The sequence below is a fragment of the Homalodisca vitripennis genome, chromosome X, assembly GCF_021130785.1.
Source record: "Homalodisca vitripennis isolate AUS2020 chromosome X, UT_GWSS_2.1, whole genome shotgun sequence".
NCBI lineage: Eukaryota > Metazoa > Arthropoda > Insecta > Hemiptera > Cicadellidae > Homalodisca > Homalodisca vitripennis.
Genome location: NC_060215.1, coordinates 139,426,167 through 139,490,000, shown reverse-complemented (window position 1 = coordinate 139,490,000; position 63,834 = coordinate 139,426,167). Strand labels below are relative to the sequence as shown.

The following is a 63,834-nucleotide window of genomic DNA, read 5'->3' as shown; positions in this document are numbered from 1 at the left end:
TATAAAAAATATAAAGCTACAGATTATCAATAAGGGTTTATTTTATACTCAAGCAAAGATTGTAAAATCATCTGTGATTATCTCTACACTTTTTTACTGTTTACTAAAATTGATTGGTTAAAAAATATTAATACTAGAACTGTTTAACTCCTAGAAAAACTCAATTTATTAAATAAATTAAAACTGAAATTATAAATAACATAATTGATAACCATTTTGTGAATTTAAACGAAAGATCTTTTCTGTCGGATGAAAATTTAATACATATATATATATATATATATATATATATGTATGTATGTATGTAGATGGAAAATACGAATATTTTCACTGGTTGAATTACATAAGGAATGTTTATTCATGCCACCATTACAGGCACATTTGTCATTGCAGCAAGAGTAAAAATTGAAAACTATGTGAGTATTATGCACCATTAAAGAAAGTATTATTACCATCATCACCACCATATTAAAGTATTATATATATATATATATATATATATATATATCATAAAGTGGTATCATACAAATATCGTCAGTATTATTATAGCAAAAACGAAGACAGACATGTTAGAGACAGCGGGATGTACAAAATCCTTATTTACGACGTAAAAGTCCTGTTCAATCCTAGCCACTCTAGTTTGTTGTACTCTATTGTTAATACAGATTCAAAATATTTATCTGAAAACTTTCAGTTTTGGGCAGGGAGTGGCGCAAGAAAACTCGGTTTGGTGCACTGTCTCAGAATTATTACAGTACACAGAACCACAACCTATAATCCTCCACCGTTACCGCCTGTAGATTATGGAACTCCTTACCAGATTCTGACGAACAAATTGAGAGCCGGGAACGGTTTGTGGTGGAGCTGAGACGAAGATCCCTGGACCGGATGATCGTGGCGGGCGGCGGGGCTAGTCTTTGAATCGTGACTGTGTAAATGGAAGAGTGAATGGAATATTGTATTAGTAAGTTTTAGTTAGATAAGCCTTATTTTGTAATATTAAGATTCTTTTTTGTTCAAGAGGTCGTGTAAGAAAGGACCATACGGTACTAAATTTCGCCTCAATAAAAAAGTGTTTCTATTCTATTGCAGCCAATATACGGTATTGCTATAGATGTTTAATCAATATAAAACCTCTGCTTGCAAACGTCTTGGAATAGCCTCCAGACATCCCTCACACAAGTGGGGGAAAAAACTCAATTGGGTGTCCTCTCACATTAAAGAGTATTCCAGTATTCCAACTACTTGCTCAGCAACAGTTCCTCCGGTGGAGACTGAGTGAATATTATTCAGCTGTCTTGTCATCCATATCTGTTGGAAGCGATAGTCATAGCCATCATTCTGCAGAGATTCTTCTTGGTGCAACCGGCAGAAAAGCCCCGGAGGGGGGGGGTTATGCAAACCAGGAGCCAGCGTAATGACAGACAGTTCCAGCAACGCTCCGGTTAACCTGCTGGACCTTGCTAAGTATTATTGTGATTGCCTGTACCAACGATATGGCAGAGTGGAGTGATCAGATCATATTTGAGCACTTTGAACCAGTGTTCCCCCAGGGTTATTATGGTTTCCTTTCCACACTGGCATGTCCAGCCCACTTCCCAACAAGTCAACCAGTAATTTCGTCTTGTAATGGCCTTCATTGCGGGTCTAAGCAAAGGACACCATTACGTTGATTGCTTCGACTTTGCTTTGTATCATGAGAAATTATTTTTATAGACATGAGAGGAAATTTAGTCTGTGGGGAAATAGTTGTAGTACGTTCTTGCCTTTGATCCGATACGTACAATATGATCATTCCTTTGCCATGTCTGCTGCAATCAGATGCCATGCCCAAGACTCTCCGCCGGAGGTTTCCATCTGCTGGTAGTGACTGACGCTCCCTCAATTGCAGGAAAATCCTTGTGGGCGACTGACGCTCCCTCAATAGAAGGAAAATTCTCGTGGGCGACTGACGCTCCCTCAATGGAAGGAAAATTCTTGTGGGTGACTGACGCTCCCTCAATCGAAGGAAAACTCGTCGGCTAATGACGCTCCCTCAATAGGACAATTCTCGTCTGCTAATGACACTCCCTCAATCGCAGGAAAATCCTTGTGGGTGACTGACGATCCCTCCATCGAAGGAAGATTCTCGTGGGCGACTGACGCTCCCTCAATGGAAGGAAAATTCTCGTGGGTGACTGACGCTCCCTCAATCGAAGGAAAATTCTCATGGGCGACTGACGCTCCCTCAATCGAAGGAAAATTCTCATGGGCGACTGACGCTCCCTCAATCGAAGGAAAATTCTCGTGGGCGACTGATGCTCCCTCAATGGAAGGAAGATTCTCGTGGGCGACTGACGCTCCCTCAATCGAAGGAAAATTCTCGAGATAATTTTTATGGAGCACAGATGCTCCTCATTCTGTACCACCGGGCTGTTTTTACTTTCTTATTCAAAATACTTTATTGAATCCAATTTTTCAGTTTACAAACGAACACAATCGGTTTCTCGAGTGGCCAAGGCGGGCTCAGAAAGGACAATGCGACTATAATGTTAAAAAGGGATGATCCTACCAAGATATTAACTGGTATCATACTAGAAGAAGTATACTTCTCAAAATCCCTTGGAATTTTACCTTGAACAACATTTGGCACTGAAGTGTTCAGATTATTAACGTTTCTCCAAATCTGTCACAGGGAATTGTGTTTTAACGTTCCTAGCTAAATACTGCAATTCTGATTGTGGCTTATTATTACTTTAAAATTATATCCTACTTGTATAAGGATTTCTGTTATGTATAGACTGAATACGCAAACAACCTTTGCAAGCGTTAAAATGAAATAAAAAGTAACGTATCATTGGAAAATTACCTTAAGGACGAATAGATCTGCTTTCAAAGGACGCAACTGTAGATCAGCCAAACTTCTAAATATTCAATAAACCTTATATGGTAGGTTTGAATGTGCCTTGATCAGAGGCCTAGACACAAGACGTGCGTACAAGTCTTGTACAAGGAAGCTAGTCCATGTCTCCTTGCCATCACAGGCAGGTGTTATCTCGTTTGTGCAATGAAATAAAGATTCCCTCACGGCCACAGAGAGATTAATCTTTTTAATCACTGTTTAGTGTGAAATGGATTACAATGGGTTTCTGAGTTACAAGTTTAATCACAACGCACAGTCATTTAAATGAAGTGGTTAGCGATATTAAAGCTAAATGATGACAGCTTTTAACAGAAGTTGTTTGTGAAAAGAGCACTCTCTCGTGGAGTGGCTAATTCATTAGATTTTTGTGGGGTAGCTATACAAATTGAAGGGGTACCTATTATCCTCCTGAAATGAATAATTCCATAATCCTTTGTCAAATGGCTAGAATTAATAGAAAAGCGCCGGCTTCAATCTGGGACGCTTTTCTAAAAGGTAGTTATAACGTGATCCCTACTGACATGGATTTGAAGACCTTCGTGAAATGAGAAGTTTGTGAGCAGACGAAAACTTCTAAGCTCTCTCATGTGCCTCTTAAATATCTAGACGAGTAAGGACGTACCGACGAGGTCGTAGTCACAAGGGTGCCAGTTATGACTTTACGGTCTTGTTCCGTTTTACATCAACCTTTCTGACACCTTTTAAAAGGATGGGACACAAAATTCTCCAGGAGAGTACATTAGGGGCGTAGCATTTTCCCAAGATGTTTGCATTTGTTCTCTGCGTTGATCCTGTAAATTGTTTTCTATTCAACCTAGCTATAGTCTTTTCTGCTGTCTTTCGCGTATGTCTCAGGGGAGCAGAAATGAGAGTTAGGTCTGAAGTGGCCACCCAAGCGCCGTGGATTATAATTTTATTGGGTTGTTAGTTGCTGGAATGATTTGATAGAGAGGATGTCGTTATAAAGAATAATAATTCATGATAAGGTTTTAAGGCCTGAATGCTTAGTAAATTATGGGAACATAACTACCGTCTAGATCTGCAGCTACATTTAAACATCGCAGTTATAGCAGTATAGTCTTTCAAAAGGGATAAAAACGCTTTGGGAACTGACAAAGGGGGCAATTGACATTTAATCTGCAGGAAATTTGTTATCACTTGGCTGCGTGTCAAGTGCTGATGTAGATAAGCCAACAATTATTTTGGCTACTATTGAGTGATCATTATGAGGATGCATCTGTGCCGCTCATAAGCAACGATGAAAGATTTATTGGAAACTCCAGACCCGAAGTGTCAGGGCATAGACATAGGTGACTCAAATTTCTGAATTGGAAATTATTATTTAAGAATAACGACATATTTTAATGGCATGAATAAGTGCTACTAATAATTCTTTATGATCACAAATACACAAACAATCAAATCATGAACAATAACTTTGAATCTTTTACGGTTTATTGTGATTGTTGCAATTTAATATTATCTTTAATTTACTTTCTGTTATATTGATTTTATTAACAATTTTGCGGTAATTTGCTGTCTTTATTTATTTTGTCTAGTGAGTACTACTTCGTATTTAATTATTTTCGTCGTCTTTTATAAAGCCGAAAGAAGAAAGAAAATAGACAATCCGGGCAGTGTTCTAAACCTGCTCTTCAAACATAAACCAAAAGAATATTAATGAATATTTTTATTGCACAGTTGGCTGAGCGTTAGCGAAGCTTAGCCCTTATGGGGCAGAAAAACTTTTATTTCTGTCTGTCTCTCTCTTTTTTCCGTATTATATTTTAAAAACGAACTGATTTATAGACTTGAAATTTTGCATGAGCTGTCTATATTTACTTGTTAGCAACACCGAGTTCGATGATGGCGAATGTCACTCCATAGAATTTGTATGTGCGAGAGCAAATATTTTTTACATTGGCCTTCAGGGTAAACCGTAATAATAATGTAAATAATAAGTAAACAAGCTAAGTGCAATCATATGAAATTGTAACGTGTTACGTATTAACACATTTGGTCAGATTCCGTTATATGCCCCCAACGCTTAAACTTTTTTCAATGAAATTAGAACGTTATAAAACGATGTAGTTGAGTAACAGAACTAACATTCCATCAATCAACAAGCATTTCCAGGTATTGCGGTCGGTATTGTTGTCGCTGTTATCTTATCTTTCTCGAGAATCCCGATTATGGCAGGCCGCGCGGCATCACATGATTGTTTAAGTATTTTGCACGGTACATAATTGCCTTTCCATTACAATTCAATTTATATTTCTGATCAGCCCCTCTAGAATTTGATATTTTACTGATAGGTACTATCTCGAGGGATGTTTTTCATTCGTTGATATCTGCCGAAGCCCGCGCTGATGGCCGGAAGGCACACGCATTTTAGGTGGCGGAGTGTGATCAAGAATAAAAACAATCTTTGTGTGTTTTTCCAATAAAGAGTTTAGTTTTTGTTTGGTAATGTTTGTTGAATTTTTGTGTTTGGAGAAATATAGGGGTGTGGTCGATATAATACGTAATTACCCTTATTTCTTAGCTAGTAACCAATTGTAATTCATTATAATCATCCGTAAATGAAAAATTAGCGTTGGGGGCATAATGTTAATTCTGTTACTCAACTACATCGTTTTATAACGTTCTAAGTTCATTGAAAAAAGTTTAAGCGTTGGGGGCATATAAAGGAATCTGACCACACATTTATATTATTCTTTCAGTAAAATAATATAGTGGACGTTAATGTTAAAAGTTTTTGATAAGATTTGATTTCACACTCTTGCGGTATAGTACCCTGCCTAACTCACCGGGACTTTTATTCTTTAAACACTGCTAAGAAACCAAAACCTCTATGAACAAAACTGTGAATGTGTCATGTGCAAAATCATCTCGATATGATTATCTGCATACTTTAAATTTTCATTGAAAACTCATCTCTACATAGACAGGAATGAGTTCTATGATATTGCATGTCCAGACTAGGACTTTGAGTGAGCTTCATTTTAGACTAGTAGGCCGACACAATTTCTGTTTGCATATCGGAAGGATGTGAAAATTTCTTTCCTGGATATTATCTCTCTGCATATATGATCTGTAGCGTTTTTAAAGCTCCATTGGTTTATATTTTTTATTAAAACTTAAATTAAATGAAAATTTTGGGAACGAAATATTGAGATTTAATTTTAAATTAGATTGTGAAAAGTAAGGGTAAAAACGAACATGTAATCCTTTGGTAAGTTAGTACTGGTAGTTTTAAATTGTTAGGAAGGCAAGTTGACTGCCTTAAATTGATTAGAACTTGTCTTGTTGCGACTATTGTTCTCCTTGTTTGATACAGCTGGACCAATGAGAGAACACCGCGGATGTCCTGCAAAGTTGATGGGAAAGGGAAGTATATAAGCACCATCTCATAATTTTCGCCCTTCTTTTGGTCATTTTCGTGAGTTAAGTTGATTACAGTGCGCCGTGTTTCTTAATTTTTTTCCGCGAGGGATTTTGAGGTAAGCACCAAATTTATTGTACGTTTATTGAAATTGTCTTCCAGATCTGATATTAAATTAATTTTGTTGTCTTTTTTATAGGAAAAATTTAAATTCATAGAAACTACAGAGCAATCTGAATAACTGATTCTCGATGAACAATAGAGCCCAATAGAATCATACAAGTTGCATTTGGTTCATACTTGCAAGAAAAGTGAATTAAAATTGAACTTTGTTAATAACTTTAATTGAGATTTGGAAAAGTAGTAATTTATTAATATTTAATTGGATCTGTTTTATTGTGAATTATTAATTGGAAATTAATTGAACATTAATAATTGTTTGAGAGAGTTGTAATTTGCAGAGACTTGAAAGTTAAGGTTCAACTAGTGGACAGAGAAGTTTAAATTTTTATTTTGAATTTTGAGTGAACTTAGAAGTGAACATTTTTATTTTCGTTATTTCCATGTGGTATTTGATTTTTATTTTAAAACTTTATTATTTTATTTTAGAAGAGAGCTCTAATTTTAGTTTGATATATTTGATTAATATTTTTTATTTCTTGCAAAAATTTTAAAACTTTATTATTTTATTTTATAAGAGAGCTCTAATTTTAGTTTGATATATTTCATTAATATTTTTATTTCTTGCCAAAGGAACTTTTAAATTTAATAAACGGTTTGTCAATTCTTTGTGGAGAATAGGGTGATATAAATTCTGAAACCTTGAACTTATTGATTTGCAAGTTTAAAATAAATCCATTGTTTTTATTTAGATCTGTGACTTTTATTTTACACAAACCAGATAATATTTAATAGTTGACAATTTAGAAATAAATTGTTCTGAATATTCACTCGGAGCTTACTAATAAAAAAATATTTTATATCGTCTTGGATGTCTCATTGGTAATTTAAGTATTAATATTCTGGAATATTAGTATCTACAATCCAAGTCGTTATATGATCGCAAGACGACTTAAAAAAAAAAAAAAAATATTATTTCATAATAAAATTGCTCATAGGTTTGCTATTTTTGTTGTATTTTGCATGCAATCTCTCTGTGTTGCGCGACACGTGGTGTGGCGTACTCCTTTCTTGTTTTAATTACTAGAAAGCAGCTCCAAAAATAAAAACCATTCCTCAAAGTCAAAGCATTGTTTACTGTTTTATAGAAATAGACCCTTGGTTATCATTTCCTAGGATACAATTGATACAATTTAATCACTATGCAGTGTTATGTGGAATATTTCAATAGTAATGTTATCGATAACAATTGCAGCGTCTGTGGCTGATTAGTGGACAATTACACTGAATGTTTCATTGTGTACTTAAAAATGATAGGCAAATTGTTTAATTCCTTACCAGGAACTGATAAAACATTTATTGCAATACCTGGAACAGTATATAAACACTTCTTTATTGAGGCGAAATTAGGACCGTATGATCCTTTGTTACACTTAACCTCTTAAACAAAAAACAATCTTAATAGTACCAAATAAGGCTTATCTAACTAAAACTTACTAATAAAATATTCCACTCACTCTTCCATTAACACAGTCACGATTCAAAGAGTAGCCCCGCCGCCCGCTACGATCATCCGGTCCAGGTATCTTCGTCTCAGCTCCACCAAAAACCGTTCCCGGCTCTCGATTTGTTTGTCAGAATCTGGTAAGGACTATTTTTAATTTTGAATTTTCTAGTTATTATGCTGATAATAGTAACTTTTGTGTCTACACTGATTCAGCCTATGCAAGTTTGTTGATTAATTAAGCTGATCAAAAGGCTTACGATTTATTAACGATTCGATGCAATGTTTGTCTGATAGACAACAACTGCTTATTTTCTATATTAACTGCATTCAAGTGAATTGTATTCACTTACCAAACCCAAAAGTATTATTCCTTCAAGAGATGATTTAATCTAGTATCTAGTATCTTGCTTTGACACAGCCAACAACATTAGCTTTAATATTAAGTTAGGTTATATCTTTAATTAGGTTCTGAGCACTTTAGAGGCAAGAGCTTAAACTTCAGTTTCAAAATAAGTTCAGAAGTTAAACTTTTTTCACAAGTTTTTCACAAAATTCCTCCTATATTTTGTGGTACAATAGCAAAATAATTTATATTTTAGCTTTCTAATCTCATCTAGATATGTACATTGTTCTGAATTTCTCGTAAATTATAAGTACTAAGAAGAAACTGAGCAATAAAAAGACCCCGTTCTATAATATCGCCCAACATGAAAATCTGAAACTCTCTCCTTTCGAAGCAGATTAGCCTGAACGAAACAGTAAGCAAGCATAAAGCTCAAATGTAGTGAAAGGAGAGGACGAAGATTGCACTCATAAAGTTTCATCAGGAGACCCGTTCATCAGACGATATCGCTAACTTCTGAGACGGAAACTATAAACACAACTGAAGCTGTAATTTCTTCCCGTGTCCATTGCAAATGAATTATTTAAAGATCCTGGTGGGAAGAATTTTGAAGCAGTAAATACTTTTTTACTGCCATTTTGATCTCTAACTTAAAACTATATCCTTTCCTGGATGTACAAAAGTATAATAACATAATTTGCTATTAATTTTGAAAAGCTATTATCACCAACCTTATTTTAGTCCACAAAACATTCACAAGAATAATGACTTACAAGTCATTATTCTTAAACCAAGTCCATCTTCATTGACGTGTCCTTGCCGATAGGTCTCTACACATTAGCGTCGCGTCCTCACTGTAAGACCGAAGCTGTCGTCAGGATTTCTGCATTCCCTCCCTAACTTGTAGATTCAATATTTACAAGTCTGGAGACATTTTCCATTATGTAATCCACAATCCACATCGAGGTCCTGTAACGAATGGGCTATAACGTCTGTGCTACGTGTTTGCAATGAACAAACAAAGTGGCTGTATTAAACCACAACTGGTTATCCGCTCCTATCACCTCTGCACACAATTTAATCACAATGTTCACGAAATCAACCCAATCTCCAGACAAAAGCAATCTCTTAAGTACTAAATCAATTGGTCCTTCTAATCCTACTTTAAAGATTATCCGGTTTTGTCAAAATTAGTTTTTCACAGCACTTTAGTTGTATACTTGCAGCTCGTTTATTTTCATCAGGTAGTCTATACAACTTACGTGTAACATTTTCAAAATCGGCTTTATTGGCCAAGGTATATAATTTCTGGTCCAATAACCTACTCAAAATGTCCATAGTTTTACCAAGAGATAATTCACAATTGTTTCTACCACCATTTTGGCGTAACTGATCAACTCTGGTGAACCGCTTGACCTACACTGTTTTGACAGGCGTGGTGTCACTGACCAGCTATGGTAAACTGCTTGCCCTACACCGTTTTTACAGGCGTGGTGTCTCTGACAAACGCTGGAGAAATGCTTACCCTACACCGTTTTTACAGGCGTGGTGTCTCTGACAAACGCTGGAGAAATGCTTACCCTACACCGTTTTTACAGACGTGGTGTAACTGACCAGCTATGGTAAACTGCTTGCCCTACACCGTTTTTACAGGCGTGGTGTCTCTGACAAACGCTGGAGAAATGCTTACCCTACACCGTTTTTACAGACGTGGTGTCACTGACCAGCTATGGTGAAACTGCTTGCCCTACACCGTTTTTACAGACGTGGTGTCTCTGACAAAACGCTGGAGAACTGCTTACCCTACACCGTTTTGACAGACGTGGTGTCACTGACCAGCTATGGTAAACTGCTTGCCCTACACCGTTTTTACAGGCGTGGTGCCTCTGACAAACGCTGGAGAAATGCTTACCCTACACAGTTTTTACAGGCGTTTTGTTACTGACCAGCTATGGAGAAGTATTTGGCCTACACTGTTTTGGCTTCACAATGAGATGGAGGTTTGAAATCTTTTTATGACTCATAAAAAAGCACTATTCACTTTACTCACAGAAATAACAAAGTTGAATTGTATCTATCACAAGGCCGTAAACAGGATGAAACACAGGGCCGGCACGGCTGAACTTGCAGGACAGCAACTCAGACTCTTGCAGATTACTGTCTACTGCATGTAAAGTCTTACCATTGTAATTTTGTTATCAGCACAAACATATCTGATAACAAATCGAAGTAATAGACACCTAAAAGAGCAGTATTGTATTGTATTGTAACAGTATGTTTGCAGGCAGTGCTGGCGATCAAAACTGAAAGTAATATAAACGCGCTATTTGACGAGGAAATGAATAATATCTCTATTTTCAATATTAAATGTGTACTCCCATAGTTAATCTCTTGGGATTATTATTAAGTCCTTGTAATGTAATTATCATAAATTATATAAAAAGTGCAGATTATAAACAATATGTTTAAGAGAATAACAAAAATAATAATTTGTTTTTAAGGAAATAAATTTGCTTTTTTGATGTCAGCCCGAGGCAATCCACTATAGCAAAAGTTTTAATAAGTAAGGAAGTATTTACTACATAAACAATAATTTCCTGTGATTAAGAACTGAATTTCCTAAAAATGTGAAAACTTACGTGGACAAACGATTTAAAAATCGTATATGTGAGGCAAGAACATAACATTGTACCTGTGATCTATAAATTCTGGTTAGTAAAATGAATTTATATTGCGATACAAAATGCTTTAAACAAAGTGGAAAGAATATTCAAACAAACCCAAAAATGTTTTCTTTCCTTACATATAACACCTTGTCTTCTATACCGGTGTAGTTTAGCAAAATTGTCACAGCCAATGAGAATATTTCTCAGGTGATGAAAGTCATTTAGACCTTGGTACGTGGGCTATAAACAATAACATCTATTTGCTTTGCGACACAAAAAACAACAACACATTCCTTTCAATAATCAACCAATTTATGTTTCTGTCAGTAAATCATTTGTTGGTTGCTTTTCCCTATTCAGGTGACAGGGATAGGGGTAGTATATATTGAAATATGAATTATCCTCGTCAAATTCTATCTGATGTATAACTGAAATAACAGTAAAGCCGCTTGAGAAGCGTTTAATATTGGTGATTAAAAGACATTCCTACAACCAGTAACAAATACCTGATTCGCTTCGTGCAATCAGCAAAATAAACATCGATTACAGACAAGTCCAAAACATCTTGAAATTATATGAATAGTCAATAACGTGAATTAAAACGGGTTTAAGTTATTTGGTAGTGTATTCTGAAATGAATCTAGTTTTATATATTCTGATATTTGTGGTGTAGCTACTCATTCAGTATTGATTAGCTACTCATTACACTAATACATAACACTCAGCAAGGAAACTCGACAAATAATATTAGCAGGTCTCTCTGAGAGTCTCTGTATTATTTTTTAAAGAAAAACTTGGTGCTACTGTCTTTAAACGACCAACTGGATATATTGCCAATCAAAACGACACTTTTATCAGTAATCATCAAGAGAGCTGGCTGGTTTTAGATGTCTTCTGGACGTTTTGTATCGTTGTACTTTGACATTACCCGATGGTCACTTACTCTTGGAAGAGTTTTTTCTTACCGGAGACCTTGAAAACTACACAATTAGAAAGAACAGATTTTATTTGAGTTATTGTGAAAATTACATGATGTCATTATGACGATCGTGTTATGTTTTCTGAATCTCAAAAGGAAGTGATATCGGCGAGAAAGAGACCACTCTGTCCATATATACAATTATTCAATACTTTTGTTGCGACGACTCACATACTAGGCTTTAGTCTGCAAAACTGCTTTTTTATAATTTTATAATTCTGAACTTTTTTAATGAAAATAGAGTCCAAAAAATAAATAACTACGACATTCCTGACGTACTTAGAAAACTGTCATTAATTCCTTTATTTCTAAGATACGCCAGGAATGTCGGAGGCATTTCTTTTTAAGACTCCGTGTTTTTTTATCAGATGTTCAAACTGCGCAATATAAAAACACAGGTTAGTAAGTTTTAGCCGTTTTATTGCTTAACGTAACTAACCAATGCTAATGTAAATTTAAATTTAAAAATATGTTTTTAATGGCCCTTCAAAAAGCTTATTTTGGGGATATGGCTCGTTTTTTTTTACCTAGAGGGGAGTCATGAGTTTAATTTTTCTATCTTTTTTTTCATTAAATGTTGAGCAGGATCCATTCATGATTTTAAATTAATGAATTTCAATGTTGTACTGGGTTGAGATAGAAAGCTCTAGTTTCCTCTGTTCTTCTTCTTTTATCAAGACCTTTCAAATAAGGTGTCACTTAATGGGTCTTTGCTTGTTTAAAAGTTGAGCCGCCGCCCAAAATCCCAATTTGGGGAAATGAGCAAAGTACTAACAGTGACTAAAAAGTTCACCTTTATTTTCTAGAAAGGTGTCCCCAGGTCCATCCCTCCATCTTTATCCATCAAAAACTAAACAGAGTGTATCCATACTTTTAACTCACATATTAACTTCGTTATGTAAGCTTTATGTTAAATGACCCATTTTTGTACAATACTTTATGTAATCAATAAAGCACTTGTTATTATTAGGCCTATACTTGTTTTGTATTATTATATTAAATATAATAATACATTCATATAATATAATATAGTAATAACTCTGTTTATATAGAAAGGTAGTTTTAAAGTCTGTAACAAATAAGTACAACTGTAAATAAATATATTTTAATACCATTAAAAAAAAATATTTGCATATTCTTAAAATGCAAATACGACATTTCAATCAATTATGTTGATATATAATTGCGTCTCGAATTGGTCAAAGGGACCCAAATGGCACATAGAAGAACACAATACCTTTGCTTCTCACCTCATTATTTTAGGCGGATTAGGCCGGTAGCCTACAAAAAAGTTAATTCCAGCATTACTTTCATGGGATTCATGTCTGCATTGATATAACTCAGTGGCATACACTGGACGATACAAAACAAACAATTAAATAAGTGCTGGGAAGTTTCGTGGTTGTCCAGAGCTAATCACATCCATTCTCATTTTTTGTTCCTCTCCACCTTTTCCATAATAACTTGGGAATCTATATAATGGAGGATACCAGAAGGCTCGGGTAGAACTTGTCATTGCCCGGCGGGTTCGTCTTTGACAGACCTGGTTATTGATTTGCAGACACACGGTTCGATTATTTTCGAATTCTTCACTACCTGGTACTAGTTTTAAACCGAAATATGCTTTAAAAATCAACCTAGCAGTTTTGCCACTGTCAACCATGCAAACAGTGCATATATAAGGACAATTAAACAAAATCTAAGTATTATATAACAACTTATCGTAAGTTCTAGGTTATATGTTACTTAAATTATGAAATCCTAAATATAAATCCTAAATATACGTAAATATAACAATGTTCAACACTGTCAACATCGTCACTTGCTTACTTGTGGAATACTTCTTTGACATGTCTTTTGTACAAATGTTAGACAAGGTCTTGTTTTACAGGATGTGAAACCCTACAGATTTGATAATCTTAATGTCGACCTAGAACTCTACCGCATAAAAACAATTTTAAACCGCTAACATGATACGCCCTCAATTTTGGTTCTATAATGACAGGTGTCTCGTCTTAAAGATACTTTAAAACTGATCAAAACGTTTTTTTTTCTTGTTAACATTTAGTTTTTGACATTCTAACAGTGAAATAAAAAAGGTCTGAGATTTTTCTTGAACGGTTAAAAACAAAACCGAGAAAACCAAAATATCGTTTGGGCGAAAATTGAACATTTCCAAAATGATTTTTTTTTTCGTAAAAGATTTTGGTGTTTAGCATTGCTTATATGTGGCTAACACCAAGATGGCCACCAGAAAAAGGAATTGTTCCAATTTTTGTATATTGTCATTACTCTTAATTACTTGTTACTCTTTTGATGGAAGGCTGAGCAAAGAACATACATACCTTGGAATTCTTATTACTGGCAGTGAGGTTACTTTAAACCGTAGATGTAATTTACTTGTTATTATATATGTTTATAAACTAATTGTAAAACTTAACGAATTACTTTGTGTTTAAAATTTGCGTGTTTGTAATGGTAACAGGATTTTCCTTTGTAGCTTTTTATTTCATGTTTAAGTAGGTTAAAACTTTTTTTAATTCTAAAATTTGACATTTTACACCAAATATGCCGGATATAAATAAACATGAAGGCTCACATTTAAGAGAAAATCCTTGATTTATATATGTGAATTTTCAATTTATGCATCACAAATGGAGGGAAAGAGAATTGGTGAAGTTGCTATGTCAACACTTTTAGTAAAGCAACAGGTGACTTATATAAAAAAATTGCCAAGTTTTTTGCCTCCAAAGCTTTTAGATATATCTTATGATAAAAATATATTTCGTTATTTGTCCACATATACAATGAAATTAATGGGCTTGTGGTTATTTTAATACTATGCTCTTTGCTCCCATAAATGATTACAATGTACTTAAATTCTGTTAGAACCTACTTGTGAAAGTTACCAACAGTTTGTTAAAATGAAAATACTAGTCAGAGAACAGAATTGTTGACAACAGAAATAAAACAATACCATATACAATTTTAAACATATATTTATTGGTTATTATAACAGAAGTAATATGTCACTTATTTTGTTATAATATCTAGGCTATACACGCTATAAACATATTACATATATTTTATGAATATTATATATGGTGTGGGTGTGAGTAGAAGGGTTGGTGGTGGAAATCGGCTTCACTTCGGCCGAAAAATATTAAAATTTGACGTTCTTCAGTAGCTAGATGACAACGCACAGTCAGACTAACAGACTGTATAACGGATATAGTAACATTTATTATAACCACATAAGCGGTTTGTGCTCCGATACGGCTGTCAGAAGGCAGATTTTCAAGAGAACCCTAAAACCCCACACCCTCAGTTGGTCGCTTCTGTAGAGTACAAAAGTTGAAATGAACATGACCGCTTCTCTATGTACAAATGCTCTTCTTCTTGATTCTGGGAACCCGACACTTGCGCACTCACTGGGACGCAGAACCAGGGAACGATGGCACTCGACAGCTTACACTTACAACTAGATAATGGTACGAGTAGGAGTAGGTACATTACTCGGTTGAGCAACGAGAAATATGGTACAGATCCTACACTAGCACCTCGCGTGAACAAGCGACACTTTGGCCTGGGCAGATAGACTAGACGGTGGCTGCTCTATTCCGAACAGTCCTTTGTAGAAAGTTTACTCAGTGAGCTCAAGAAAGGTTCTTTTCTTCTTGGAAGAACAAAAGCGATAGGAGTGAAAAAGAGAGTTAATGATTTACAGAATTTGCTGCTGATAGAAACGTGTGAAGTCATAATGATGTGCCTTGGAAACGTTAATTGTCACTGTAGGATTTAACCCTTTGTTTTAATAATAATATCTACACTGAAAACGTATTTACAATTAATTGTAACACATGAGCAAGCTTATTAAATCACAAAATCTATGATTTACCTATATCAGAAAACTAAACAAACATTTTCAACTCAAATACTAAATACTAGCAGATATAAACACACCTTTAATCTAAAGGGATTTAAAATATTGTTGCAATACCATTGAAAATCCAAATGGCAGGGATATTTAGGCAATTAAAGCACTTTTATGAGCCATGCAACAGCCATCTAAATTTATAGTTCCTCCGCTATCTCAAGAACCCCAGAGACTCCTCAGGACTCTTGAGGCTTTGGACAACTTGAGACTCCAATGCCTAATAGAGTTACTCGCAATGATATGAGCAAAGCGTAAATTTTAATGAACCCTTATTTGTTTGGTTAGTTGTTTTTCATAATTTAGAGTCTGCATGATAGAAATTGCTAAAATTGTTGTATAGGTACAGGGTATAAATGAAGTAGTACACCCTTCTATTCTTAACTTTTTAAATAATAACAATGAAATAAAATATTGTTGTGTTCAATATCATTTTATTTATCAATTTGCATTATTCTCAAAACGGAGGGAATTTAGAACCCATTCATAAAGATAAACCTCATTTGAAAGTTCCGTTGCTTATTTTTCCAGTAACAAAAGAGCACGAGAAAGTCAATATAACGATGTCTACAAACACTTTTATCTTGATTGTATGAAATTAATGACCTTTTGAATCTAGAAGGTCATATTTCAGTAAAAATCACAAACAACCCCCTTCCTAAATACAGTTATTTGAATGTTAATTCTAAACTTCTCTGAAATGTTCACTAAACCGCAAAAGTTTTCATTGACATACTAATAACTCGTACTTTCTCTTCTTTAGCTCAAACGCAGAATACAAAGCGTCTACAGCTCGACCATGAACACTCAAAACGTATGAATATTAATTTGTACAGTACTTATTGGGGGGAAATGAGAATTTAAAGTAACAGCAACAGGTTTTGTTTCTTCTCCTCTGGTATCAACGAGAAGTATACATTTTAAAACTGTGGAAGTGGAAAATACATTAACATTAAATCTACTTTGTAGTATTTTGCACCTGTTACTTCAAGTTACTCTTTCCATATATGAAAGGAATAATAAAGCAATGTAGTGTGAAAACAATTTTGGGACATCTTTTAGGGTTAAGCCTTGAATTTAAAATTGCCTAGTAAAATTCAAGAATTACATTAACTCGTTAAATATTCTAAACAGACATGAGGTGATGAAATGTATTTGCACAAAACCTAAACAGCGAGTCATACACCAGGCATAATGTGCGCTTTTCAAGCACAGTGATCGGTTTTGATAAGGCTTACGCTTTCAGTGTAGACAACACCACTGTTCGCATCCATAATGTGCAACACGCATGCGCAGATGTCCACTCAGTTACTGCGCTTGCCCACAACAACATGCCCCACTTACGTGTAGTACGCATGCGTGAACCTACTGCACACATTCTACTGCACAGCCGACTGTCAAATTGCTACATAGGCTACTACCTTGTTTATCGAACATATTTAACAGTATTATTCGATGCATATATTTTAGTCACTTATATACCATGTTCAAACTCTTGGTTAAAAATAATTAATCTCTATAAAACAAAACAAGTATCACAAACTGATATTGATAACATATTAACACGACAACTCTATAAACAATTAGCTATAACAGCTTAGCCCTTATTATTTACTAACTATTTAAAATTAAAACAACATAAAATGTACAAATTATATGAGTCTAACGTTGTAATTAGCATTGTATTTATAACGATTGCTTATATTTACTAAACTATATTAAGTATAATGAGCATAATAAAAAACTTAACTCTTCACTGTATTATTCCTGTACATAAAGAATTACGATTAAACCCAAAAGCTCGTAAGTTGCAAATATCTATATGTAACATCGTTGAATCGAAATAAATATTATATTTCATAGATATAAATAATATGCATCTAGAGTGAACTTATTGGATCTAAGTAATACTTCTCCAACTTTAACGTTTAGTCTTAGTGTTCTTATACTTATATTATCGTTGTAAAAGTTTCATTCATTCACACCTAATTCCATAGGTAAAAAAATTGCATATACATTTTTAAACCACTACAATCCACAAATTATAACAATAACAATTGTCAAATAAAGTATTAAAATGTATTATAATATCATATTAACAATAATTAATCAGTGTATTATTATAACAATATAGCACAATAAGCACTTTTCACTAACACTTTTGACAATGCTTTCAAGGGCCGGGAGCCGTCTTCATCGTTCAGCCATCACTCTTCTGAAACAAACAAAACAAAAGAGTGAGTATACAGCTTTTGTGCTCGGAAAATAATAGCTTTTACTAAATATAATACCAATTTTGGCAATAATTGTTTAGAAAAATGTTATTGGATTTTAACCATAAAATATCATTTATATCCTTCGATGCAGTTTTGAATAGTCTTAATGTTGAGGGGGAAACCGATGTCACGGACGTGATGGGAAGAAACAAAACTATTGTCAATAAAAAAGTTAAGTTTGCAAGTAGTTCGAAGCGTCTTCATATGGTAAGTTGACGTTGATATACGTTTTATTGAAGAGTCTGACGGTTGGTACTAAATGTGTTAAACTAAAAATTGTGATTTGTGTGGAAAGTATAGTTCTACGTCCATCAAAACTACCATTGCTTCCGATTTATTTCATTACTAGGAATATTAATCTATTGATTTCAGAAACACTAGGATGTGCGCTTATGCATTGCAAATTGACTCGTTTTCTGGGCTGATAATATTATGGGCAAAAAGATTGTCCCATCAGCAAAACTCGCGAATCCACTCCCCTGCTAGCATGTACTACTTCCATCCACGATCAAACCGTAAAATAAAGTAGAGGACAATTACTTAACTAGAATTTTTTTATATGTGTTGATCAACCAAAAGGCCGCATCACAGGGTGGATAGTGTAATATTGGCCTTGATCACTTTTCCGTCTTCTGATCAACAGTATTGGCAGTATAAACAGATAAACGATCGGACCTCCTTCAGCTAATTTGAAATGATGCATATAGTAAACTTTCAGAATTAAGGAGATGGTAACAATTATGTTGTATTCGTATTTTGGAGGACGCGCTTCCAATTCAAATGGCAAATCTCCCTTTTGTGATATGTCTGTGTCAATGGAAAGAGAACTAAAAATATATATCTTATGACTTTATACTCGTACCTTTATTTGTGTTCCACACATTACAGACAGAATTTCATTTCACCATAGTACAAAATTCAATTAATTCTTTTTAGCAGAAAATCCAATTCGCGAGTGGAAAATGCTTATTACTGTAAGAAGTTCATGAGAAAAATAGTACAACCTCAATAAAGAATACTCAAGTGTCAATAAAGTGTTGGTGTCTTTGGTTGTGACAAATATCCTTCATGGGGATTTGTTTCTTAGCTTTGTCTTAAACATGCTTGCATGGGTAGGAGTGTTCTCCTCTTTTATTTCGCCTCTCTCTTATTTTGAAGAAAGGAGTAAAATATTTTTCAATAGATGAAATTAAAATGTCTGGTATTATCTAACTCAAAAAATGCCAGTTTTTAGCAAAAACTCGTAGTTTTTTGGAATTTCTAATTACGTATCTCAAATAAGGTGTTGCCATTCGTTAATTTTGGGTTGGGGTGCCCTATTTCGATGAGGATGGCCTCAAAATCCAGGACCAGCCAGCAAGCAGAAGCAGGTCAATTCATCTTTCTACTGTCAATGTCTTTTTAGATTAAATTGCACCAAAATTGACCCATAGAATATCCCTATATAATTAATTAACTATTGCGTTTTTGTGTTAAATAGCATAGACAGACTTTATTTTTGACTATGATGCTTAAAATAGCGGGACTTTAACAAGCAGAGCTAAGAATAAATTATATACAGTAAGAAGTGGATGTAGTATTTTTATAGCGGACAGAACCAGTTCGGGGAGGATTGGAACCTGTGATATATCTATTCATAAAGTGGACAGTACCGGTTCAGGGGGTGATTGGAACCTGTGATATCATACAGTGGACAAAATCGGTTCAGGGAGGATTGGAGCTTGTGATATCATATGCAGTGGACAAAATCGTGTTCAGGGAGGATTGGAACTTGCGATATATCTACTCATACAGTGGACAGCATCGGTTCAGGGAGGATTGGGACTTGTGATATCAATCATACAGTGGACAAAATCGGTTCAGGGAGGATTGGACCTTGCGATATATCTACTCATACAGTGGACAGCATCGGTTCAGTGAGGATTGGGACTTGTGATATCATACAGTGGACAGCACCTGTTCAGGGAGGATTGGAGCTTGTGATATCATACAGTGGACAAAATCGGTTCAGGGAGGATTGGACCTTGCGATATATCTAATCATACAGTGGACAGCATCGGTTCAGGGAGGATTGGGACTTGTGATATCATACAGTGGACAGCATCGGTTCAGGGAGGATTGGAGCTTGTGATATCATACAGTGGACAAAATCCTGTTCAGGGAGGATTGGAACCTTGCGATATATCTACTCATACAGTGGACAGCATCGTTCAGGGGGGATTGGGAACCTGTGTGATCTATCATACAGTGGACAGCACCTGTTCAGGGAGGATTGGAACCTGTGATATATCTACTCATACAGTGGACAGCACCGGTTCAGGGAGGATTGGAACCTGTGATATCTACTCATACAGTGGACAGCACCTGTTCAGGGAGGATTGGAACCTGTGATATATCTACTCATACAGTGGACAAAATCGGTTCAGGGAGGATTGGAACCTGTGATATTTCTAATTCTGAATATATTATACATTTGTGCAAGAGGCCAAAGGTTTCTTTTCTGTCTACTGTAAACTAATTTGATACTCCTGGTTTGGGGTTTTCTTAAGAACATTAGCTATAATAGCCATGTACCACGTCAATTCATTACCTTATTTAATGGCAAACACGTGTTCAATAATAGTATCTCATATTTTGAGTGAACGATCCATAAGGAGAAAGCAATTCTAAAATATTTTCTACCCGCGCATTATGAAAAAAGCAATGAATTAACTCACTCCCTCTAAGCGAGCAGTTAGGCAATACAGCTGCTTTACAACTATCAGAACAATGCTAAAAACAACTTGAAGCCGTTGAGTTTACGGTAGTAAGTAGTATTATTTATAACAAAGAATGTTACAATTCAGGGTACACAAAAAATTACTCTCAAATGGGCCAAACAATCACATAACAGAGAATCGGGAGTTATTATTGCTGTACTATAATTTTTGATAGTCAAATTCATTTCATTAAAAACGTAATAACATTAAAGGAAAGATCTATGTAAATAGTACGTAATTCCTATTTCTAATAAGCTCGTTCCTTTTAATACATTTTATTGTATCATTTATTACGTTGTGAACAATGATTAGATATATATATTCTATGTGTATTGTATGTGTTGCATTTGTTCAGAAATAAACATGATTGATACTAGTGCTCGCCGACGCGACAGATTTGAACCCGGGTCTTCCCAGTGCAGTGTACCTACCCAGCGAGTGTAGCCTTGCAGCTGCACGATCTACGTATAACCATAAAACCCCTTTAATGATGTGGATGTAGACAGGCAACGGTATTCGTGCAGTATCTGTGTTTAGAAAATTACGGAGAAGTAACTTGAACAAAAGCCGTGTCCAAATGATACGCGTAATAGCGGTTGAAAGCCTATATGAACTGCGAGACGCAACATCGTAAAATCGCAATAGCCTGTCAGAAGTCACGTACGAAAGACATAAAATTGTAATAACCTCTGCGCGCGTGATTTGCGAGCGATGAGGCATCACGTTGTTAATTTCCAGAGCAAGACGAGAACGGCGCGGCGCGAAGTATACATTGTAGCTGTTCTGCATACTAGGAGCATTGCGGAGCAATATCTGACATTATGTCATATTACGAGTTTGTGATAAACAATTTTGATTCCCCTAGGATAAACTTGTACACAACAATGCAAACTTTTGAGAGTCGTGCAAGGAATCTTTCAGGGAGTTGGAATTGCTGACTTTACCCTGCCTCTATATTTCTGAGGTGTTCATGTACTGCTTCTCCAAGTGTGTCTTGGTTCGTGGCAGGGAAGTTCACCAATATGAAACCAGAGGCAGGGACAACTTCAGAACCCAGCAACACAGACTGACGTTGTCTCAACACCTCCCGCAACAAGTCGGTGTCAGACTAATCAACAGGCTCTCTGAAAGTGTGAAAAATTCAGACAAAACAAATCAATTTAAAACTCGTCTCAAGCTCCATCTGGTGTCTAAAGCGTTTTACTCTGTTCAAGAATTCATGATGAGCCACTGGGAAATTTAAAAATCGAAATTTAAAAATCACAATTCAACAGCTGGATCTGATGTCGGAATGGATGTGCCTGTATGAATGTTTAAAATGTATGTCTGACTGATTGAAACGTGTACATGGTTTTTTTACACAATGTGTTAAAGTTGACGATTGCAATACAATTTCAGAAATTGTTTAAATGCAAAAAAATATTTAAAAAAATAAGAAAGTACGTTTCCAAAAATATCAAGATTCTGTGATTTACAGTTCTGCCTCCACTAGTATTATCACGTATACAATATAATACATTTGAGATGGAACACAGTTTTTGGAACGATTACTTAAAACATTTTGAGTTCGACCTACATTTACTTCGGTTATAGGACTTGCTAGGCACTAACTTCGTTTGTTTTCCTGGTGGGTCCACAACTGCTACAACAGTACAGAAAACCTTCAAACCTTCACTGTGCCAAAAGCCACTAATGGGTGGGCAGCAACAAGATCCAAAATCAATCCTCTCCGCAGCGCAGAAAACTGTCTCTTGTGTAAGATAGACGATAGTGGCAAAGATGACAAACTCAGACTCGAAATAGTGTGTGGAATGAGTAAACCGAGTGGCATAACCACGTCAGCCTCAATATAAATCGTCAGTGATGACATACTTTCCATTGATTTTTGTCGTTATTTATAGAATTATAAAACATAATAGTTATTATAAATTGGTGTTCGAAAAAAAAGATACAGATGTTGCTGTTAATTCTTGTAGCAGTCCAAACACGACAAATTATTCAAAGCTTGCTAGACATGAAAGATCCATTCATCTCTATTTCCGAACTGTATCTACTATTCCGATTGATACAATACCATAATCCAGCAACATGGTAAAACGAGCCGTTTGCATAATGTCTGCTAAACAAAAATATCAATCCATATTCTATTTCCAGTCGATTGTCTATCGTTAATATTGTTACAATAGTGCAATCAAAAACATGGTCAGGCGATCGATGACACAACTTCTGTTACACAAAAGGTCAATAATCCATATTCTATTTCCAGTCGATTGTCTATCGTTAATATTGTTACAATAGTGCAATCAAAAACATGGTCAGGCGATCGATGACACAACGTCTGTTACGCGAAAAGGTCAATCCATATTCTATTTCCAGTCGATTGTCTATCGTTAATATTGTTACAATAGTGCAATCAAAAACATGGTCAGGCGATCGATGACACAACGTCTGTTACACGAAAAGGTCAATCCATATTCTATTTCCAGTCGATTGTCTATCGTTAATATTGTTACAATAGTGCAATCAAAAACATGGTCAGGCGATCGATGACACAACGTCTGTTACACGAAAAGGTCAATCCATATTCTATTTCCAATCGATTGTCTATCTATCGTTAATATTGTTACAATAGTGCAATCAAAAAAACATGGTCAGACGATCGATGACACAACGTCTGTTGCACGAAAAGGTCAATCCATATTCTATTTCCAATCGATTGTCTATCTATCGTTAATATTGTTACAATAGTGCAATCAAAAACATGGTCAGGCGATCGATGACACAACGTCTGTTGCACGAAAAAGATCAATTCATATTCTATTTGAAAATTAGTTTTATAACGTCCATATTGTTACAATAGTGCAATCCATCAACGTGCTTACACGATCGATATCACAACGTCTACGAAATGAAAATATCAATCCATATTCTATTTCCAGTCGATTGTTTATCGTTAATATTGTTACAATAGTGCAATCAGAAAACATGGCCAGACGATCGATGGCACAACCCTCTGTTACACGAAAAAGATCAATTCATATTCTATTTGAAAATTAGTTTTATAACGTCCATATTGTTACAATAGTGCAATCCATCAACGTGCTTACACGATCGATATCACAACGTCTACGAAATGAAAAGATCAATCCATATTCTATTTGGAATAAGTTCGTCACCATCACAATTAATACAAAAATACAATCGCTCTGCGGTGGTGATATCTGGTGATGCTATTCGTGGATTCTGATATACCACTACAGATTAAATACTGTCGGCCTATATAACCTATCGTCGTCTGCGAAGGCACTTAGAACAACAATTTTTAGTAAAGAAGAAAATATTCTTAATGATACAGCTGAAGGGTCTCTTAAACTGGAAGTGCTACTGACGGTACTTCAAAATATATGTACTGACGTAAGCAAGTGATGTAGCTTCATACGTGTAGTACTAAACCGTTTTTTTGGTGGAACGTTCATACTTAGCTTTCAAAAATGCCTCAAAATAACATCTGTCATATACCACCTAGAAGATAATTTTCAAATATTTGAAGTTATAACAAATTTTTACTGTCTTTAAAGATTACACAAAAAAGTTAAGGGATCAGAAACCATGGCACTGAGAGAGCAGAAGCAATTGACCTTGGATGACTTCCGTGTAGTGACATAGTTCTTTATTCATCATTTGAGAAAGATTGACACCTCAAGAAGAGGTCACATATTAATTAAAAAAAAAACATAACATTTGGTTTTAATGCGATCTAATACATCCCTTTAAAACCATCTATCATCAACAATGAACTTAAACAAACAATTAAGTGTTACAGCGTACGAATTCCTCCCAGAATGACCTTTTCTGCAAACACAGTTTAACTGTTATTAGTAGGTAACATAACATACTATTAGTAGACCTATTAAATCAATAATTAGCAGTTGAAGAATAGAACCCCGCGTCGTGTCGGGGTCGAGCCAGTGAACGGGAAAGCTGTTTGTGTCTGAAACAGTCAAGACACTTTCTCTCCACATGCCCTCTGTCTCTGTGTCCTCGTTTCCCCACTTCTGCACTTCTGTAGTCCGACACTTGAGTCGCAATCCTTTACGCTCTCTGTCGTCTGCGCCATTTGCAAATATAATGGCACGCGGCGAGTAACGACTCCGCGGCTCTTGACTACGTTTGTCCTCAATGTTTTACAAAGGAACCGCTCTCTCGGTCCGGTTCGAATTTTGCAACAGGTTTAGACTCGACACAAAGGTAATTAATTACGAACGTGGCCTAGTTTTACAAATTCATAGTACGTGTCAAGTGTTCTCGCCTTTCTACCTGTCAAAACAAGTTGTCATTGTTGTCGATACGTTTGTCGTTACTTGTCGGTTGTTTTACGGATTGTATTCCTTGTGGAAATGCCAAACGGGAATAAAAAAAATATGACTGTCTTGTTTGACACGAGTGACACTTATAAACTAAAATAGTCTTGGATGGCAACCAAAAGTCGTACTAAGCACCAAGCGTTCTGAGCGCTAAGAGTTGGGAGCCAGCCCCAAAAGTACTAGGCACCAAGCTTTCAGAGCGCTAAGAGTTGGGAGCCAGCCCCTAAATTACGGAGCACCAAGCGTTCAGAGCGCTAAGAGTTGGGAGCCAGCCCCAAAAGTACTAGGCACCAAGCTTTCAGAGCGCTAAGAGTTGGGAGCCAGCCCCTAAATGTACTAAGCACCAAGCGTTCAGAGCGCTAAGAGTTGGGAGCCAGCCCCCAAATTTACGGAGCACCAAGCGTTCAGAGCGCTAAGAGTTGGTGATCTTAGTATACTCCATGATTGATGGTTTATACGGAGATTTTTTTTGTTCTCTTAGGACAAGAAGCTTATAAATTGCACTTAGTCCTGTAAGAACCATTGCGCTGCTTCCGGAAAAGTGACGGAGCATATTCAGGATGGGTAAGGTTAGGGAGTAGGGGCCGCCTCCTATCGAGATCCATGAAGAAGAATTAGGGCACTACATCTCAAAGTCATCCCGGAAGAAGGGGAGGCCAGCTCTGAACCAGCCTCTCCAGTCAAAGTAGGCAGGGGGTGGCACACCCTTGTTGAGGTTAACAAGAACCTCTGAGGTAAGGGAACAAACCCCACCAACTCCAACAGTCATCTTCCACAGTAGACTAAACCTATCGAATTGCCCATGAACCCCAGAATCTCAACATTTGCGGTTAGTGATGTGCCGCTACTGGACATCCATAAGGTTGCCCAGATTGAAGTGGCACATCGGTTTTTGCTGTGCCCAGTGGTGGGATCAACTGGTAGGTATAAACCTGCCAGAAGTGATCCCTGCTGGGTTTATACGGAGATAATTATACGAAAAGAAGAATGAGCGGCAATTAAGAGGAGAAATCGCATTGCAAATCCAAAGAAGAGTGGTCGTGTGATTCAGATTCCTTTTTAAGGAGTCTCTTAATAAAAGTAATTCTTTAGAAGTGAATGAATTCCATCCAAAACATTATAGAATACAAGCGAGAGATATACAAAAATTAAATACACTATATAAAGACGGAGTCGTGGATTTTCGAACTAGTGAAATAAAATGTATGGTTGAGGAGGGAACAACACTACCATTGCAAAGTCTGAACTTACAGTGGTGGCAATTCATCCAAGATAAAAGAATCAAAAGGTTTTCAATTTGGTTCAAGGATTCCGTCAGTAATAGAAGGGTTATTTTAAAGCGAAAGTAATTCTTACCCACTTCATAGGAGATAAGCTTATTGATTATAAATAACTTTCAAGAAACAAAAAACTTGCGAGATGTAATTGTTTAGGCTAAGTGATTTCAGAGTCACGTTCCTAAAAATAACTTTCTTGTAGGCAGGAAAGATTGAAAGCATTTTCATTCCACGAGGAATATAGACATTATAGGCATTTCAATTATTTAGCTCAATTTTCTAGTCCCAAAATTGGGGTTTTTATCCCAGTGAAAACGGGCTGTAGATACAATTATAACATTTGTACAGTATGATTATGATTTTTTTACTTAAGAAAAGTTACATTTTTGCAATAAAATATAATTTAAGAACATTCCTCTCAGTCATCTTTCTAGTTCCAAATCAAAAGTCATGAATTTTACCTTCGCCAGAAACGAGAGCAAGAACTTCTATCCGCGGTAATGGTAGACGACGTTCTTAACGAAGAAACGGAATCCAATAAGTTCCTTGAAATATCTTGATCAAGGGCTGACATGATACCACCATATTGAAAGCTCTAAGGTTGCCTCAGGCATCTATGTCCTGCGTAACCTAGCACAATCGTGTGCTAAGGATGCATGACAAAATGGCCTATTACAGCGTGAAACATCCACATCAGTTTTACGGTTACATATTATGGGACAGTTCTTCCAAATACAAACTCAAAAGAGTTTTTCAATCTTAAAAAAAATCAGTCAAAAAGAATTATAGTGAAATTTATCCCTAGAGTGTCGTACAAAGAAGCCTTTAGGGATTACTAACTTTACCCTCTTGTATGGTATATTTTTTGAGGTTGTCCTGTTCTGTCGACATAAATGTGAATCGGTACAGGGCAATGGGTATCCACCAGTACAGAACAAGAGGCAGGAACAACTATCTAGTCGAACAACACAGAACGACACTTTTTGAACACTTGCCGGCTCAAACTGGTGTGAGACTAGTCAATGATGATATCAAACAACTCAATGAGCAAACAATATTCAAAGCTCGTCTGAAACAGTTCTTGGTAGACAAGGCGTTTTACTCTATTGGTGAGTTCATTATGAGCCGCTACGATAAAAAACACGTGAAATTTTTACATTATCAACATGAAAACACCTGGTTATGATATATAACAAGAATTGTACGTTTTTATGTTGACGTATGCCATGGGACTGTTAATTGTCTCTACGCAATAAAGATTATTAGTATATAGGAAAAATGAATATCATAATCTTCAACTGTTCTAATATCATAATCTGTCAGCCTGATTTCAAGATTTTAAATTCTCGTGGCATAATAAAATCTTTATTATATTTCCTGTCTCCACGAAAGGCATCTTGAAAAACCGTGACAAACATTTTTTTTTTTTTTTTTTTTTTAATATAATCCAACTGAAGCCAATTGCACCGTCGTGACCACGATCATTCCTTCTGGATACTCGCGAGTGACACTGAAAGAGGAAGCGATGTGGTGCGCGGCGTGGCCACGATCATTCATTTCTTCTGGATACTCGCGAGTGACACTGAAAGAGGAAGCGATGTGGTGCGCGAGGCGTGGCCACGATCATTCATTTCTTCTGGATACTCGCGAGTGACACTGAAAGAGGAAGCGATGTGGTGCGCGGCGTGGCCACGATCATTCATTTCTTCTGGATACTCGCGAGTGACACTGAAAGAGGAAGCGATGTGGTGCGCGGCGTGGCCACGATCATTCATTTCTTCTGGATACTCGCGAGTGACACTGAAGGAGGAAGCGATGCGGCGCGCGGCGTGGCCACAATCATTCATTTCTTCTGGATACTCGCGAGTGACACTGAAGGAGGAAGCGATGCGGGCGCGGCGTGGCCACGACGGCCGGCAGTGAAGCGATGCGATGCGGCGCGAGGAACACCGTGAGCCGAGGCCAGTCAGGTTAGGCTAACGACGAAGACGACGGCCTCAGCTGGTCGGCCCTGCCCGCTTTCACGCCCTGCCACACTCACACCGGACCGACTAGCCGTTACTAAAACGGTAGACCCGAGGTATCCGCTATACCGCTGCCCCTACTTTTGCTTCCGTCCTCATTCCGAAATCAATACTGAGCCCTAGGAAATACCTGGCCGGTTACGAATATCACACACGTGTATAACAGAACACTCACAAAGTCTTGCTATGCAACTACAGTTTGTATCTCAAAGGTGTTTCAAAAACCCAAGGGTTGGACAGGATAAGACTTTTCAAATCAGAAAATAAATTAATGTTGGGAATCTCCTCTAAATAATTACCATAACACTCCATCATGAGGGGTTTATTGGATTATGTGTCAGGGTTATGTACCACATATTTAAAAATTTCCTATTACAGGAATTCAGGGAATTAGTACGCTTCAGATTTCTTCTCGATCTCATACGTAGAAGATATTTATAAGACTAAATATAAATCAGGTAAAGGCAAACTGTCATCTGCTTAATTTATAAATGATTAGGATTCTCAACCTCCCCCCCATCACTACACGCATTCTATTTCAAATAACACAGGTGAACAAATTCTAACGTAACGTCAAACAAACTGCCAGAAATATAGTACATTTTTTCAAAGCAGTTGCTTGATTGAGAACGTACGAAGAATAGAAATGTTTATCTGCGTTATGTTCCTTGAGTAGAGAGTTCAATTCTCAGGAGCATTTCCTAGGGGTCACAAGAAAAAATTTTCCAGTGAACACGAGTCCTACGTTTCTTTCAAACTCAACAAACAATTCCAAACAACAGAATTCTATACTCTGGTTCAATGATATATCAAGTTAACCACAAGAAATTCTCGTACTGATCTAAAAAACTATGGTCATAAGAAGTTTCTGCATATACTTAGAAACACCTAAACTACTTTTTGACCTCTTTGTGAAACGATCTAGACTCTCTTTCGTTGCCTAACTCTTGTAACTTAACTTATAACAGGAGATTAAAATATACTTATATTCTCTGTTTGCTACCGTATGAAAAGAATACTTTTGACAATAATAATTACAAAACATTTATTACATGTTTATTGTTATGTTTGGAAACAAGTGACCTAACGTGTTATGTAGTTTTTTTTTGTTATGTAGCAATTTAATTTCATTTTACATAGTAATAACAGAAATGGTTGTTGTAAAATTGAAAATTTTAGAATTGAGCTGCAGAAACAATGCCTTAAGATAATCTGACTAGATATTTTTAGTAATTTTTAAAGAATAATGATTAGTATAAAAAAGACCTTAAATAGTTGAATCGTACACAGAATCTTTTGGAATTAATAAAATAAATGGGTGGAATTAATAATTTTATTACTGATATTATAAGTAAAGATCAAAGGATTTTTATATGTTTGTAAACTTTTATCTTTGTGAATAAAAATATATTTTATCTTTGTACTGCGCACTTATAGTTCAGTAATTGTTTTTAAAGCCAACATGTTAATCCATTTTATGGTTTTAGTGACTTATTAACACATAAAGCCTAACCATCATCCTACGGTAACTTGTTATCTAACCTTTATTTATTTAAACACTGATAAGAAACCCAATTTAATAAACAAAAATGTGAATGTTCATCTGTAGACTTACAATTTTGTACGAAATTTAATTTCTACATAGACAATGATTAGTTCTATGATGGTTGATGTCCAGCCTTGGAATTTGGCTAATATTCGTTCATTCCTATCGCTCAGTAGGCTGACAAAATTTCTCAAAATTGTGTTTGCCGGGGGATTTAAAAATTAACGTATAAATGTCTGTCGCTCTATATTCGTACTCCGACGTGTACTAGGTATAGTCAATTTCATATGTTGCAAAAGTAAAGTATAATTTAAAATCAGAAGAACAAATCATTGCAACAGTCGGAGTAAAAGTACTTTTTCAACATTTTCTAAATATTTCTGATCCCAAACACTCCGACTTCCCCGATAAAAGCCTGATACCGAAGAATCTTTCTTGAGATTATATGTGATATCGTCAGGAGACAGGATAATCTGTTGACAGATCTTTCGTCTCAAGACGTTATCTCTACTGGAAGATGTTCTTGGAAACCTCCACTGCAAAACAACAAACACATCCACTGACCTAGATTAGTATCTTGGTGGTTTCTATGAAACCTTGTTTACCTCAACCTTCTAAAAGAAGGGTGGCAGGATATAATTGTTTCATGTTATTGAAACATATAAATAGCACAATTAATGTTTTAATGCATATACAATTTATTTGATGTTGTAAAATGGAAACTATCCTGAATCCAGCCTAAGTTATAATTCGCACTGCAAAATATCACGATTAAATGTAATGATAGAAACGTTTAGTAAATGTAATCACATTAAGGTAAATGTAGGTGGGTAATATGGTAGTTGCTAATATGACTAACTTGACTTAAGGACTGTATTATTTTGAGATCAGATTTTTAGGTTATGCGAACAAAGTACGAACTTAATAACTGAGGTATTTATTTAGTTAAGAAAATATTTAGTCATAATAATACAACTACACTTTAGTAGTCATTCACTTGGATAAGGACTCCAAATATATTCAGTCAGTCATATCAGTCAGTCCGATAAACCTCCAGATTCCTTTTGCAATCAGAATGACAGATGCGATATACGAGGAATGTAAAAACACAAAACTACTGAACCCGTAGCTCATTTTCTACATAGCTACACGATGGCACGTTATGATGACGTGAGATTGCAGAAAAAGAGTTGTTTGAATAGTTTTTAGCAAACCACTTCAAACGCAGTGTATACCTTTCGATTTCCTGAATCCAAATTTTAATTTGCTTTTTAACGTATATTCTGCAAGACCATCCGAAATGCCAAATGCTAACAGTTTGTCCATATGCCTATCGTAATTGTATAAACCATCTTGATTGCTTTATAATTAATTATCGATTGCTCATAAGTTCCCATGTAAAAACGGTGTTTTGATATTTCTTTATTGTATTCGGTAAATTGTAACAATCTCGAATTAATTGATTAACATATAACATCGATACTTATTTCCTCTCGTAAGAGTGATATTCTGGTAGATTTCTCCAGTGAGGTAACCGATTATGGGCCACTATCGACAACGGCACAGGCCACCTCAATCGAGCGTGTGGGTCTGGATTACGGGGCGACGCGAATCGCCCGGCCGGCGGGCGGCGCAGAAATTTCAAAACAATGCGCAAGGATGACGCAAGCGCAGAGGGCCTGTGGCGCGGCGAGGAGAATGGACGGGGCGTATGTCCGGGCGTATTAGGGCGTGTACTTTCCTCGGCCGGCCGATCATCTTTCAATGGGCTGATCGAAAAATCGAATCTCTGTGTCGAAACACCGTACAGTTTGCGTCTGACGCAAGTTCCTACTTGCGTGCAATTATGAATATGGAAATCGAGTGGTTCAATTGTATTCTGACTACATTTGGCAACCACTGGATGATTTACAGGCAATTTTGCTGTATCTATGTATGGGTCTCTGAGTAAAAATCATTTATACACAATATTCCCTATTGAAGGTAGATTAATACCTAAACGAAGAAATTTCGAAATCTATCAAATTATTTTTATTGTACGTCTTTGAGTCTTTCTTGCTGTTGCTGATGTATAATACATGCGTATTATCTGTCAATAAATTAAATTTAGTCATCCAATGCCGCATAAGTACACAAATTTGAAACTTTAGTACAATACTTTTTCAATCACTAGAACATATGCAACATTATAAGGCCAACTATAATTAAGAACGTTCTAAATTAGCCTCAATATTTCCCATCTATCAAAGAATTGTATTTTATGATGTATTAAACATATGTACGAAGTACCTTACTCAAAATTATAACAAAAGTTTAAATGCTGTATTTGGAGTAAATACTCTAAACAGGGAATGCGTACGATCTACGTTTTGGAGTAATATGACTATCACCATCACTGTTCTTTTGTTGAGAATTTAATTGGCTATCGGTGGTGAAAGTATTATGGACATTAGTAGAGATTTGATAATTTAGCTTCCTAATAAAGAACCAAAGCATAAAAATGAAACAATTGTCTTTCCCCTAAATAGCTGAAAAGTATACTTTAAATGATAACTATAACTATCACATTATCTCAGTGGAAATAAAACATTTGTATACAGCGAGTTTCTATAATGATGAACATGTACTTTACGTACATAAACTCTATAAGGCAAGTACGACCTTACAACGGTAGTAATATCACTTTATATATAAGCGATATAGTAATAAAATAAAGTATAAGCGGAATTTTGTGGACAAAACAATACCTTTATAAAGGCCTGGAGACCAGCTACAGCAACCTCAATATCACGTTTTGTTATCTTATCATTTTGTTATCTAAGAATTTATATTTTATTCGGAGAAAGCACCGATTTGATTATACTACTCAGATATCGCTCTGACACTGTGATAAGTAAATTGATAACATGTCAGACTCCTGAATGTTACAGAGGGAGACATTTTAATTGACTTGATTCAGGTAGTAAGCCTATCTTATAAACCTCATGTATCAAGATATTTTCATTGAGAAGATAGTGTTCTGTAATTATTTGTCCATGTAAAAGTTATTTGTGGTGAAATGTTTAACGAATGTGAGTTATATCTGGATTTTGCCCATTGTACTTATTGTGTTCTTCACTACTAGATGGCGACTAAAGTGAAGGCCGCTTTCGAGAACGCGGCAACATTCCCGGAGGCTTGGACCGTTAGGAATGTAATTGAACATGGCCGTGTGGTGGACCTTAGAGGTATCGGCATATGAATTATAGAATAGCGGAACTTGGAGTTAGAAAAACCTTCATCCATTAAGGTGTACATAAAGCTATGTCTAAAGCAATCTGACTAAAAATTGAGGTAATGCTCATTAAAATTAACAGTGATTCCTGTACTTCTGGAATATAACCCATTCACAGTAAAGTGATACGAAATAAAAAAATATCACGCCGAGGAACATTACCGATTATATTATCTGCAGTTATTTAATAACGTATATTGTGAAAATAGTTAGCCTATAAGATGACATGATATTGATGTGCATTTGGAACTAATTTGTGAATATCTTAATTTGTTAATTTCGACAAATATTTGTGAAAAATAAATGGACTTGTGAATACCATTTTTAAATAGATCCTTAAAAAGGCCTTACAACATGGATAGCTTAGTGCTACAAATTAGGATCCATTAAAATTGTAAATAAATAATTGAATATAAAATATAAATCAAGATTATATGAAGTTTTAATCAAGATTCTGGAATAAACGTTATTGATATCAAAGTTGAGGGCCCAATACGAAAGAGTTGTTCGTCATACAGGAACTAAAGATAGCATGTTTTTTAATTTATTTTATCGAAATAGAAACTTCAGAGAAAAGTCACTGGGAAGGTGTTACTAACAAGCCAAGTACCACAACGGCTTTGAGAGCTTTTTGAACCTTGAGAATCATAGAAGATTCTAGGGTAAGATTTTATTGCTCTTAACTAAGGTTTTACTATATGCTATTGGTATACATTCTTATTTATTTCATGGTTTTAAGTACTGTACAAACATTTTTGCAATCTAATCAAGATTATACAAGCTCTTTTAAAGGCATTGTTATTTTATCGTCCTTAAACTACACATTATACTTTCATAAAGGCATTTTTTGTAACAGGGAGGTCTGAAAAGCCCATGTAAGTACTTCTTAATGATTTGCATTATATAAATGGAACAATAAACAAAAAAATGTTTGACCTAAGAATAGAGGTCCTCTATCGCAAGTATGATACAGTCTTTGAGGACGCAATATCTATAAGAACCGATACTAGAAGTACGTTAGCAGATCCTCGGGATGATAAGTGTACTATTTTCTGTCCGGAGAATCGTGGGCTTGGGCTCTGAGGGTATTTAGCTAGACCTTTACTACTGCCGCACCTGACCCTTGCAACCCCTGTCAAACATCAACTGGATACCATGGAGTACCCAATCTATACTCTACCAGAAGAGAGGTAACCTCTGAAGCCCTGATGGATTACGTAGTGTTCCATAGCTTTTCTCGTACGCGCGCGCGACACACACACACACACACACACACACACACACACACACACGCACACACACAGCCCTAGGAGTTGGGCTGCCTAGTCTATTGTCCACTGTGTTCACAATGTCCATTAATCAATTTTAATAATTCTTATTAAATTCGGTTACTTTTATTTAATCTATCTGAGTTTTTATAACACAATGATGAAAATGGATATCCCAAATACGATTCAGGTATAAAATAGTAAAGCTAACTTTTAAAAGTGTACGGCTATACTAAAATTAGATTTAACAAAACATACCAATGTACTAAAAATTTAGAAAAATAGTTTCTGTACGCCACGATCATTAATTAATCATTGATTAAGGTTGCTACGGCCAGCGGTATTAGTGGTAAAGGTCTGTAATCCCTCCGGGACTTCGATTAGGCAAGATTATTGTTTTTTAATGTATTATCGTGAGCACAGCCTATCATAAATCATGGCTCCAACGGAAGGCAGTCAGAATAATTGTAAAACTAAATTTCAGAGAGTCGAGTAGAAATGCCTTTAGGAATTTGAGATCACTGCTTTCACCCTGACTCTAGATTCTGGAAGTGGCTTAGTATTGCTGATATACACGTGTGTAGACTGAGGGAAGTGGTGTACACGGATACAATACTTGGGACAGGGACAACCTGAGAACACAATCTCAAGAACTTCTGCTTTCAAGCAACTTCTATCTTATGTTTGTGTCAAGTTATTCAATAACCTCCCGGAGTGCATTAGGGATTGGCAAATAAGAAACATTTTAAGGCGCGATTAAGATACCTTCTAGTGTCGAGAGCCTTTATTCTGTTGATAAGTTCAGAGTGAACTGCTGGTAGCAGTAAATTGAACTCAACTCTGTTGCTGAGAAATTGCGATATTGTGAAATTGTGTGTCAACCTATGGAGTATATGGGAGAACGAATGTTAATATTACACTACTGATTTGATTTTACAATTGATTTTATTTATCTTTACCTGATTATTAACGCCACTAATACAATTATTAAAATTGTCCAACTGTAATAAAGAAAATTTGAATTTGAATTTAAATCATTAGTGCGCATGCGCAATAATTTCCGTGATGGCTCGAACCCGTGGCTCTTCGGACAGATTATATGTACTATGGTGAAAGTTATGTCACCACTTCGCTGATACTTCTATAGGCCCTCATTGCACCATTTTTTTGATTATACAGGGTGTACCGTAACTCTCTGGAAAAAGGTACACCATGTCATTACTCAGGTCAAGACAAACATATTTTACCATACGAACGTGGGTCGTCGATGCTTAGTTTCCCATCTGTCTGTCTGTATGTGTTTTTTGTTTTTATTACAAAACTAATATTTAAAAAACCAATAAATTAAATTATACCAAAATTGGCTCAAATGCTTATGATAACAAGGCCAGTTACTGAAAATATCATGAAATTATCTTTAGTATTTTCAAAATGGCGGCCATAAGAACTTTTAAACTCTGAATATCTTAAAAGCCAGCAGTTTTTCTCAAGCATTACTTGAACAGTTTTTAGAGGATATTGTCACAAATCTAATGACACCAAAATTATTTAAATCGAAAATGAAACAATTAATTTAGAGCAGATTTACTGTGACAAGACGTGGCCTACATTGAGAGCTGCCGTTTATTCAGTTTTGTGTTGTTGGCTATTCACTGAGAACCTCAGTATGGGCCATGTCTTGTCACAGTAAATTTGCTTTAATCAGTTATTTATAGTTCGATTTTAATAATGTGGGGGTAATTACATTTTTGATAATATATTCTAAAAACTGTTATTCACGTAATTCTTGAGAAAAATTGCTGGCCATTTTGAAAATATCAAAGAGAATTTCATGATAATTGTTTCGGTAATTGGGCTTGTTGTCATAAGCATTTGAACCAAATGTTGTATAACTAAACTTATTAGTTTTTAAGATACTATTTTATTTCTTAAAAAAACCCATACAGACATGCAGATTGGAAACTAAGCATCTAAGACCCATGTTCATATGGTGAAATACGTTTTTCTTGACCTAAGCAATAACGTGGTATACCTTTGTCCAGAGAGTTACGGGACACTGTGTAAACTATTAAGCGCCATTAGTGAAATCTGTCTATATTTGAACCACAATATAATTTATTAAATAATCTCTTAAGTCGTAATCAATGATATCTCCCATGCCTTTTCTAGAATTGAGTACAGCAACGTTGGTATTCCCTAACCATCCCCTGCGACCCCCTCCCCACGGAATGTTGACACCAGGAGGCGACTACCAACTCTCAGGTTGAGGATGAGGAGCGCGGAGAAAGCTGTCAAATTCTCGGGTCAACCCAGTTTAAACCCAACCACCCGGAGGCATTATTTGGGACCGTTACGACGCTAGAAACCGGGACATCTTAAAGAACGGTACCCAGAAATGGAGAACAGTTCGAAACTCACGGAAAGAACTGTAAAAAACGTCGCGGCATTCCACATTAATTACAACTACACATGGAACAATTTGTTTTCCCGACTTTCTCCGGATTTGTCCGTATTTTTACTTAAACCACGCAAATCGGATCTTGATTTGTCCTTATGTACATGCCATGAGTGCACGGACTAATGTCGGAATAGGAGTACAAAGATATAAGATATAAGATAGGAGTACAATATTGTGATTTGGTATTAGTGTTTTAGTTACATTAAGTATATTTTATTGAAGACCATAAACACAAGGCTAATTCCAGTTTAGGCTGTAAAAGATTTTAAGATGTACTTGACAATCATTCTTAGAGAAAAATATTTGTACTTAATCAAAATCACAGGTTAAAGATACATTTATAAAGTGCACTCAAACACTTTTTGCAGAATATGCCGATATAGAAATTGTGTGGTTATTGTTTACCTCAACTATGAAAAAACTTGTGGACCATTCACAATTTATTTTTACAATTTACGAAAGTGACACATATAAATTACTATAATGTAAGGGACATCTAAATAATTTTGCAACCTAAAAGGGATTGGAGTATTTTATATTGTTCAAGTCTATTGTGTAATTGTTAAGGGATTAAAATGGTACTTAGAATAAATAAAACTACAAAAAGGGACATGGGTGCATTACAGGGGTGCTAAATGAAGCTAGCTTTAAAATAAGAAGCCTAAGGTGGAAATAAAACCTTAAAGACAGCTAAAATATTGTATTAAATAAGCTGATATAACGCTGTAATCACACCTTTACTTAATTATTACACATTATGAATTTGAACGAATCAGGATTGGAGCGAACATTTGCCATTGTGATACAAAATGATACAAAGAAGAGAAACATAAAGTTTCGAGACTTAAATTCCGACCCCCTACCTCAGGCGGATAGAAAAATCTATAGTTATAGCCACGCGACATTGATTTAATAGTTGAAATGTTTTTTCCAAAGTACAATTCCAATACCAAATCACTATAGGCATAATCCTATAAAAAGAAAGCCGATAAAGGAAAGCTTCATCTCAGAATACAAAGTTCCCAATTTTATTTTACCAGATATGGAAAAATAAAGGAATGCGTACTTTCAAAATCCACATCATGTCTCGTGGATCTGGCTAAGCTCGAAAGCACGCGAACAGATTGTCCTCTGGACAATTATACGATACGGTTCAGAATTTTGTGTAGTACTCCGACCAGAATCAAAACCACATCCTATACTTTTTTTGTTATTCAGACAACACGCCGCGAGGCTAAGATTGTCTCTGGACAATTGCACGCTTCAGTCGAGAATTTTGTCTGTTGCATCTGACTAGACTGCAGATTACGTCCTATAGGTTGCCTCTAGGCAATAAATATTCTGTCTGGACAATTGCACGCTTCAGTCAAAGAACTGTATCGTGTGCATCTGACTAGACTCCAGATCACGTACTATAGATTGTCTCTGGCCAATTGCACGCTTCAGTCAAGAATTGTGTCTGGTGCATCTGACTAGACTCCAGATCACGTACTATAGATTGTCTCTGGCCAATTGCACGCTTCAGTCAAGAATTGTGTCTGGTGCATCTGACTAGACTCCAGATCACGTACTATAGATTGTCTCTGGCCAATTGCACGCTTCAGTCAAGAATTGTGTCTGGTGCATCTGACTAGACTCCAGATCACGTACTATAGATTGTCTCTGGCCAATTAATATTCTATCTGGTGCATCGGACTAGACTCGAAAGGCCGTCCTATAAATTGTTCTGGACCAATTGCATGCTAAAGTCAAGAATTGTGTCTGGTGCATCTGACCAGACTCCAGGATCACTTCCTATAGATTGTCTCTAGGCCAATTAATACTCTGTCTGGTTCATCGGACCAGGCTCGAAAGGCTGTCCTGTAGGCTGTTCTGGACAACTTGCATGCTACAGTCAAGAATTGTGTCTGGTGCATCTGACCAGACTCAGAATCACGTCCTATAGATTGTCTTTAGCCAATTAATATTCTATCTGGTTCATCGGACCAGGCTCGAAAGGCCGTCCTATAGGTAGTTCTGGTCGAGAATTGTGTCTGGTGCATCTGACTAGACTCCAGATCACATCCTATAAATTGTCTCTAGCCAATTAATATTCTATCTGGTTCATCGGACCAGGCTCAAAAGTCGGTCCTATAGGTTGTTCTGGACAATTGAACGCTGCATTGAAAAATCGTGTTTGGTGCATCCGACCACGCTTGAAAGCACGTATTTGAAGATTATACCATGATAATTACACCATACAGTTCAGAATTTCCCTCGGTTCAGAATTTTTCTAAGCTTGAAAGTACATCCAATTGAATCTCCGGACAATTACACGCTATAGTAGGGAATTCTGTCTCGTAAAACCAGTGGAACACGGTACAGTTTGGAATTTCAACAATATGGAAACATTTCTTAAAAGCTCAAGAACATATTATCCAACAGCTTAGGTTGAAGTGACACCTGTTTTAATTTGGTCTTAAAATAAATATAAATGATTTGGGAGATCCTAACTAAAATGCTTGTCGCAAGATTCTATCAGAAACAAGCTGATGGAGCCCGATGGATTGGCTCACATACAGGATTTCATTTATAACTCAATCTATCGTCTAAGAAATGCTGCAGAATGGGAAAATGTTAATTGATCACCATCAGATTGAGCTGGAAGTACAGCGCGAGCAAGTGAAACTGTGCAACCAAAAACCACATATAGCCTAACCCCCACTGACAAAGTATCTTACCCTCTCGAGACCCTTTCCAGCATTATTTCCAAAGGGTGCCTTATGTGTCATTTGTGGCCTGCAACTTAAATTTCTTATATCGATCTGGACAACGCCAATTTCGTATTTTTCTGCATTTTTGTTTTCGAAAGCCTACTCTACATCCGCGGAAATACTTCTCCAAGCCTGCCGATCAGGGATTTCCTCCTACAGTAGATTCCAGGAAGAATTCCTATGGTTATCTCAAACTTTCTTCTTTCTTCTTTCCTTTCCTCACTTTCACTAGTAAAGGAAGATGTTATGTCGTGTAGAAACCCCACAGGATATCAAAACTAGGGGTGAACAAAATTAATGGTCCAGTCAATTGCACAAACTGTTAACGATTATACCAATAGTTACGCCTGTGGGTCAGATTCCGTTAAATGCTCCCAACGCTTAAACTTTATTCAATGAACTTAGAAAGTTATAAAACGATGTAGTTGAGTAACATAACTAACATTCCATCAATCAACAAGCATTTCCAGGTATTGCGGTCGGTATTGTTGTCGCTGTTATCTTTCTCGAGAATCCCGATTACGGCAGGCAGTGCGGCATCACATGATTATTGAAGTTTTTTACACGGTACATAATTGCCTTTCCATTACAATTCAATTTATATTTCTGATCAGCCCCTCTAGAATTTGATATTTTACTGATAGGTACTATCTCGAAGGATGTTTTTCTTTCGTTGACATCAGCGCAGGGTGCCCCGCGCTGATGGCCGGAGGCACTCGCATTTTGGGTGGCGGATTGTGATCAAGAATAAAAACAAGTTTTGTGTATTTTTTTTCAATAAAGAGTTTAGTTTTTGTTTGCTAATGTTTGTTTTTGTTGAATGTTTGTGTTTGGAGAAATGTAGGGGTGTGGTCTATATAGTACGTTAGTACCCTTTTTTCTTAGCTAGTAACCAATTGTAATTCATTATAATCATCCGTAAATGAAAAATTAGCGTTGGGGGCATAATGTTAGTTCTGTTACTCAACTACATCGTTTTATAACGTTCTAAGTTCATTAAAAAAGTTTAGGCGTTGGGGGCATATAACCCGGGCAATCTGACCCGCCTGTGTCCTATCCCTCCCTTGGCTCAGTGAAGAGGTCTCATCAAACAGAATAAAGATGAATCTGGATGGTTCACAACACTGACCTGCTCGATGTGTGGGATCTACCAAACTCTACCTTGGTGTCTTTGTTGGAGCAATACAAAACAACACTCACACACACATGGAAGTCTCCGATGCATTGTATTCTGGGTTGTGTTGTGAGAAGGACTAGGGGAACAGAAAGAAAGAAGACTACGCGCATCGCCCGCGGCATGGAGGCGGACGTGAGCAATGGAAAATACCGTGACAGCGTCGTGCCTGTGATGAGCCATTGCTATAAATACCTGTCTTCGACAACAACAGCGATTCTGCATTCCTTTTATACTAGGCAATCTTAAATTTAAAATCAATTTGGTGGTCTATTCCTACTGAACACTAAGGTAATGGAAAAAGCTGTTAGTTAGGTTTTTAAATTTTTAGTGCCTTTAGGATACCTTCCCTAAAGTCGTTATCAAAAACATTTTTTACCCTCAAAGAAGAATTGTTGACATTTAAATTGGGAACTTTGGGAATATATGTGAATTAAGAATTCGGAGACGGAATATTTTATAAATTAATTATGCCCTAATGAAATAACATGCTTGAATTCAATAAATTTTATAAAATTACATGTTCTTCAATAAAATAATATATAAGGATATTATATTGTTTATAAATTATATATATATATATATATATATATATATCATTCATTTCATCCATATTAAATAAACTTAGAATGTCCATATCCTTATCTTCAGACTCCTTTTTATATGAACCTGATGATAAAATATCCCCAAACACAACTTTAACTTCATACAACTTCTAGTCAAATAACTCTTAAACAACATTATTATCTTGTTTTAAATAAGGTATTTTAAACGATTGTAACCTGAGAATTAATTACAAATTGATTGAATCTAATACCTGTTGCACGGCCTCATTATTATCTAATATATATATATATATATATATCGTATATATGTATGTATATATATACAGGATATGTATCTACGATTTAGAACCATACAAGTCCCTTATGGGTATGGGTAAGGGTAAGCTACCCTGAAGATTCGTTCTGGAGATTCCCCAGCCATGTGGATTGTTTCCAAACTATATAGATAGACATAGCCCTACCCATTACTCTGATGCAGAGGATCAGGACTGCAAGGTCTTGTACCATTGTAGCAAAAAAGTAATTACAGTTACTTGATAATAAAGGTAAGCTAACAATATATTTGTTTAAAACTTAAAGTTTCGAACTTCCAAGGCTAAAGTGAAGCAAGAGTCCTAATACTTGTGAAACTTGTTGATTGTAAACCATATTTTATCTTGGACAGTCAGTCATGTCAACTTGGTCAAGAAAGAGATAATTACTGGTTCTAGGTATGAGACGTAATCTGCATCTGTTGCTGAAAGAGCAGGAGCTGAGCGGTTGATCTGGGGAAAACCGGTAACAGGTTAATATATATCCCTGTTATTACTTTCAGTTCTAACAGTATTCACTGATATTCTGTCACTTACAGTTCTTGTGCTTACGTTACGTTAGAATATAAAGTTTACAATGCCTTTAATATTGTTTCAGGTGCCCCAATAACAAAACAATCATTCTGTGTATCTTAACAAAGTTGAAATGTTTTACTGTTATCTATTGCTATCGGTTTAGTGATATCAGATACGTAGGATATTATCTTTGTATTTATCGAGTGAACATATCTCTACGTAGAAAATGTTATCTATCATGTTCCAAGATAGCGTGGAAATCAGGTTTCTGTTGAGAATACTTTGCTCGGTGAGTAATTTACTTTATATTGAACAACAATATATTTCATTCATTTACTGTTGTATTTTAATTATTTCAACCACTGAACCGTTCAGTACAATTTATCATTCAGGCTTGCCAAATTCAAAGCCGAAGGACTTAATTTTCGATTGCAAACCACATGGCGTTGAGGATGTCGACAAAATCTGCGAACTTAACATTCTTAAGTTATATTTTTTATCCAGTGCCTGTGTTTTAAACACAGTTATTGTATTGCTTCGCGAAAATAAATTTTTGTGTACTTGATGATTTTAAAGTAATTTAACTGTTTAAGTATTTAGAAAAAGATATATTGTGGATGATCTGGTACTAACAGTGTTTTGTCATGTTCGGGTCCTACACACTGCATAAGGCGGAATTGGTCTTATCTTGTTATTCATTCTTTATAACTGCAGTGTTGTTAAAAGTAAAAGTAAAGTAAATATGTCTTATTTTACCAGGCGAAGTTAGGACTAAGAAGCCCTCTCTAACACTTGACTTAACCTGGGGACCAACGGCTTAGAGGTGACTTCCGAACCACCACCACCACCACCAATGGCCGGGCAGGCGGACTGCTTGCAAGGACAGGATCACTCAGCGGTCACCCATCCAAGCAGCAGCCACGCTCGACGTTGCTTGTCTGGTTGATTGTTACTTTGATATTCAATGGTTTTATCCACTATTCACTGTAACCCTTATCCATGACACATAAAAAGCATCCAATTCCAACTTTTAATCTAAGTACTTAAGTGTATTTTCAAACAATTCTCGGAAAAAGGTCCACAATTAATTAATCCAATCTCCAAGTCACGTAAGAGACTACAAAGCTCACTCTCAGACTTAACGAGATGGGTGTATTCTCTATTCTGAATCGCTTAGTAGGGATAATTCTGTATATTTTTGGTAAACAAGCACATTGATAATAAAACGAGGCGATATGTAATTTATAACACTAGCTCAATAATTTCGATTAAACAAGTGTTACTGAACTGTTTGTATCACACACTCTGAATAAAGGGACAATAGTTGAAGCAGACGTTTATGTTTGTAAAATCTACGAGTCCTTTTTTAGGCAATAAAAATAAAATACAGCGGAGACATGAAACAAAAAAATCCAAAGGCGGCACTCACTCCTAAAATATAGTCTGAATAATTTGAACGCTCGGCCACACATTTCCGCTTGGTCAACCATGTATGTTGGATTCTTCCCATATCTAGTACTGAGCCAGAAAACAGGAGTATTCTATAATCCGTGCAATCATTTGACATTAACGAATCCTTACAACTTGACGTTATCGATTATCTACTCGATAATGTTACATCTGTATATTTTTGCCTTGAACGAAATTCATGCAAATATATAGTTTTAAAATGTTTTACGAGGATAAAGAAATTTGGAAAATTAATTTGGTCATGGAATAGTTTCGGTCTTTGCTAGGGATTTTGGTTACACCAACATAGATATACTTATAATATTAGAAGAAACCCAGAATTATTCAAAATAATAGTCAGTGGTTTGAAATTAATAATTTGTCCCAAAGTACCCAATTATTTAAATTTACAATTCTTAAACGAAATTTACAGATTTAATTCATTTTAAATGTTATGTAAGTTTTATCTCGATTAGCAAAACAAAATAATTTACGGTTATAAAAACTGTTAACATTTTTTATTTGCTGCTTTTTTATACCTCAGTTCGAAGTTGATTTATTGCTGTATTTTTAAACCAGAGAGAGGTCTCAGATATTTTTTATTTTTATAACAGGACGTTTCCATGAAAGGATAGAACTGATAAAAAATCTCTTCAAACTATATTACATATACAGTATTAAAATGGGTTTATTGTATTAATAAAATAAACAAAACAGGATCTTTTAAAATGAAAAAAGAAACGGCGGTTATGGCATATAACAGCTTATTTTTGCGTGTTGGCTAAAAACCAAAGAGAAACATTGCTGAACATATTTTATAAGCAATACTGATAAATAAGATAACCATGGAATTAAAAGAAACACGAATATTAAAAATCCTCATAAAAAATCTGCAACTTGACGTGTTCGTCCTCTCTATAGATCTCAGGAGTATTTCAAAAGCGTCAATGAAAAACGTACAATATAAAATTTGACTTCCTTGTCATTGAAGAAATGAGCACACCAAATCGGATTGACTCTGTGGGTATGACAGGTTGGTTTGGCAACTCACTCCGAGCCTGAGACCCGCAGAGGAGTGGTAGGTTGGGAGGAGGGGGTACCGTTACGTAACCTTCATACAGGCAAGGTGAGCCGGCCTGACTACCTCTAGCCCCTCTACGTCTGCAGGCTGAGCCACGGCGGCAGACCTGGCTTCTTGGACTCCATCTGGGCTCTGGCAGACTCTTGGAAACAGATTTGTTCCAATCTCTTGTAAGCTCTACAAGACTCACAAACCGTAATTCCTCTAGCATTTCTACTGATGAATATTGAGCCACGTTGGAGGATCTGAGGTCTTCGACACCAGTTAGGTCATACAAGACTGGAAATTCCTTCTACCTTTTGCATGACAAAAAGGTTCAGTCTCATTGGCGGATCTGAACTCTTAAAATCACATTTCTTCCACTATATCTACGTCTAAGGGCTCAGCCGCATTGGCAGATTTAGGTTATTGGGTTCCATCTAGTCTAGAAAAATCTTGGAACTAGATTTCTTATAGATTTTCTGGCCTCTTTATTTGGGCTCTAAAAGCCCATGGAACCCAATGTATTTTACATCTAAATGCTCAGCCACAATGTCGGAAATCCTTTTTTGTATATATTTTGGCTATACATGATTGTGTGAACCAGGTTTCTTTAAATCCTTCTACATCCAGGTCCTTTTTACTTGCCTACATCCAAAGGTTGTCATGGTATGTCAGTGAGTTTGGTTTTTAACTTTAATTTGTCCATAAAAACATCCTACATGCTAGGATTCTTCTTGATCTTTAAGTGTAAACCCCAATTATGGGTTAGGTTCCGTTAAGGCTTAGAATATCATGGCAAATATATTTCTCGTCAATCATTCCTCTACTTTTACCAGGATTAACGATAACTGATTTGATTTTAAGTGCCTACAACATTCTGTAGACTAGGTTTCTGGCTCCACTGTCTACTGGACTAATTGGAGATAATTTGTCTGCCCTCTTATCTACCACTGGGATCTACAAATAACCTGAGGACTCGGTTTCGTTAGACCTTCCAACGTTTCTGGAACAGCGGCAGAACTTTGTAGCCCTATAAGACTTGGGAACAGCCATCGCCATATCTACATCTACCACACATGGCCCGTTTTAATACTGATTACAAAGCAAACACATTAGTTAATTTATTTATTTATTAGTTGAGTAAACATCGTCCAAAAGTCCACCTCAGACGATTCACACAAACACACAAAGTCCAGACGAGGTATTCACCTGATCTCGTCAGACTACACGATTTTCACGAAATTCTCCAAAATCCATTCCCTTCTGGAGGACCATCCTGTTTTTATTTACTTGTGTGTCTTAAACAAATTCATAAACCAACAATAAGTTTCAAGATGGTGGACACTTACATATACGAACAATTTTAACTTTCGATTAGTTACAGGACAGATATAACGATGATCACCAAACGTAATACGTAAAAATAGATGTTGATGTCATAAGGTTCAAAGATGGTGATGAATATGTTCACTATAATAGCAAACGAGGAAGATTGTTCCGAGCCTTTCATCACCTTTTACCCCAACAAGCTACTTTAATGCTGCTTTAAAGTTCATTCACATGAATGAAATTTAACTTTCTGTCTTCTACAATTCTGAACGGGCATTTTTCCTTTTAAATACAGAGTTCTAACGAATACATTTTGACTCATATCAGCCCAATTCTTAACAGCTAACACTTAAATGAAATGGAACTCGGTTCGAAAATCTAAGAGGTTGAGAATGGATGAACGCAAAATCTAAGACGTTTGAGAATGGATGAGCGCAAAATCTAAGACGTCGAGAATGGATGAACGAAAAATCTAAGACGTTGAGAATTGATGAACGCAAAATCTAAGACGTTGAGAATGGATGAACGCAAAATCTAAGACGTTGAGAATGGATGAACGCACAGGGTATGACAGAGTTGAGAAAGTACGATCGTATCGGAGTGGGATAGCAGAGTATGGTTGTGATGCCCGGATGTATGGTTGAGAAGCCGCGAATAGCTTTACGTTCGGTCGGCCGGTGTTCGCTGGTTTGCTACCAAACCTCATGCTGGAAACCTCCACGTTTTTTTAATAGAATTTTGTTTAAGCCAATTTTTTCAAGGTGTAGTCCTCTCTTTTTAATCTATTGTAATAATAAAAGACTCCTCGTGCTTGTGGAAATCAATGCGAGTCGATTAATGCACGTTTCATAAATCGGTTAACACGGTTTTCGATTAATCCAGACATGTAACTAGACATATTAAAGATTTACCGAGCAATGTAGCTTAGTATTTGTTCCACCATTAATATGTAAAACCTCATTTATCTACACATCGTTCTTTACAAAATCTGACTGCTTCTACTACAAGAATATTCTTACTGGTCTATGTTATGAAGCGTACACTTCAACGCATAATAGTTCTATGTACTATTTGAGAAAAGTTTTTGATTGTTTGGATTTTTATACCTGAAAGATGAGTTGGATTGAAGGTTGAAATGGTACCTTTCATTATGACACGTTCTTATTTTATTCAGTTGAAAGGATAGAAACACAGTTACAACCAACCGATCCGTCAAAAAGACCCGTTCTTGTGTTTCCAACAGAAAAAGAGTAACATTCTTTAAAAATTGTACCAGTTACAGCCAGGTAGTTCCTGTTGTAGCGTTCAATCTGTGACGAATGGTCAGCCATTTCTATCACTTAGTATCGACAACGTGCCGCCTGTCGACCCATATCACTCGTACATGTTACAACAAAACTTTCAGAAAAACGACCAATTTGAGAAAATTATATCTTTTTGTGACAACACTACTATTTGGTGACACATTTCAATTTCTTCCTGCTCGCAGCATATTTTCGAACTATTAAAGATTTAAAGATTTGTTGACTACTAAATAGGGCTTTTAACAACCAAGGGTTAAAATACATTCAAAAGAAGATTTGTATAGTTAAAAATAAAATAGTGTTGTATTGGTTAAAAATAATAATGCTGAATTAATTATTCAAATATTTCTCTTAAATCTCGGATAGATGGTTGAGCATCCGTCAAATGTTGTTAGACTAGTCATTGTAAACTAAGTCATTCATTCTGTTGGAGTGTGAATGAGCATGTAATGAAATTTTGTTTTTCAGCATTACAGCTTTTATTGGTAAGGTATATCCAGTACTTGTTTTAACGCAACGCATACACTTAATCCGTACTACACCTGGGGCCCTGGTCACCGATGGCTCGGTCACAGGTGTCGTACGTCATAAACACAAAGGTGTACCCAAGATTTGGCAATGTTGGAAGGAGGGGATGGCTAGGGAAGAAGTATATATTGAAGGTGAAAGTGAAGGCGCCCTTGCAGTGTTGCCAAGTAGTCTTTCTCTAGTGGCAAAACTGCGTCGTATATTGTTTTGAAGTTGGTGTTTTGTTACAGGGAACTGATTGAATCAGTAACTCCAGTTGCCAAAATTGAAGCCACTCTGCAAAAATCACAGATTGAGAGAGAATAGAATAGATAGAATAGATTCTACCCTGCGCTGACTATAACCAGGACTCAAATTTTAGAGCCCTCAACTGTTCGTCTTCTCCTCTTGCTAAAAAAGAAGATTTAATATGTGTAGACCGATGAACACTAGAGGCATGCTAGCCTATACACGTTGCACGGTTGGACGGAACGGGTCTGTACAGACAACTAATTATCATAATTAACAAGCATATACCAATAACAAGCTGGCACACACTCGCGAACGCGCACGTGCACCAGGGAATGAGGAAGCTCAGCACTGCCGCAGCAGACGTTATGTAACTGTTAGGTTATCGAAGGACTTTCAAACTGCACCTAGAGACATTACCGCGTTCTTTACACCTTTGAGGACGTTTGAAATCCCTTCCTTACTGAAATGTCTTTGTTTCTTTTGGAATCCTATTCCTCATCACTATATAACAATAAGACGCCATGACACTAAAACACATAACACTTTTTTGGATTGTATATACTTTTCAGCATTTAAAACAGCATTTCGTATTGAGGATATACACATAAAAACAATTCAAATATGGAACGTGTGTGATCAATTTTAGTACGTTTTTAGATTTGGAAGCTTCAATAAATTCACTCCTAAAATAGCTCAATAATCTTGAAGGAAATCTTTAAAATATTACCAAAAATTCATATTCCCTGAAAGTCCATCCACAAAATTCCCGGAAAATGTTTACCAAAAAGTATGATCATTGTGAGCATTTTAATTGAACAAAACATTACTTTTATTACAGGGATCATGTTGAAATGAAATGAAATGAAATGAAATGAAAAATGACTTTATTGAATACAACGTAAAACATAAAACATATTCAATTGGCGAGGTTAGGACTATTAAGTCCTCTCTTACACCTAACCACAAATTAATAAACTCTACTATTATGTTTGTAGGAAACAATGCTTTATTTCTCTTATAGGTTACTTCATAAAGAACAAAGTAAGAGGTTTAGTATACTACGTAACTAATAGATGGACTCAAACTCACACTTTATAAATAAGGCTAAATTACGAGACACACCATATTTCATTATATACAAACTAGAGCAGCCTGTACCAAAATAGTCCCATGAGATGAATTTGGGGCGATGTTGCCATATCGCTGCTGATCATTAGCTGTTCCCTGATGTTGAGACGGGTCGGTAATTTTTTATACACGTAAAACTGGCAACATTGTTGGGAGCGAGGTGTAGAGGGGGGATTAAAACGAAATAGCATTTTATTTTGTTTTCATCAGAAATTTTGGTGTTGGTTCCTCAAAACTGTATTTAACTGTTTTCGTACTACTAGTAAATTCTCAAAAGTGTAATGTAGGTTATTGTTTGTACACCTAAGATTTCAGTTGTATTCTTATATGAAATCATAATTTAATATCTGTGAACAATAATTGCGTGGATATTTGATTTTTACCACTTTAAACTCCATTTAATAAGCTAAGAATATTAAAAAAATAACTCTTTTTGCACCAAAGTATAATTTTTAGCTAAACAAATAACTAGTCCACTTAAAAGATTGGGTTTAAATTTTTCACAATTAAATGGCAATACTATCAGTATGGTCAGTAAACGTTTATTTTTCTTCTGATGGATGGGTCAGAAACCCACTGCATTTAGACCAAAAAGGACCCCTGCGCCTCCTATAGTTTTGCTTATCCGTCAAATCTGAGGCGTTTCCAAAGGCTATGAGATTGGTGAATTCCTTTTCTCTTATTCCTATTGGAATTAGCAATATGAAACTCCTAGGCGACGTTTCCTTGTTGCACAATAGAAGGAAATTCCAGCCATATGTTCAACTAATTCTTTAAATTCTCCACAGGGCCTGTATTCATTACTCTGGCTAAACCTATCTTCAGTAGCTGTTACTAAAGGAGGCCATGTCCTGTTAGCATTTCAGTAAAAATAGAGTAACTTATGTAAATTGTGTAAAACGTCTAGCCCAAGCTTGGAATAAGGACATTTTAGGTTCAAAATCTAAACATTTTTCAAAACATTAGAAAACGGTAAAAGATAAACTACGTTATCAATCTAAATATCGTTATTCAAAATCAGGCCCTTTAATTGGACATCTTCACGACAAAGCTAAATACAACAAATGCAGAAAAACACATATTTAGGGGCGACTCGAAAAAATCTATTTTCATGGAGGGCTCCTAAACTAATATTTCCACTGAAAGCCAAAATTTTAATGTTTTACATTTAGAATGTTTTCTTGTGGTTACTATACCAACAAAAAAACCAACCGGGTCGTTCATGTCGTAATTATGTCTTTCGTAACCTTATCATACGTTTCCCTTTCTGCAGGAGGTAACTGCAAGTGCAAGGTACCTCCAGATAAGATACAGTAATATGTCGTGTTTGCGAAGGTCGTTTCGTTTATTCATACCTGCGATAGTAGGCCGTGAATGTCGTGGCAGCCGCCATGCCAACATTCCTACATACCAGCTGCTATCGGCATAAACAGCAGTCTGTGAACGTCACACCTTGGCACGAGTTACACCTGGGCGTTACCAGAAATCCCGGGTCGGCCGGCAGTTAGAAAACTAACGCCTGGATGTATTAGCCATAAGAGAGGGGTCTGTAACTATTCTTCAGTTTTATTGCCCTTTCTGCTGCCAAGAGTGAGTAAAAGCGTAAAGTTATGGATAGAACCAGGGTCGACTCGAGCCCTTGGGGGCGTCAGGGAGTAGGGGCACCAAACTGGGATTGATTTTTTCGGAAAAGAACCATCAGAGATTTATCAATCAGCGTCAAATTTATTGGCTTAAGGATATTTTAGTCGTTGTTAATTTTACTGTCATCAATCTTAAAACTAGAATGAACTATTCTCTTTTATTTAACCACACAACATATTAGCATATTTAGCTGTTATTGAAAATCCATGAGATTCACTTGAGTGGTTTAGTGCAAGTAATTTAGGAAATATTACCCAGCAGGAATCACTTCTGGCTGGTTTAAACCTTCCATTTGAACCTACCAGTGTGCACAGCAAAAACCGCTGTGTCACTTATATCTGGGTAACCTTATGTATGTCCAGGAGCTGCACATCACTAACAGCAAATGTCCAGATTCTGGGGTGTAAGGGCAATTTGATAGGTCTAGTCTACTGCGGAAGATGACTGTTGGAGTTGGTGGGATTCGTTCCCTAACTATCAGAGGTTCTTGTTAGCCTCAACAAGGGTTTGCCACCCCCTGCCCGCTTTGACCGGAGAGGCTGGTTCAGAGCTGGCCTCCCCTTCTTCCGTGGAGACATGAATTTGAGATTAGTGCCCTAATTCTTACTCTTGGATCTCGATAGGAGGCGGCCCCTATCCCCTAACCTTACCCATCCTGAATATCCTGTCACTCCGGAAGCAGCGCTAAGGTTCTTACATGACTAAGTGCAATTTATAAGCTTCTTGTCCTAAGAGAACAAAAAAATGTAGGAAAGATACGTGTTTACAGGAGACATCTTCTGGCTTTGACGGGCATTTACGGGACAACCTGCAAAATATTCTCTTCTTCGAGAAAAGGGGATAACAGATTCCCCTGCAACTACTTTTTGAGCAAAAGACGTGACACCGTGTGGGCAGTATCTTTTATGCAAAACTGTTGTTCAGTTTTTAAATTGAGCCACAAAGAGTTACAACAATGGTAAACGGTACAATTGTCATCATCGGAATACAAATCTACCTATACTCCCAAAATGTTATCGTATCATTTTTTCTGAGGTGCAAGTTTTTTATTACTAAAATACCAATGCTTATCATCATCACCATCTTCACGAATGAACGTTACAAGTCATACTAATTTCCTAAGGCTTTAATTTAACTGCGAAACATTTCTTGGAAAACCTGAATAAAAATTGAAAGTGGACAGTTATATGCAGCTGCTGCAGCACAATAGTACACGTAGGAACAATAAATAGCGATAACAATGGTAGTTTCTCTTGCGTTTAGCCGTCATAGTTGTTTTATTTGCACCTTTTATAGTTCTTTGAAAACTCAACAATTCCAGATTTATTGGGACTAATTTCAAATAACTTAGAACGCTAGAGTTATTGTTCTGTATACCGTTGCAGTAATTGAGTCCTTGTAGTTATTGACAAATGCAGAAGAAATTAAGTGTCTGGTGAAAGGTTTCTTAGAACGAAATATTTTGTAATATAAGATTAATCAATGTTTAAGATTAGAAAGCTGTTGAACTAGAAAGAGGTTTTGCAGTATCTTAAAAATTTTAATCTACAAACATTGGTTAACCTTGTAGCACAAAATATCCCAATTCTTGACGAGACTCGTCAATAAACCTCACCTTGGAGAAATATTCCTTTACAAAAACTATAAGAACAGTGACATGCCAAAAATGTATGGAAAGTTTACTCTAATTTCTAAATTAGGATTAAAAAAGAAGGCCTTGCCGAAAATATTTTAAACTTTATCGTCTTACTTTATTCCAACCTATATTACTTCATCGCGGTGTTCTCAAACGCACTTTTATAATCAAAGTTAATATAATCCAACTCAAGTTTTAATTAAAATTCACCTCTTTAAAAACCCCTCTTAGAGTGCAAGTGGAACAGGTTGAGTTAAAAAAATAAATATTTTTGAGTAAAACATTTTAAGATACTTTCCTTACAAACAAAAGTTGTTTTAAAACTACTCGAGGAATTCTATGATTTACAGTAGTATTTCAAGACATCGACAAATCAGGCCCACAAAACAATGCATAAAGGAAAGGATTTTAAATATTTGTAGTATTTTTATGAATGATGACCGGAATAAATTATATACTTCATTTTTAACAAATGTTATTTCATTACGAAATATTTCTTTACATTAATAGGTTTTAAAGAGCGTACGAATTTCTTAAATTATATTTCGTTGAAAAACGCCATTTCTTTAAGTAATACATAATCTTAAGTAATCATCAAGTTCAGCCAGTTCAGATTTTCCTTGGACCTGGTTACAAAATTAGCCAATTTGCCAACTTAAAGTACCTGTAATTCTTCATGAATTTTAATATTCGTTCTGGCTTCTGGGAAGTTGTTTGGTTGTGTCTGGAATTCTAAAATTGGGAAGCTTAAAAAATGAAAACTTAAATTGGTTATCTTTGTAAACGTGAGTATTTTATTCTTTGGGATAGAGAGGCTGTATCTCTGGGAACCGAAATCGCTTTCAGAGTGCTGCACTGTCCGGTTGTGCTTTAAAAAAGTATTTTGAACATTGTATAGAAACAACCCTTTCCTATAACTTTCCTGACGGCATGAGAAACTATAAGAAAATATTTACATAACTCCACGAGGAACTGTATAGAATTTTAAGGAAGTCTTGGGGACATTTTATAATCAGGCCCAACAGAAAAAACGGCTTAAGAGAAAGTATGTGAATAATATTTGGCTAAAACGTATTCTTAAATTTTATTTCATTGAATAGTGTCATTACTTGAAGTCATATTATGAAATGTATATGAATACATACTTTAAAATATTCATTTTTATCATATGTGGTTTTTATCAGGACCTGGCTACAAAAGTTCCTAAAATTACTTCCATTTGTTCTATTTGTTCTGATGTTTCTATTTTTCTATCCAGAGAAGTTATCTTAAAGATTGTGATTCTGAATTTTAAACAAATTGAACCCGAACAAAATATTTTTATAAAAGGTGAATTATACTATACGACGTTAATTACCTTATATAGACCGTACAAAACCGCATATTCCATGATATGCCCTTGTTCCCATATGTGTATTTCAAACATTTTCAGTTTGAGTAACAAATAAAGACCGATTTATTACACAAACTATGCAATATTTTATACCTTTCCTTAAAAAAGGATACAATTTATGGGATAGTGCAGAAACTTTCCAAATTTTTCAAAACTACAAATCACACCTATATTTGTTCAAGGTGTATTAGAGTAGTACTTCCGATTCTTCCTGCACTATGCCTACAGTTCCTGAAATGTTACTTATGGAATTTATATTGTATTGTGCAACAGTGGTCTAATTTATGTTGAAGTCACTTTCTGTACGATTTCCAGACGATTAGGCTGTTTTTAATTAAGCTCATCTCCTTTGATTTAATCATGTGTTTTCGTAATAATAAGAATGCCTTAAAATGTATTAGCCTATGCTACATTTAAAGGCCAAAAAACAATGGTTTGGTAACATTAACTGTATAAAGTACACATTACCACATTAAGTACAAACTATTAATAGTAAGTAAAAATATAAAAGAACAGCATGAATTTACAATAATAATATTACTATTATGTCTTAAAAGAAATACCTACGCTAACATTAATATTGTTTTGGGGGCTACAGATAATATGAAAAACAATTATTTGGTTGCAATACGAATAAAATACCAGTTTTAAAATCTATTCAATAATTTGTTATTATCAATTTAAAAAAAAAAAAAATTGATTTAGATTGTTTATATTCCTATATTTAAAAAAAGCTGAAGCTAAAAGCAGTCTCACTCTAAATTTCAACATCGTTGTGCAAGGCATCACACTAATGCTATGTGGCACTAAACTTACTTTTTTATCCATTGTTAGTGTATTCTGGTAATTATGACTTACAGCTTTATAAATAACAACAAAATTCCATTATTTGAGTATGGGATCAAAATTTGACAAAAATATGTACATAAACTAATTACGATGCATCTGGAATGTTTTGATTAGGATACGGAATTTGTATTTGACACATTCTCGGGTTGTCCAAATTTCAACGGTGTAGCCTGTCACAAACAAGAAGCTGTACTCTGTTCCAAATTTTGAGTTGAACCTGTCTGCAAAGACCTCCGAAACTAAAAAGACCTATTTTAATTTAGATTTGTACTCTAGAGTATTCGCATATGCTAAAGAATACATTTTTGTCAGTAACATATAACTGTTTTCATAATTTGATAATGTTACCTATGAAACAGGCTTACTTTAGTTTTTTCAAAATACTTTTAAAGTTTCTTTAAATTAATTATACAAAAATGTGTTGATGTCATCATTTTTGTTTCATAAAGTATTTTTGTGTAAAATTATCAAAATAGTTTCTCTTTCTTAACACCATTCCAAATTTGGAAAGTGCTTGTGCTACTCACCCCCCCCCCAACTGTGTTGAGGGAAAGAATTTCTGGGTTAAATGGCCAGATTCCAATTTTTAATTCATTAGCTGCGTTTTGGCTGTAACTACGTTTAAGCGAGGTAGTTGATGACAACCATGTACACTTGCTACCTTTTGATCCTCTCTTTCTATTGAATTTGAATGATAATTTATTACGATTTCTTGAAAAACTCGCAAAAGTTTAAGTATAGAAACCAATCAAGTTGTTCAAGGATTTACGTGATTAAACGTTCCTATGAAAACAAAATTCTAAGAACACAGTAAACTCTGAACAGCGCTCTCACTATAAATATGTTAATAGTAAAAATATTGTAACTACTTCCATTCCCTCCCTGAGACGCCATTTTATTACAAAAAGTTACAATCAAATAAGAAACGGAAGAAACACTCATTAAGTACTCTTAATATGCATGATATTTCTGCTTTTGTAACCGAAATAAAAACATCGATTTTAAGACAACGTTCGATCTATATTCTGTGTTTAAAGTTCGCTACAATCGATAGTTTGAACAGAAATAGGATCGCCGACATTTGCCATCATTAAAAGTTACTAACGACTGAAAACCCATACACTCTACTAACCACGATTGCGTTTACGAAATTCTTCAGTATGTTCTGTAGAATTTAGTCTACTTCGTCAAAATATATCACTTATTTTCGTAGTAGACTTAAAAAAAGAAATCAATCTACTTCTTCAGATGAAGCCAGACTCGGGCAAAGGTAGTTTCAGCGAGTTGGCCAAACATCTGATTTACGTTACGAATTATATACAAAACCTTCTTTAACACACAAAGTCAGACCGGAGGAAAAGTTGCAATTCCATTTGATATCGTAACGGACTGGATTTATTAATGCTCGAAAACAGAAGAATGGATTATTTACATTTTTTTAATTCAAGGTCTATATACCCGTAGCTATACGCGCTAGTGGGATAATCTTTAACAGTTGTAAGATTTTTAGAAATTATAAGGGAAAGTAACGCACGATTAATACAAACCTCGATGAATCTGAGATACCATCTGATTGAAGAAAGATTCGATTCCTCTATACTATCGTAATGTAATAAATCACTTTTGCATACAACGTAATAGAATGGCCTTAATTATGATTATGTACGTCATTTTACAACGTACTTTGCCTTACTAAGCACATACTATTTCCAACAGATGAATTAGGCACAGACCTATCGAGCATGTTAGATTCAATTAAGTTGATAATACATATTGTAATCATTTTAATTTAGTCCCATATATTTTCACCGGGGACTTTTCTAGTTACAGAATCCCGTAGTATACATTAAAATGCTACATCCTTTTACTGTGAACTCGAATAATGCAACACATATATTTATACTATTTAGTGTAAATTTCCCACCGGAATATCTGTCTACTAGCTAATATAATTATCCATTATCTGCAAAAAGATACAGATATCGTAAATCAAAACAGCAATGAAAATATTCCCATATAATTTTATTTTCAGGTATTCTGTTATTAAGTCTAGTAACTTGTTTATAAAAAAATTTAAAAATGCAAAGTATTTGCATATAATTACAATGTAATTTTAATATCAAATTCACTAATAACGTGGCAACTGCTGTCATTATCCTTTATCCCTATTTTCGCTTATTTTCTTTTGGCATTATCGAGACTTTGAATAAAGAAATGGTGACGTCAAATTTGATGATTATTAATTTTCTGAATCATTATATTGATGAAACTGACGCTCATAGTTGTTCAGCAACTAGAAACAACAGTAACTCTACATTTCAAGTTAAGTTTAAAAGGAATGACGTAGAGAACATAAAAATAACAACAGAGGTGTTATCAGAGTTCAATCACATGCCATTCATTATTATTTGTGTTCCTATTATTCTCATAGCGAGGAAGGTGTATAATTCTTCATTCCCGTGGAAGGTGTAGTTTCCTAACTGACCAATAGTTGGGTGAATGGTAACCAACCATTTAACCACCATTGTCACACTAATTATTCGTGATAGGGCATTACCTGTACTCGAGGTTAAGCTTACACAATTACTTCCTTATCTTCTAGATAACACTAATTGTGCCAGGACTTAAACCGCTTGGACATCGCCAACCTTTCTTTACCTTCAAAGTTACTTTTCTGTTGAAAAAAAAGACACATTCAAAGAAAGTTAGAATTCCAAATCGTGACACCTTCACTAATTTTTGCACCTTTAAACTCTATTCTAGTGACTGCATATACTTGATAAAATTTGGAAAACCACTCATTTATGACTGCATATTTTCCGTCATTGGCCTTTCTTACCAATACATCATCAAATGATTAAATTTATGATTGAAGTTGATCGTCAACAGTAGAGAAGTATTCATAGTTGAATCCAAGACATGAAAAAGTGATTACATTTAAAACTTAAGTGACTCGATTAAGAATCATGAATCGAGGCTGGCAACAGCTGATGGCAGATGTTGGACAAGTATTGTGTTCAGATGGCTATCATTATCGACTACAGTTCTTCAGTTCATGATATGCCAGATCTAATTGGTCTACCTGCTCCGTAATTTACATATCAGCCCCAGGATTGTTACGTCTGACTACTTTCAAGTCATGCTCCTTAATTATTTACTTTCATTTCTTTCTTGAAACTTCTGCGCGGTCTTGTGTCATAGTGGAATATTTCGTTGACAGTCTGTAACTCTATAGTGATGCTATTTATTATGAGGAGGTTTGATGTTGTACATTTTATGGACGGGTAGACTGTAAAATTAGTTCCAAAGTTAATGAGATTTTTTATTATATAACGCTTAACATTTTCAAATGAATGTTCAGGTCCAAGTTTTACGATTTGATCACAATAATTGTATGGATTTCTAATAGTAATGCTTTCGCTGGCATAAGTAATTTCAACTACTTACTAAAAATAAAGTAAAATTAGATATTACTGAATATGCTCATTTCGTATCTTATAAATAATAACTTTTGTTTTATATGTTACCTTAATTTATCTGCGAACTTTTGCAGGTCGCTGACGAGCTTGCTGGTAGACAGCTGGTGGTACCTCAGACCTCTCCAGTTCGTCCCCAGACAACTCCAGGTCTTGCATCATCTGGATAATCTCACGCTCTTTCTTCATCTCTTCCTTGTTGACCGACCCCCCGTAATATGCACCGTCTCCAGGCGGTCCTCCTCCGTTTGGAACAATTGGTGGAGGCGCGAATTTTAAATTAGCTAAAGATCCGTAAGATCTCGATCTGTGTTCTTGCCTTATTGAATAAGAAAACGCTCGTTCGTTGAGGTGACCCTTCCTTCTGTAGATACCGGTGTTGAAAGGGGATTCGTTACCATCTTCATCTTCTTGGTCTCCATTAGCCTCCTTCTTCTTTCCATTTTTACTACCTTTACCCTTTCTACGGTACAAGCTTGTGTTGAACGGAGATTCATCCTCGTCCTCGTCTTCGGGTCTATGATCTCCATTTATGATTGATCGCTTTTTATTCTGTTTTCCTTCTTTTACCTTTCTTCTGTATATTTCGGCATCAAAAGGGCTTTCTGGGTCGTCGTCATCGTCCATTCGCTCGCCATTGACTAATATAGGGATGGACTTCTTGTTCTTGCTGTCTTTTCCTTTCTTTTTGGCTTTCACGTCCATTGTAGCGTACTGCTGCATGAGGTACGCCTCGTGAGGGAAGTGACCCGGTTGATACGAAGCGACGGGGCTCAAGGGTCTAGTAGATGGCATGTAAATAGGTTCCTCCATCGCTACAGGCCAGTGTTTGGAGTGTTTGCGACCTGACTTCATGTACATCGGGTGCGGGGGCATTGGTACAAAATTTGGCGGTAAAATGTGCGGACGGGGTGGCATTACTACGGCTCCTGACTTGGTCGGTCGGTGCGAATACGTCCCTGCTACCATTCGTCTTGGATGAGGTAACGTCGTGGGTACCATCAAGACCGGAGGGGGCGGGGGAGGAGGAGGATGAGGAGGATATCCGTTCATAACCTGAGAATTGAACTTCCTCAGAACTGCCTCATTAGAGTAGATGTGGTTCGGATAACCCATTGTGCCTCCTTTCATCATGGTTCCACTCATCGAGCTTTGTGAGCGAAGGCCAGCTTGAGAATGGCCTGTCCGTATCAACGATCCATTCATCATAGGGTACATTTCTTCTTTGCTTTCCCCTTTCTTTCTCTTACTTTTGTCTTTGTTGGTTTTCTTTCCTTTTTCCTCTTTCACGGGAGGAGGTGGCGGAGGTGGCGCGTTTACAACTTGTCTGGGCCTCATAGATCGAGTGCTACGCATGGTACTACCTCCATATTCGCCGTAGTTCCCTTCTCGGTCTGCCGTAGATATATCCCTGGTGCTCCCTGCCCATATCTTGTGATTCTCGTCCCCGTTGTAGATGGATATGTCGTCAACAGAGTTAGAGTTGTCAGGGTTGGAACCCAAGGTATCTCCTCCGTTCTGGTGTATATTTGCCTGCAGAGTACTGTTGAGAGTGAGTGTGCTGCCACTAGTAGCAGGCTGGGACGCCATCCTTCTCCATCCTTCCACCTTCTCTATGCTATTTGAGCTCATGATCGGCCGGTTGTAATTCCTCAAGGTACCGTAGACACTGCTGGCATTTCCCCCGGAGTCAATGTGCCTCGCGTACGAAGAATCGGCATACGCATGGAAACAACATCGCACTAATGCGTTGGCAGCCATTTCACGTTTGCAGATAAAAGTGTGACATTCCAAAACTTTTATACCCATCGTTCTCCGCAGAATCGCAGCGAATAAGGGAGGATGGCTGGGGTTTGGTGATCTGGCAAAGGGCGAGTCTAACGGAAGGAATCTAGGTTGAGTAGAAAATGAAACAGAATTCTTTTCTGGGACGAGAACATACCGAACAGCCGCGCAATAGTGGAGGGTGTCAATGGGAAAGAACCGCGTTACCTTCTTGTGGTTCTCATCGACGTTCTCAAGCAGCAGGCCGTTGCTCCAGACGCTGAGCCAAGAATCGATTCCGCGAGCTCCTAGTGCTCCTTGCTCCGGGTACAGTTCTCTCAACGGCTCCTGAATTCCCTGAAGGCCATCCTTGGTGACGTGCGGGACGGCCGAGCCCAGGTAGAGCACCCGGCACCGACAGATCGGGGTGGAATCGTTCATGATTTTATGCGAAGACATGACAACAGTCGAGCGACGGAGAAGGTAGGAGGGACAAGACAGTTAGCTGGGCGAGCCAGTGATGGCGGCCAGGGCCGAGGCGCTGCGGGCCCAGTGATGCAACATACCGTCTCCGCAGCTGTGTCGATGACGTGTCCTCCTCCGGTCCAAGAAACAACACTCCAAGTACACAAGAACACACAAGTAAACCAACAGAATACCACCGCGATCCAAGGGTTCGGAATAGTTGCGTGTCAATCACTACGCCATATTTGGCGGATCCGGAACTGACACCGAACACGTCACGGGTCCAACTCGGGCCGTCCTGGGGCACACTCGGAAACACAGGATACTACTGCGAATGTAAGAAAAGATCACTTCACGTATATCGATGATAAAACGGTAAATACACGTCCAAAGCCGAAAACACTATACTCGGTATACCGACAATCCCGACACAGTATGCGACGTTGCCGACTGCGACTCACGAACTGACTTGACCTCCGGTATCGCGGGGCTGGCTGCCGCTGCGCTAGCCCCTAGTCGTTGCCCCCTCCCATCCCTACCATCGCCACCGCTACGCATGAGCCTTCCCTCCCTACCACCGAGGTTCGGCTGCGGCTCCGTCACCGTGCATTCCACTCCTCAGGCGCTGGATAAATAAATAAGTAGGTCTCCACGCCATCCGTTCTACCGACCTTTCACTACAATATACAGCAAGTTGTGTAACGCTTTGCGGCCCAATTAAAGCTATGACTGAATCTATTTACGACACGTCAGATCGTAAGTCTTTCGTATGGTGATCGAATTTTCACGTATAGTGAGTGATTGCACCTGAAATCCTTGTACGAATGAATGTAGGACAAACCTCAATCTAAGATAATTGCATTCATAGAATTGTTCACGCAAAAGTACAATAAGTGTGAAACGTGTGTTAGTATCATGCAAAGTTGATATTTAATTTTCAAAATTATTCAAAACTCTGTATTCGTTTTTAAACACAATACTTGTTAATGTCATAAACAATGCATTGCCTAATGTAGCGCATCAAACTTAAATTTTGGAAATTATACTTTTTCGGTAAATTTTATTTAATATATTATAATCTCAACAAAAAGTGCCATATTAGTAGGGAAATGGAGTTTTGTTATTCAATTTACATTCAATGTGTGCCCTTATCATGAAAGTTATATTCCAAATAATTTTCATGACATGGAATAAATAATATGTCTGTATGGCACTCTTTAGTATTATTGTAAACTTAGCCAAAGCTACGTCTCATAAACATAAAACCTCAAATAGGTCATGTACCAAGTAGCCTATTTCTTAAATAGCTTACTAGCCTAGTACTAATAAAACAACAACAATACTAACATTTTGATTAATACTGCCCTATTTTGTTTTTAGCTTAGAGAACATGTCATTAAACCATACTGCACTCGGAGATTATTGCTAAGGGGTTTAAATGCATATTGTAATTGTACATGTTAAGGGTCAAAAGCGTTAATAACATATGGTGAACTTTCAAATACAGTTGTGCTGGATCACAATACAAGAAATGGCGACCTGCGACCTGGACCTAGCCCACTGATCATACCTGCTGCACTGCCACAGAATTCCGACGCAGTCCCTGATCAATAAGTAGCCTATTCTGGTAAACTAATTACAATCACAGAGAGGCGAAAATATAAAAGGCGGCTTTGAGAGTACATTCCTGGTTGAAGGTTACTATCACTGTCTTGTTGAATTTTAGTATTAATACCAAACTGTATTTTAATTATTTTGTGGCATACTTTTTGGTGGTTACTGGAACTGTTGCCTAACTTCAGTGCATGACTTTTATGAACATATATCTAAATATATATGTAAATCAACTTTGCTGTAATATGACTTGTGTCATATTTACGTTAACACATACACTGGACGAGTTAAAGGCAAATAAAAGAAATCCGTTACATTAGCCTTAAAAGACTGTAAAAATTGGACCACTTTACAATAATTACAAAGCTTACGTTTTTAGACACCTAATACGCAGTTGGGAAGTCGTAGGCTATTATATAAGAAAACAAAAATATACTGTATTGGTTTTTTGTTTTTGTAAATCAGGTCAAAAAACGTACTTACAATTTTATACAGAGAAATTTTGATAAAAAACAGTGTGTTCCAAAGTTTATACACACTGAAGGGATCCTGGAATATATACGAAATACAAGAAATATTAAATGGAAGAAATTGTGCGTAATAAGAAGACCAACAAATTAATGTGGTCAAGTTAATTATGAGTTGCGTCGTTCACTCGCTGCGCTGAAATAACTGTTTTTGATCACAATTTTCAAACTGTCACAGCTCTCAAATTAGTAAACATTTCTTACATTGAAACGTTTTTTTTTTACATGAAATCTGCATTACATTTCTTCTAGTTTTTAAATATTTTAATGAAGACTTTTCCAAGTCAAGCAAACAGGAGGCTTAGGGTTCAAGTACATTGTTTTCAAGTAACGAGACTTTTTTTACTTAATCAAAAGAAAGGGGATTTTTTACTGGTCTCAATAATACCATACGTGTTATAAGATTCATAAAAACCACGTTTTTGTATGGTTGTATGAAGTGAATGTTAATTTTAATTTTCGGATAGTTGATCAACCTGACTGATATTTCACTACAAACACTGTTGGATCAGCTGTTTAGTAAAACATAGAAATTATTAAACAATTACATTATGAAACAGAGAAAAGGTCAGTAAAAATTACTGTTACTAAAATTTTTTTTTTTTTTGATTAGCTGACTAGAATGTTAATTTCACACTGTGTCATAATTTATAAAAATTAAAATCATCACAGAAAACAATTTAACAACCTAATTAAAAATTGTTTATTTTACTCTAACTAAAAAAGTCCGCTGGCCCGTACATTCACAAGACTTGGCACGATTGGATATTTTTATTTGAAATAAATCCTCAAAATAAGGTTGTATAATCCCCATAGATCTTGGTCCCATTGAGAGGGCTCGGGAAGGATCGTTCCTGCGAACGTAGCCATTCTGAACCACGCAAGGTCCTGGGAGGGCCGCGACGAGGGGGCGAAGACGAAGACGAAATGAGTAAAGGAATGTGGGGTTTGGCGCCTTTGTTAAATTTTTTGCCGTTCACCACCAGTCAAGCGACCACCGATGTCAAGGCTCGGGCCGGACGGAAACTGCCA

The 63,834-nt window shown here is 36.2% G+C and overlaps 1 protein-coding gene across 1 annotated transcript; it reads right to left on the bottom strand.

Moving 5' to 3' along the window:
• Positions 1–14,883: 14,883 nt before the first annotated feature.
• Positions 14,884–61,150, bottom strand: LOC124369912. The gene is made up of 2 exons (XM_046828088.1): positions 58,484–61,150; positions 14,884–18,051 (listed from the first exon to the last, which is right to left on the bottom strand). The coding sequence occupies exon 1, from the start codon at positions 60,653–60,655 to the stop codon at positions 58,490–58,492; it is 2,166 nt and encodes a 721-aa protein (XP_046684044.1). The 5' UTR covers positions 60,656–61,150; the 3' UTR covers positions 14,884–18,051; positions 58,484–58,489.
• Positions 61,151–63,834: the final 2,684 nt, after the last annotated feature.

What these genes read in the sequence shown, in the direction of transcription:
- LOC124369912 (XM_046828088.1), bottom strand. Translation starts at nt 60,655, where the DNA reads ATGTCTTCGCATAAAATCATGAACGATTCCACCCCGATCTGTCGGTGC.